At 40.7% G+C, this 72,089-nt stretch overlaps 3 protein-coding genes across 6 annotated transcripts in view; 2 read left to right on the top strand and 1 right to left on the bottom strand.

Annotated features, from left to right (window-relative positions):
• Positions 1-8,841, bottom strand: part of wdr17 (WD repeat domain 17) — a 32,349-nt gene extending 23,508 nt beyond the window's left edge. Inside the window, exons 1-2 of one of the 2 annotated variants that reach the window (XM_022253697.2) lie at positions 8,779-8,841; positions 2,872-3,649 (exon numbers count right to left, since the gene is read on the bottom strand). In XM_022253697.2, coding sequence (XP_022109389.2) covers positions 2,872-2,985 — 114 coding nt within the window. In that variant the 5' untranslated portion in view covers positions 2,986-3,649; positions 8,779-8,841. Of the gene's footprint in view, positions 1-2,871; positions 3,650-8,653 lie in introns of both variants that reach the window. The other variant, XM_022253696.2, reaches the window with a different exon arrangement.
• A 3,643-nt stretch (positions 8,842-12,484) lies between these two features.
• LOC110989360 (gem-associated protein 8-like) lies at positions 12,485-16,136 on the top strand. 2 transcript variants are annotated; one of them, XM_022253687.2, is made up of 4 exons: positions 12,485-12,609; positions 13,272-13,437; positions 13,959-14,502; positions 15,261-16,136. In XM_022253687.2, the coding sequence occupies exons 2-4, from the start codon at positions 13,277-13,279 to the stop codon at positions 15,381-15,383; spliced, it is 828 nt and encodes a 275-aa protein (XP_022109379.2). In that variant the 5' UTR covers positions 12,485-12,609; positions 13,272-13,276; the 3' UTR covers positions 15,384-16,136. The 2 variants fall into 2 exon arrangements, with proteins under 2 accessions (XP_022109379.2, XP_086989870.1); XM_087133744.1 differs by lacking the exon at positions 12,485-12,609 and adding an exon at positions 12,625-12,725.
• A 549-nt stretch (positions 16,137-16,685) lies between these two features.
• LOC110989357 (protein diaphanous homolog 2-like) lies at positions 16,686-71,444 on the top strand. Of its 2 annotated transcripts, none has more exons than XM_022253686.2 (24): positions 16,686-16,901; positions 23,795-23,971; positions 40,691-40,798; positions 43,985-44,181; positions 46,204-46,404; positions 47,760-47,868; positions 50,578-50,697; positions 52,178-52,296; positions 52,760-52,876; positions 53,538-53,656; positions 54,529-54,593; positions 57,621-57,725; positions 57,893-58,360; positions 58,876-58,987; positions 59,365-59,469; positions 60,091-60,287; positions 61,080-61,166; positions 61,417-61,569; positions 62,022-62,151; positions 62,791-62,915; positions 63,596-63,760; positions 64,414-64,549; positions 66,367-66,477; positions 67,263-71,444. In XM_022253686.2, exons 1-24 carry the CDS (start codon positions 16,866-16,868, stop codon positions 67,478-67,480), a joined length of 3,480 nt encoding a protein of 1,159 aa, XP_022109378.2. In that variant the 5' UTR covers positions 16,686-16,865; the 3' UTR covers positions 67,481-71,444. The 2 variants fall into 2 exon arrangements, with proteins under 2 accessions (XP_022109378.2, XP_086989115.1); XM_087132989.1 differs by lacking the exon at positions 16,686-16,901 and adding an exon at positions 23,283-23,449.
• The last annotated feature ends 645 nt before the right edge of the window (positions 71,445-72,089 follow it).

Genomic DNA, 72,089 nt, shown 5'->3' with positions numbered 1-72,089 from the left:
GAGTGTAAACTTGGAATACATGTAAATCCAGTGATAAATTGCTTTGATATCTGTTTTTGAACTACTTAAATGCATACATGTACCAGAAGAATGGTGTATAAGAAAGTGGGATAAGCATTTACAAAAATTTGGATGACACGCCGCAAGTCTCGGTACGTGTGTACCTGTACATGTATGCAAATAGTGTGGTTGCACTTGCCCAAACGATTTCTGAGCTACAGTGCACGTACACATAGGACTGACTGATGCACAAGTCCAACCAACAATAGATGCATGCTGGACGAACAAACACATGCTACAGAATATGATTTGCTCGGCTATGAAAAGCAAATACATGTTGGCAACGGCGATCAGACTGTGCTCCGAGGACATACTGGGGATCCATTTTGTCAGTTTCCCCCCCCCTTCATTTTTTTTTATTTACAGCGAAAAAAAAATAAAATGCCAGATCCAGGTACACTGGATACGTACATGTATAGGATGTACAGTACATGATATTAGACACTACAAGTTACATGTACATGTACATACATGTATAATTCCCCCCCCCCCTCACAGTTTTGTACATGTACCGTTCCGGTTGTTGGATTCAGATGTTAATTTTTCAAAGCCAAATTCAAGGCCGTGCAATTAAGATGACACATTTTCCATGCAGGGATAATTTAAAACAGAAAGACATTCAGCTCAAGACAGTTGGTGGTTGCTATGCTACACAGTTTTATACACACCAAACTGCAGTGTGTGGGTACCGGTCGGTACATCCAAAGACTTTAGTGTGTACAGCTGCATACTGTGGGGTCCCTGGTGCACACACAGAAGGCTCTACTGCTGAATCCAATTTAACTGATCATTCACGTAAAAGGCTTTGCCAAAATAATGCAAAGGATCGCCCTGGGCATTTTTCTCTCGCCTGCCAGGGTGAGAGGCCCTGTGCTAAAGAACTCCGACTTAAAATTCAGCTGAACATTCAAGTGTGGAGCCAATAATTGACCAAAAGCTCTCCTAAGGTTGTTAAAGGTTCCCAATTCTTGCAGATAACTACTGGTACACTGCATTTGGGAAAAGTATTATCAGGATGCTGAAAATAGTTTTCCAAATTTTGTCAATACCGGTACGTGGACAGGGCTTTTACAGCTTGCCTTTAAGATTATAAACTTACTACAAGTTTGCCGTTTACACATAACATGTCACATTTACAATCAGATTCACACAAAACAAATGTATCCTACAACAGCTCAAATTCAACCTCTTTGCTACAACATGAGTCTTTATATCCTAATTGGTGTTTACAGGTGTACAAGTACAAAGAGTTAGCATTCAATAGAAAAATAGGTCTCCAGTGATAACATTTGAGATGCAGAAGTTTGTGTATTACATGTGAAACTAAATAAATTCAGCCCTGGTGTATGTATGTCTACTGTACACAGTCGACAAACTTTCAGACATGTACATGTACTGAAGCACGTTACATGAAAGACGGCAAATATTTACAAAATTACAAACTCTGGCCATAATCCTGAGAACAGCGTGAGGAAAAAAAATCCAATTCAGCACTGCATCAAAACAGTGAGTGGAAAAGCAAAAATGATTGTACATGTAGCTTCGACTTCGGTTTTTGATAATATGCTGATTCATATCCTACATGTACATAATTTATTACAGAAGCACAGATAATACTGTGTACAGTCCACAATTATGTCTGAGAACACTCGAAAGCAACTTATTCTGAGTGCAAGAGCAATTTTTCCAGGCAATGGGTCACCTTGATCAATTACACTCTATCATATATGTAATGTACATGTGTCTTCATTGGTTGCTACCTAGAAAGGTCGACTCTTCACTATACTCATCAACCTTCATCATATCATACGTAAGTCCGACAATCAATAAATATAATACAAAACCGGTCAGTACATGTACAGTAGCGCATGCAAGCATCAAATTGCTGGGCACGCATCTCCACCAATGTTTGTTGTCTCCTAGCAACCCCACATTATACAGACCAAGAGTTGCCATTGTCCCTGCATGACCTTAACTTTTTTTCCATATGGCCAACAACTGATACCACCACTCCTGGGATTCAAAGGTACATGTACAAGTACCAAGTCTGTACCGACAGGGGAGCTTACTTTTAACACAACGCCACAGTTATTGTGGCAATCTTACACTTGCAGCAATACATGCACGTACCAGAATACTGATAGTTCCATAGGGCATGCAAAGTGCAGGCACCTGTGTGCTTGAAAGGTGGAGTGATAATGGATTTGGTAGTTGCACATTAATAATCTGTATCATCACGCTCAACTTTAGAGGCAGTCCAACCTTCATGAATATACATGTACGGAAAGAGAGTACATGTACATGTATGTTCATCTCAGAGTGTATATCATACATGTACATTTACATGTACACTCTTCTTACTTCATTTTGTAAATCTTTTTCGTGTTCCCTTTTGGGAAGGACTTCAAATGAATTGGACTTCGCTCCTGTTATTTAAAGTACATGCCCTATACTACTAAGCTGGCATGTATTTGTACACAAACAGTACACATACATTGGAGCTAATTATTGCTAATTCATTAGAACTATCAACATCATTGTGCCACAGCCACACTGACAACCCAGAAAAGCTGTAAATTGGCGCTCTCACAGAAATGCACAGGTGCATTAACATTTTTTTATGTACACATACCTCAACTACACGTGTAATGATGTGAAATGTGCTTTGTCATGATTATCATATTTATTGTAACTTTCTAAAACTTTTTTATCAGGTAGCAAAGATGTGCTAAATTCTAATTTTATTTTATTATTGTAACAGTTCTATTTACAATGTACTGTACATGTATATATATATGAATGAGGACCCACCTGGTACACATAAATGGCCAGCGTTGCACAGTAAGCAAATCTATCTCCACTGGTGGCGACCACATCGCTGTTCCATGGCTGACAGCCAGCTGACAGCAAACCCACTTGCTTCATTGCTGCTGTACAGACAGGGCACTGTGGAGGCTCACAACTCACAAATGTTTGTGTTGACGTTTAAATTGCCAAGCGTTTGTACTTTTTTAGAAAAAAAAAAAAAAAATCCAATTAGCATGTTCACCTGAACAAGCCTTCTCCGTGGAATGACAAAGGTCAGCAGCTGCCCTCATCCATGCCTATCGGCCTACACCCCCCCTCTCTCTCTTCTTAATTTGTTGTGACTTCACTCAGATTGACTTGGATAAGCAGGGGATGAAGGGGGAACCGAGACGGATCACCAAGGTTCATCAGGGTTTGAACGACCGTGACGCGCTCTTGAGTACGATGGTCATTCTGATTTCCATCATCTACATTGTAGGACTCGCGGCCAGACTTGCAGTGATCATACATACATGAACATCATCCCGTACTGCGGCGGTGTTGAGATGGGAAAATACCCGAGAAACGATGGCTTTCCAACAAGAATCCATTTGCAGAAAGGACTCAGTAATTTCAGGGTTGGATCTCAATCGCCCACCTGGCAAGATCGGAAATGAGGACGGCTCTGTTCCGTATAATGCAGCTCAACCTTCAAACCATTCCATCGATGCAGTGGTGTTTGCAGGAAGGAGAAAAATCCAGTACCGGTCTTCATGTACCATACATGTACGTGCATCTACAACTGTAGGAGAGAAGCCGAGAGAGTAAAATGGAAATTAAATTAAACTTTAATCCACACGTATGTGTGTGTGGGTGTGGAATGTTAACCAGTAATGCTCATGCAAAGTTAAACAAAGCTCTTAAAATTTTAATATACCCATACATGCATGAGGGAAACTGAGTCAGATTTTAACCTGAAAACAGCATCCTTTGTATCACAAGCAATTACAAATTTGAAAAAAAAGAACAAAAAAGAAATTAAATATTGAAATATGCTATGCTCTGCGACATTGTCATTAAAAATATTTACCAGCAGTGTGTGAACTGAAATGTTATGTTATTTTTCATTTTAACACACTGAATTTTTCCCTATACTGACAAATCGTAACAAGAAAATTAAAATATGACGACTGAATGGGACATGACAATGCCTCTGACTAGCAGCAGCAATGATTGAAAGAACTGATAAATATGATGTGAGTTAAATAGGTTAAAAAAAAGGACATATTCGGTAGGGCTGTGCTGAATATTCGAATAATCGATTGATTATCGAATATTCGAATATTATTTTCTGATATTGGATGTTCAAATGCAAAATTCATGAAAAGAAAGGGAAAATTTTCTTTGGTTTTAAATGAGAAAAGTTGCACAATGGAGGCTTGTTTTAAGCAGATTCAAATGAAAAGCAACAGAAATCTTACGATTCATAAAGTAAATTACTCATTAAAAAATTTAAAAAGGAACAGAAATTTTCAAAGGGGCAAAAAATATTGTTCGTCTCTTAACTTCTGCTATATCGTGGCTGGAGATACTCCTGAAGATAAGAAGCTATTATAGTGATTATAATGTACAATTGTGTATGTTATTGCAACTGATTTTGTACATGTATATGGTTTGTTTATCAACAATCTACCAGTCGGTACGAAATAATCGGATATCCAATCGAATTAAATGTCGAATGCTCGAACAGTGAATTATTCGAATTGAGTCAGCCCATAAATTCAGTGACAAGTTAGTATGATAATATCATTCACGAACTTTGACTTACAGAGACAGACAATATGCAACTGAGAGTTTTTAAAAAAATGAAGTTAACAGAGTACTTTAATGAATTAACTACTAGAACTTCAGCTTGCAGGCCACAAGAGTTTTTTTCTTTTAAAACATCTGACACTAATAACAGGTGCTACTTTCATCTGCAAAATAACCCACCTCAAAAGGTCACAGGTAATTTATGGCTTTGGAGTCAGCCAGCAACAGCAAATGGTAATATTTTACTTTCTTGTGACAAAATACAACAACAAAAAAGCAAAACACAAAACCAACTTACACTTATAAAATAAAGATGACATTCAACCTTCACGAAGAAGATTTTAATTCCACAGACGCCAAATAAATTGTTCAGTCTCAATGACGTGAACGTCAGGATGCTGTGTAGACAGATGATGCGGAATATTTCCTCAGTTTTATCTGATTAGAGCAGCCAACCTAATCCAACCACACACTGTACACAAAGCTCTTAATTCTGCACGATGCATGCCGCCCATTCCACACCATTTCACATGACAACCTCTTTTCTCCTTTCTCAGCTTTGAGTCTCTTGTTGTCAGTGACTAAATGTGAATGAACCTCTGTGTAGTTTCAACCTTCCAAACTGAGCTGGGAGGAATTAGTTTCCATTGTGCTCTTAATATTTTTTGCTCTTCAAGACTATGGGCATAGAAAAAACATGAGACTAAACTAATTAAACTATTTTGAAAGCGGCACTTCAAGAAGTAAATCTAGTCATTATGGCTATGATTTACATGGCCAGTTACTGACAGAGAAAGATGGACAAGCCTACTGTGCCACTCCTGTCCAGGAAATCTGTTGATCAAAAATCACAACCGCAGGTGCAATAATGGTGAAGTTCTCAAATTCATAAAGGTGTGCAGTATCTCTTTCATGTTTTTGTTCCCAAGCCTTGGATCTTTTATGATGCTTGGCTGTAAAGCCTGTGCTCTTGCCACTTTATAATTGTACATGCAGGCACAACACAACCCACCAAAAAGACCAAGAAAGCGTAATGCCAATCCGTCAGAAAAAAATTCAATTGTTGTCAAAAGAAGTCTTTTTTTGTCAATGGCTGAAGGGAAAGCCTTTCGCCACACCAAAGGTAACCCCAGAAAGGAACTGGAAAGCTTTAAAGGAAAAAAAAGCCAAGTTGGACAGCCTTGCTGTGCATCTGAACAACACACCAATGCTTTGATTACACACACCAGACTTGCCTCACACTCAAGAACAGGTGATTATTTGCCAACATATGAGGTTTTAACAAAAACGATTGAAATTTCTTTGGGGGGAGCAACTAATGACCTTTAAAAAAAATGAAGAAAAAAAACCAGGATTCACAAAGAAAAAAAGAAAACAAGGGACACAACCTAACTTTTTCTCTGTCTTTTCTTGTACTGGTTGGGAGATAGCATTTTCATGTACATATGATTAATTCATCAAATGCATGTACAAATGTAGAATCACTCTACATGAGCTACATGTACATGATGCAAGCAATAAACAAATCTATCATTTATAGGCAAGTGGTGTCTACTAAGACTAATGAGACAGAGGAGGGAAGACAACAGAAATATTGTGCAGGAAACAAACATGTGACAAAAGAGATCATAAAGAATTTATCATTTTTTTCAAAGCACAACTTTGCTGCTGGTGTGTAAAGTCTAGGAGGAAGGTAAATAAACTTTTGAGGTACATGTATATTTTAACAGAATTTGTGTTGTTTTTCAGTTAAAGATAAGTGGCATTGTGATGGATAAGTTGATCAGCATTTTCTCCAGAATTTGAATGTTATAAATCCAACTTCAGTTGCAAAATTTATGTGGACCACTATCTCGATCTGTTTTGGTGTTTTAATTTTTGGTAGCATACTAAAGTCCAATTCTCATCCTTTTTTTTCTAAGTGTGAGTTGAGTAAAATGAAAAACTATGTGAAGTAAATTGAGGAACCTCATTCTATTATGATTTTTCTAAACAACTATTTGTAAAATGAGTTCTTATCTTTTTTTTCTAATTGTTACATTTTTCATTTTTTTGTATTGTATTTTTGGTATTTTAAAGTTTTAAATTATGTAAGCTGGGATCCATGGGAAACCAGTGAGCAGGTTTACTGAATGGATCACCCACGGTAAAGAATAAATTAACAAATAAAAAAAACTCAACAACATGGATGATAAATAAACCAAATCATTTCTAAATTGTATCAAATGATAAAAAAAAAATTATAACTAACTTTTAATAAGTAACTAACTAAAACAAAAAAGACTTTATGTAAACCTTGGCACAATGTCACTGTAAAGACATTCATCAAAGCTTCAATCTGGCCTTTTTCTCCCCAAGTCTGCAAGAATCATAATGGCATGTCAAAGTTTGTCAAACTCAAAGGCTCAGGGTTCAAATAAAGACACCAAAAATATATTTGAAAAGAAACAACAAGCATACAAAGAAATCAAAAACAAATCTACCTGCATGGCAGTGACAAACATGGGGGGGGGGGTTGCAACCCCTGCCTACTTGGAGCAAACTATCACCTTTTTAAAGCACTTGGATGGTTACCCCTACCCTATTGTAAACAAAGTTGGATCCATTTTAAATACTCGGACTAGATGACGGCAGCAGGACCGTTAGTGGATACAAACTGGTACAAGTTTATTGGACATGGTATACCATACTTTCATAAATTCCTTATAAAAACCCCAGTCTGTTAATTCCTGAGCACATTATTTTTGCTCGTGTAGTTCGTTATTTCTAGTCTATAATACAATTAATTTAAGCTTTTCAGAACTATGGTTAGTGCTGCATCCTGTGTCCATGCATTTTCTTCGTATGTCATATTGTAGAAATCACGAAAAGCAAGAACATTTTTTTTAAAAAATCAATTTTGTTTGGACCTACATGTATAGGCCTATATTTTAATTGACAGTGATGTTTTCCTTTTGCCCTTGTGTTAATGACTGTTACACTTACACTGCAAGATTTATTTCCTTAGATAAAATTGTCAGGGGACCAGCTGATCTGTCATTATTTTGCAGTAGGTTACACCTATCGGGAAATCTGTGGAATTTTGGAGATTCATCATGGTGTTCGTTGCAGGTAATGTATGATTTAAGAGATACAATAAACAAGTGTTTGACCAATCCTTTCCTTCAAAAATGCAATGGCATCATTCTTTGCAAACTTCGACCCATGCAATAATAAGTTCAAGTTCTCATTTTTGTTCACATAATGGTTGTGGAAAGTCCCTTAAAAGTTTGTTGAGTAGAGTTGCCCAGGTTGATGAATGCCTGAGCCGGGAATGCAGGGACGGGAAAGCGCCCTCAGCTAGCGAAACTAAAGGTCGGTCTAGGTCTCAACATGTGACGATACGACAATGTGAAGATGCGGCGATGTGACAATGCGATGGCACAATGCGACAATGAGACGGCCTATACTTTGTGTACAAAACTATGTGACGGCACGATGCAACAATGCGCCGTCAACAGCGGAAGTGTGGGGAAATCCCAGCCAAAATGCCCCACACGAGTCGCGTAAAATGGCAGCAATGGGATTCTACAGTCAGGTGTCACTTGATAAAGCACCTGAACTCCAAGTTTGAGCCTAGGGTCTCTAGGCCTACGCTAAGATCAGAGAGAGGACTTTACTGCAGCGATCAGGGCACGCTGGAGTGTTTGGCTCCAACTTCCAAGCCTAATTCAAATTGGGAATTTCCCAATTTCATGATGAGCATTACACAGCTTGAGTGTTTATTTCATACGCTGAAGATACTCAAGCTGGCATTGCTAAGGTCAACTCGGCTAATCACAAATTACAAAACAAAGTGTAGGCCTACAATAACATTGTTTACCCATGAACTGTGCTGGCACATATTTTCGATAGCCTAATCAGATGAGGCCTAGGCCTATGTACAACGTATCAGCCAATTCGATTTGGCCTAATATAAATACGTTGAATAAGTATTTACAATGGATAAGCTTACCGTAACTCCGATCAGCGACTTCGTCTATTTCTCTCAATCCTTACAAATTCATTTGCAAAGAAATCGTAAAATATGCAAAAGTGGAAAATATGTAAAATGTCTCAGTATACGTAACGCTAACGTACCACTTCGATTGCGGCGATCCAATCCGCAGAGAGAGATATACAGTCTGGCTCCCTGCTCAGAATAGAACATGTAGCATGTCTCAATCTAAGGGGGGATCAGACGTTGTCCAGAACGCTATTTCGAGAATTTCGATGCGCGGTTCATTTTCGCCATGTGGTGGCGGTGTTTACAAGCGTCACAAGCACAGAGCTTGCAGGGTGTACCGCACCAAATAAAAATTCGCATAGACAGCAGTGATAAGTCCCCACACTCCACAAATCTTGACAAAATACTCACAACTCTCTCAAGTGCACAGGCTGCACAGAAAAAGAACGTTCGACATGTCCTCTTTCATTTTCCTTGCAATAGTTAGTGGACTAACCAATGAATTTTTGAGAACTTCTGCCTCAAAGTAGACCACCCCTAAAATGACGGAAATTTCACTGCCTGGAAAAGCAGCCATTTTGAAAATGCCCCCCCTGCAAAACGGAAAATGCAAAATTTCGTTGCAAGGAAATTAAAATAAAGAAAAAAAGCCTCTGAGACACCACAGAGACGCCGCTAACGCACAATCTCTATTTCCATAATCAAACTCTGTACCAAGTTCTCGAAGCATTTTGAATTTTTTTTTTCTGTTTCTGAGTCTTTTTAAAACATTTTTTTGAAACTTCCAAAAGAGCATTAATTTTGTAAAGGTTTTCTTCAGCATAAATGATTAGTTAAATTAGTGTTGTTTTACTTTTTACACTTTGGAGGAAAAGTTTTAGAGAGGAACTCCATCAGGATACTTTGGCAAGGAAAAAATTTCTTCAAGGAGTGCTATACTGAGATGGGCGATTTCATTATTTGTTCAAAGTTCCATTGAAACACAAGTAAATTTAAAAATTGTTACGGATCAATGTTGAATCGTGTTTTCGGGCAAAATCATATATACCCCCGAAAAAACTCGACTGACCATTTCTGAAGCATAATTTAGCATAGCATGATCCCAAGACGCTAACAAAGAACAAATCATCTCAGCCCGCAAAACCCGGTACAAAACTACAGTGGTACGGTGAAGAACGAGCGCCATTGTGGCTACATCGATTCTCAAGAAAAGTCAACTTCAGTCAGCCGAAAGCAAAAAATCCAGTGCTGTTTTTGGCGTCTTTTTAGGTCAGGTATAATACAACTTTACCAGTGGCGTATCCAGGTCTTGGACGGAGTGGAGGAGGAGTAGTGGGTTTGTTTTTCTGAAAAAGAGTCCATTTTTTTCCATCCAGGAGAAGCGTCGATCAAAAAGGTGCGTTGATGTTCTAATTCCTTAAAAATGTGTTCGGGGGTTGCCCTCCCTCCCCCGGTGGATATACGTGAACATGTGACATGCTTTTGAAATCAGTATCAATGAGTAACCAAACCAAATGTATGAAATGTAAAGAAATGAAAGAAAACAAACTAAAGCCACAGACCAGGCCAACAACAAAATGTGCAGTACAAGTATTCTCATATAAAATCTAATGTTCATTTAAATCTCGTACTATCCACATAGGCCCCTACTTGTTTAATCTCATTGTTCTTGACATAGATGTAGCCAAGAACGTCCAGCTTTGCTTCTTAAATATCGACCGGTTGACTTTCCGGTCGCCAGCTTAAGGCGGGGGGGGGGGGGCACACGTACCAGCTAGGGCGGCACGTCACAAGAACAGTAGATAATGCTCTTCACGCTTTTGGTTTTTACCGATGGGGGAGGCAGCTGCTCGCCAGCCGGCTCGGCCCCTCTAGCCCTCTGCCTTAGCGACAGGCCTGCCGGTTGAAATGATTTTTTGTTAGAATCTCGGAAGGAGTAGCAGTTGCAGGGCCTGCTGATCTTGTGCTGGACGCACGTGGCGATGTGCCTAAGTCGATAACAGATCGATTTGGGTGCGACGGGAACAAGGTGATCTTGTGCCGAACTGATGCAGAGATAAAATTATTAGCTAGCACTCGGAACGCCAGACACACGGAACGCACGCAGCGCATTCACTTCATTAATCTTCAAAAGAACGAGAAATTCTCCGATAAAATGCGAAGTTCTCCAGATTGATATCAGTGTGTGTTTCTGAACATGCAGATATTTCTCGGGAGAACCTAAGAATGATGACGCGCCCGCCATTTACACCTTGCGTACGAGTTTTCCCCACAGACTTCAGTGAATGTACGTGCACTGAAACAAAAGAAATGTTCACACAGCGGGTATGCATGCACTGGGCACGGGGTGCAGCGGCGTACCCAACTTTTGGCGTCCGGGTGGGGGCACATTCAAAACGAATGTGGCTTCGGGCTCATTCAACATGTTGTTGGGGGATTTAAAAAAATCAAACGCCTTACTCACGGTCCCCCGACATGCTTGCTTTAAATAAATTTACAATGTATTTGCTGGTGTTGTTGTCTCAGGGTGTGGATACTAATATTTGATAAGTAAATATGCCGATTACTTTCTTTGCTACTCACCTATGAGGTATTCTTTGTAGGGGGGAGGCAAGTTGCCCCCCTGCCCCTCGCTGGATACACCACTGTTGGGGTGAGCTGTCTCCAGTGGAAAAAAGGACAGGGAAAGGGAGAGGATGAAAAGGGAAAGAAGAAATTTAGGGGATGGAAATTCCCAGTTTGCTTGAATATACTTCGGGATCGGCCCCCTTTTATAATTGAGTGTCCCTCCCCCCAAGAAAGACCCCTACATCGATACTCCACATTTTATCCCAAATTATATTACACTTTACGAGAGCGGCAAACTGACCATACGTATAGGCTTACTGACAAAAATTGCACCTATACTTCAAAATTTTATGCAGTGTGTGGATCTATTTTGGGCACAGTACACCAGCGGGCAAATCTCATACACGAAGCTATGATCAGTCACTATTCTTCCGTTTTGATGCGGTCATATAAAACAAAACCTGAACAAAAAAGTCGGAGAGGGAAATGTAATACTTTTGAAGCATTTTTTTAATGTTGTGCTTTGAGATATGTTCGCTGAGAAAATGTGACGTGGAAGAATACCATTTATGGATGCCAAAAAATTGCAATTTAACGCCTTTCTTTAGAGAAAACAATTCTCAAACTCTTACCTTCGACATTTCAACATTTCATTTCATGACTATCGACACGCTCGTCCGCGGAGCCTCATTTCATTTCAACAAACTGATTTCAGTATAACGTAAAACCTTGCAATAACATACCCGTGATGTCGTTGCAAGCGGTGTCGTGCCCAGTCAGACTAGGGATAGGCTGCCATTTTTTCCCTGAATAACTGGGTTTTGCCGCTTGCAAAAGTCATAAGGGGGAGGTGATCTTACTAGTGAGATGCCTACACTAAGATCCCTTGAAAGTTAAAAAGAAAATAACACATTTAAACCAAAATTGGCAAGAGGTTGTTATTAACAGCCATATCATACTGTCTTTTCCTTGGAGAGTAATCGGTGACCCGTCGTGACGCGTGAGGAGACAAAAAACTTGTCACATTCTAGCGCGAATTGGTCAATGAACGTCATCTTTCCTGACATTTACGTGAAGTACTCTGCAATAATAGCTTAAAAACTGTTAACACAAAATTAATCAATGTTATTAATCATGAATAAATTGCTGGTGTAATGTGGTTATTCACAGTCACTCTGAGTTAAAAACTAAACAAGCCTCCCCTAACTTCAGCAAATGGTGATCTCTTTGTTAGGCTATTGGTGGCGCTATTTATATAGAGGAAAACTAAGCGCTCAGATGCAGAGTTCTCAACTCTACTTGTGTACCGGTGCTGTATCTACGTTCTACATGCGTAAATGTTGCTTGCAATGTGACTATCGACACTCTCGTCCGAGCCTCAATCGGCAAAGTATAACGTAAGTTTCAGTTTCGCTTTATGTATGCTCTCTTTAACCCCTACCTAGGCTAGTGGAATTGGGGATTGTATACTTTGGGACCCCACATTTTTTTGTCATTTTAATCCTGCAAACTGGTAAGTCCCCCAAAGAAGGCTCTTTTTACTTTATTGCATTGACCCTATGTTTTGGAAATTTCAAATTGGAAACTGTGAGAAAATGTGACTTTCTTCCTGATGAAATAGCCATGCAAATTTGAATCCACCATGTGTAATGTGTTAAAACACTCACAGTTTCCCCTCATAATTTCCCTCAAACTCAAAACCCTGCCCTTTTTTGGCAAAATCAGTTATTGAGCATGATGTCACTAGTCATCTTCTTAGGTGAATTTAAACGTTGAAATGTAGCTCTCTTTTCTATTATAGGAACAGGGTCCCCAGTTTTACAATCCCCATGAAATGTTCCCTGAATAAATGACTGATAAGGCTTAGAGGTATGGATAAATTGTCATGACATGTATGTAAGTTGTGTCAGCTGAGGCTGAGCTGACGGCTTGTTTTCCATCTATAGCCGGGCCTACCATGGGCCTATCTCACCAGACCAGCAACCAGCACACTCCTTGGTTGTACTTGTAGCGCATGTTTGCAGTTCACGTGAGAGCTTATTTTTGTTTTTTTTCCAAGTCTGGATGGATGGCAACGTGAGTGATCCAAGTGGTGCTTCGAGCATGAACAAGGAATCACCTCATCAGAAGGCTGCTTATGATGCAGCCATTGGGGATGGTCGTTATGGTCGTCAGGATGGGACAAACCAGCAGTATCCTTGGTACCAACAACCTCAGTATTGCAGGTATTTGTCAGATTTGTACAGGAGGGAGATCATAGGTACCAGCTTTATGAAGTTCATTTTTCGCGGGGGGGGGGGGGGGTTGGGTTGGCTGGGGAGCTCATATCCCCACAAGTAGAAGAAAAAAGACAAGATGTTCACCAGGCTAGGGATCTACTCACAAATTTGACTTGAAGGTATAAAAACTATCAAGACTGGTTCAACAAAGTGCCTTATGAAGTGTATCCGCACTGTTTACTCTTAGGACTGGGGAAGTGGAAATAGGGGGGGGGGGCTCGTTCTTTGCCTTGCTGGTCTCAGTAAGGTAAAGTGATGAGCCTCAGAGTTCAAGGGGTACAGGGTAGAAGTCACATAAACTTGGTTTACAGCTCCAATTCTCATGTTACCCGGTGTTTGAACTTGAACATTTTATGTCATTTTTTTCCATTCTTGAAATTGTCTCATTAAAGAAAGTAAGTAATTTTTGATATGTTCTCCCAAAGTAGAACTTTATAAATGATTTTTTGTTCAATGTTTGTCATTAGGTTTTGGCAACACTATGCTGCTATGCAGTCATGGATGCAAATGTATGTTGTGATGCACAAAAATCCATGCACTTGGTCCCCATCTGCTGAGTACCAGTACATCACAAACAGGTACGGCTGGTGGTCTCAGTTCCCAACGAGTTCTAGTCATGGTTATCAAGTTCCTCAAAGGGCTTACTCACTCAACTCCAGCTGGAGCAGCCGAATGGAAGCTTATGAGTATGCAGGCCACTCTCCTCATTACCAGAACACTGCATCCCAACAGGGAACTCAGGACGACAAGCAGCCCATGAACACTGCATATTCAGATGAAGAAACAGAGGACAGCGATGATGAGAGTCTGGAGGTTGAAATCAGCCAGGAGATGCTGGAGTTTTTCAGGACCTCGCAAAAATTCAGAGAGGAGAGAGATAAGGCCAAACTGGAGAGAGAGAAGAGAAATGACGGAAGCAAAACCAAGAGGAATCCTCTGAGGTTGAAAGAGAAAAACAAGTGTCAGGCACCGTCAGAAAGACCAGATGAAGGCAGAAGAAAAGGCATGAAGGTATAACTGACGTGACTGATATTCAACGTTCTATTTGACCAAGAACTTGCAATGCATGAGTAACCAACTCTGATTTCCATTTTGCTGTCTATAAGTCAGGTGGGCAAAAGACTGATTAAACCTTTTGGGTATTGCTGAATTGTGGCAGCTTCGACCAGTGTCATGAGTGCGATTTCTCAGGACTTTTCCAGATATCTGGACTTTGAGAGTATGACTCAAAACACTCCCCATGAATTTTTAAATTATCACTCAGAATGAGTAATCAGGATTCACACAGAACTCATGCCTTGTTAGCTAAAAAAGGCTGTGTTTGAAATGGGCTTCCAGAGCTACGGCTAGGTCTATTGTCTACGCATCTCCGCACATTTCCAATGGAGGGAAGACCTAGAACTAGCTCTAGACAACAGATTCGGATGCAGCCAAAATTCTGCAAAGTCTCAAAATTTATTGCACTGTCATTGCCACACCGCCCTCAACTGTGATGCATACAGCGGATAGGGAATACACTCATTGAATTATTGACCCTACTATAATTTCTTCCTAATTTGTGCTAGACTTTCATTGGTCCAGGATCATAGAGTACAGAAAGAGTTTTTTTACTTGCAAAGAATATGACAACACTGAAGAGCTTTGATATCAGTAAATTCTGGAAACATCCTTGTATACCAGGTAAGAGGATTTATGGGGGAGTTTCATTTTCTAACAATCTGACATTAATAGTTCTTGCTATTTCTCCCCTTCCGCATGTATTTCTATAGGTTCTGTACGGGAAACACTCAGCCAGAATACACAGCATGGAGACAGCCATGCAGATGCAGTTTGATCGCAACTGTGATCGCCACCAGCCCGCCTTCTGGCCCATTGTTGCTCTCAGAATGTGAAAACACCCTGCAGATGTCGAGTGGTCGATACTGCCGGAAGAAGATGATTGCTAGCTTCCTCGGTTGGGTCATGTCTGAGTTTCCTGACCACAACACATGAGCTTATGGGAAGTAACTGCCTCCGTAGGCTTCCATAGGAGTATGTCTTACTTTCAGCTACCTGTTGTCGATTCCTGAGATGGCCTTGATGTCTTGCCAAAAAATTAGCTGTCATTCAGGCAGTTGCTTATATCTATTTATAATTAACTCTTTTTGTGGGTGACGCAAGTCACTTTGGAATGGACCAGAACAATGTAAATTCACAGCAGAACCTTGATGGATGCTAAACTCAACACTTCTTTTCGGTAATGAGAATGGGGGTAGGGGAAGGAACACATCTCTAATGGCATACACAGAGGCATAATTTGTGCAGTTGTGTGAACTCAGAAATGTACAGATTTTGTGGTATAGTGGAGCAGAAATTTTGAGTTCAGGGAAAAAAAGACTCTCAATGCAGCATTTAGTCCATTGAGGTCTATTTTGTACGTGACAGTTCATGTGGTATTAGCCAGACTTGTTTGAACTTGTATTTTGTAGGAATGGACAATTCACAGGCATCCTTGACAAGTTTCCAGTAGAGCACGAGTATATTAAACTGCCCATGTGCATAATACGTCCCAAGTGTACATCACTTGGCAACCAATGTTGACAACCGTGTACCTGCATTTCTAATTTGGCAAGAATAAAGCTGAGCACCAGTTGTTAAGAAAGAGACTGAGCCTACATGTAAGTCACTTATTTATTGTGTTTCTGAAATTGTTTCTTGCTCCTGGCTTATTGTTGTGGAAGTTTCTGATTTTGTTTTGTTGATGATTAGAGGGTTTGAAGGTAAGGGGAAAAATAGGTTGTTAGTCTTTCTATTGTCAACATTGTGACTAACTCGGGCCCTGTTTTCGTAAATCTGACAACAAGAAATTGCAATATCCTTTCTAAAAGAAAACAAAAGCCTGAAAAACAGCTTTGATAATTACGCCTACGGACCAATCCATCATCATCCCGTCTCCACCCTACTGAAGCTTTTGTCATCAGCAGAGGTCGCCCTTTGGTGCCCGTACAGCGCTTGTAGGCAGCTCGAGAGTTACGGCTGCGGCTCGACGTAATACTTGTATGGAGAGCACAGGCAGGGTTAACGGCTGCCACTACTTCTCATGGGTACGTGTGTTACTGGAAGTCGCAGCCGGTTGATTGCAACCGCCGGTATTCGTTCTTTGCGATAAACTCCGTGCGTGATTGGTGGATTGAGCTGAAGGTCATGACCTAGCATCCGACACTAAATACAAAGTGGTGTGAACTGGAAGTGAGGAAGATGGGTGCCTCCCATGTCACAAATTGGTGTTTTCTTATGTTTGTACACTGCTAATTTGCAACGAACGAGCGAGAATTTGATAGAGATGCTATCGAAGATTCCAGGTCTTGAAGGTTACGTCTTCATCAACCATTAAAATGGACAGAAAGGACATGTCAAAACGGTCCAGTTTTGTAAGTATTCTCCATTCCCAATCCCGGACGTTGACGACCAACATGACCGAAGATGAGGAGTGGATGTGTGCGTGCATATCCGCATGTGTATGCACGCGATAAAAGACGATAAATTTGTTAGGCCTTGTAAAGTTGTAATGACTTAAGTCTGCTCCTACGGAGGCAGGCCTAGTCCAGTCTGCCAGTAGGCTGGACCCCAGTCTGGGGCTAGGCCTTACATGCCTTATGCTACACGAACGCATGTATTTACAATAACATGATTAATTAACCTGTAGGTTAATTCCCATGCAGCATGACACTATAGTATACAGAGGTGTGAAAATTCAGCTTTTTAGCTGATTTCAGCTTGTTTTGTTTTGATGTTGTCCGTCAATTTCAGCTTTTTTGGTGCACCTGCTTTGTACAAACGTATGGTGAGGACTTCTTACATTTCAAGTTTTTGCCACCAGTTTTCAGCTTTAATTTTAAGTGGCCACTCACCTGACTATACTACGGTGAACATGGTGAACATTTTTGACATGGTCATGACAGTTGCTTTTTTCATGTTTTTACTGCTGTGTCTTCCAAATTGTACACCATGACCTACATGTACATGTCATGTAGCATGCCTAATGTCCATGACCGTATAGTCGCCAGGACCCCAATTTTGCCACTTATTGTTGAGTCTAATTAGGCTTAGTTTTCACAGTAAGTGGCAAAATAAGGGACCTGGCGACTGTGCGGTCACTTAAAATACTAATTAGCCCTAAGTTACCCCATAGACCTACATGTACTAGAAAATCATTGAAATTGAAATTGGAAGATTCAGGACTGTAAAGGTTAGTGCTTGATGTGAACTGAACATGATCAACATGATGAAAGTTTTAAGTGGTCAATAGCTACACTATGAAACATATATTCAATCTAAACTTTACCAATGAAAAATACTATGTTTACAAAATTTGCAATTGTAAATGTAATGGTATTCTCACTTTTAGATATCTAATACATGTACAGGACATGTACATGTACATGTAATACACAGCCAGCTTAAAGGTGTTGGGCACCATTCGTTTTTTGTTGTAATTTCACAAGATTAGCTGATTACGGCGTATTACATTCACTGCAACATACATTCCACTGATTGTTTCGTGTTTGAGTCAACTGCTTTGTGAAAAAAAAACAAAACAACCAGCGTGGTATTTCAATGCTTGAATTAAAGATCTTGAAATTTCTCTTGCAATTGGATAACAGGGTGTTAACAACATCGGGTATAGTTTTAGCTGCTTTTAGGTTTACCCATGCATGAACCCTAACCTTCCATTGGCATTGGGTACTGGTAGCTTACTATCTGGTGTTTAATTTTATGCGAATGGGTACTGTAGCCCCATGACTTTTTCCCAAGTTATTGGGGTTTACCCATAGACTCTATAGTACCCACTCTTTATGAGAGTACATGTATGTTTCTCATGCAGTACAATGAAGGACACAATGGAGTGTAGCCTTACCTTGCACCAATCCTTGCCTGAGCAACACATAAGCAGCTCACCATGAGCCTAGCAGTTGGGTCACTTATCTCATTATATTTGGGTGGCAGAGATACAGTCTATGCACAATGATATTGCGTAAATTTGTTTGATTAGGTACAGTCGATCCATACTTTTTGTGACGTGTAGTGGGCCTACTGTACCCAATCTAACAAAATTACACAGGTAAAGACCTGTTGAAGTTTGTGTGATTGGGCACTGTTGCAGCAAGAGTACTGTTGAAGTTTGTGTGATTGGGGAAGATTAGGGCCAACAACCCTTGGGTGGTTAGGGTTTTAGTGGAGACTCCCACAACATCTGCAACCACTACACCCACAAAATTGACGCCTGTTAAAGGATGTGATGTGCGAAGTAAAATGCTCTCTTATACGATGCTATTTTCTCGAAGACTAGTCTACAGCATTCTGGCCGGAATTATTTTACAGTCTGATTGAGATTGTTGTGTACACCTTCTTTCAGGTAAGATATTTCCAAGTTTGGGGATTTTACCAGTGGTGTACACTACCTTTAAGACTACATGTACATGTACAGTACTTCATTACAGAATCTTGGACATGTTACAGGTGGCTCTGTCATGTCTGTAAGCCTAGACTACATGTGTATGCTCCTGATTTTGCACATGTTGCAAAGCTAGTGAACCTGCGAGAATCCAAGTCTGTATGAGCACATTGTAGAAATCAATTCTGGCATTAACCTAGAAAAGTGCCAGAATTTAATCAACTCTGGCATTTTTACCCTCGGTTCTATAGCCTTGCAAATAAGGCATTGGTACCAGTTCAGTATTCTCTGCTTGTAATCTTTTTCTTCACAGGACTCAAGAAGATCTCTTCCTCCACTTCCTGGCAAATCATTGAAGAATACCTCTATGTTCCAAAATGTTTCGGTCTTCAGAAGTAGCTTTCTTTACATTTTAACTCTGCCATTAATGTACGTTTCCCCAATCACTGAATAGAAAGTGGCTGCACATGTACTGGCATACATGTATTGCATGTTTTGCATACATGTATCTATGCAAAGCCAGACCTGTTCTTTTGGGTGTTTCATCTTCCAAACTGATCAGTGGAATTTGCATTTTCCAGCTGAGAAATGTGACCTCCAAATAAATATGTATGACGACTTAAGAAAGCTTTCCTTCATCCCTATATGTGCATGGTATGTAAGTACAGGTATTGGGAGTCGTCTTTACAAGGTTTTTAAGACGTTATGAAAATGTTGTTGAAACATCTGACCATTGAAACCAAAAAGGTATTAGTGAATATAAACTTGTAGGATTCAAAAATTGACTGTGAAGTTGCTTGATTTGTTCCATTCTAAGCCTAACATACAATGTACAGTGTGCATCATGTTTATTTGGTTGACACCTGTCAGAACTGTCAATATTTGATTTCATCCCAGTGCAGTGTGCACTGTGCACTGTGTGTTTCACAGTACACACAGAGTGTAACAGCTGGTCCTAAACTGGCTGGCTACGAACTTGAGGTTACACGTATGTACATGTAGGCCTACATTACCAGTTTTGTTGGTCAGGTTAATTAATGCTGAAAATGGTGGGGGGGGGATAACAAATTATCGACATCAGCAGAGGATCCAAATGGGGATATTATACTCCCTCCCACTTTCAGCAGAGGATCCAAATGGGGATATTATACTCCCTCCCACTTTCAGCAGAGGATCCAAATGGGGATATTATACTCCCTCCCACTTTCAGCAGAGGATCCAAATGGGGATATTATACTCCCTCCCACTTTCAGCAGAGGATCCAAATGGGGATATTATACTCCGTCCCCCTTGTTCTTTTGTACTGGATCTGCCACTGACCATAATTGGATTGGTTTGTACAAAAAAAGTGATAATGGTTGTATTTATAATGATACAGACAGGTGAATTCATCAAGTTCCATAATCAGGCATATTGTTATTTACAATTGTGGGTGATGAATGCACCTGTAATAGCATGACGCTAGGATCTTTTAATACACAACCTGTTAAATTACGTACATGTTTGCAAGGCGTGTAAGCCACATCATAACATGGCTACATTTGGTCAATGATTGACACCAAAATTGATGTGATTCATATTATGTACATGTACATTACCTGATCTCAAAGTACTTGTGGTCTGCACTTAAAACATCCTTCGTTGACAATACTAATTGGATGTGGGATGTGTATGTGTAGGTATCATACGTTACATGTATTACACCTACCGGAAGAAAGCTGCTCTGCCATGTCTGCTACTAGTGCATGTACATGTACACATGTACGTATACACGCACAGTGGTGGTACATGTAGGTTAGTCATGTACAGACAAAACTACGTCATGATCACTATGTACATGTTGGTAACAGTTTCCATTCCCAGACCATGTGCCAAATTATTTTTGTATACTACTATTGAATGTGTGTAGTATTACACTAAAAGACCTTATGGAATTTTGGCGGTAAGAACATTTGAAATCAATACCTGTGTTCATGGCTGGCCATACATGTATTGTAACTACCATGACTACTGTCTGCAGTGTATACATGTACATGTACACTGTATGTTCATGCACCTGTACAGTGCAGAGACAATATTACTTGTACATGTACGTGTATTTTCTTTATGTTTATTTTTACATGTACTTGTACCTGTAATACATGTATTCAAAGCATTTATTCCTGAAATTTGCTCATTAGAAAGCTACGTGCTTCTCAAAACTAAGAAATACAAATGAGGAAACAAACACTGTACATGTAGGAGAAATCAGGCAACTATATTTGAATCAATCCAGTGTTCTCCCTGAGGGGTTTTAGCAGGGCTGGCTGCCCTGCTAAAAGTTTAGGCTGCCCCGCTAAAGTTTTCTCACCCCCTGCTATTTTTTCTATTGGATTTTCCCTGTTCTCCGTTGTCTTCACAGCTTATTTAAGTGCAAAGAAGTTTACCGTACTTTGTGGAATGAAAGTGATGAGTTTTCCAGCATCATTATTCAGCACAACAGTATTGCACTTGGCAGTGTTTGTGATCAAACCCAGACACATTATGTAAGCACAAAGTTCTGGGCTGGTTCCAATCTCCCAGGTTGTTGCATTTTCATTTTGTTGTGTCGAGAACCAATCAACCGCTAAGATGTTTTTCTTGGAAAATACAGCCAATTTTCTAGTTCCGGATTTTTCCTTGTTCTGAATTGCTTGAAGTAAATACCTACTGGTACCTCTTTTTAATGTTCATTCTACATTCTTAGACAAGTTCAGTTTGAAAGGTGAAATGTAAACTTCTTGTTGAACAAACTTTTGTTTTCAGAAAACTTCTAGAAAGGAAATCTTTTGCTAGATTTCCGATTCGCATTTTGTCATTTTTGAACGGTTTGTCAAAAATCACGAGAGCAAAAAAATCGACAAAAGTTTACAGGGTGATAGGTTACTCACTGTGTGTGATTCCAAATACCAGTAGTTTATTCCTACTCAACAGTTCTATTCCTAACAGCCCTGAATACTACAAAGTACTACTTAATAGTACTACAAAGTACTGTTTAGTAGTACTACTAAATACTGCTTAGTAGTACATGTAATGTAAAATGTAGTATTCAGTGCTGTCGCTTGTAAGAGGACATGACCTTATTGTTCTCTGAAGCCATAAAATACAATAGATAAGACAGTGTACCATACAGTACTATGGCACTTTGAATGCTCGACTTTATTATTCTCTGTACAAGTAACAACGGAGGGTGCCCTAGCCAGAAGAAGTGATTTGTAGCGCTATACATGTATGGGTCCTTCGGGCTCAGACTACTATGTACCTAGTATTTTGTAGTACTTAGTACTGTAAGCCAAATGATATGCGTGACTGTTAGGGCTATAAACTTATGCATCTAATGTCTGTTTGATCAAACGGACTTTAAGAGTTTCAATTTTTATAGATTGGCTGAAAACTGAATGCATATTTTTTAGTGCAGGTAGTTTCAGATCACGCATTAAGTTCAAGTACATACATTGCAAACTCAGCTACGGTACCCTGCATACGTACATGGGTGTAACAGAAGCGTACACGTACATGTACAGTGACATAACAGGTTCGTCAACAGTAAAAAAAAAAGAAAATGCCCCAGAAAAAGTAAACTTTTGATGACCTCCTGATAACAATCTTGCCTTCATTTAAAATTGTTACCATGAGCCAATTTGATTGAAGGAGTCAAAAGAAAGTGCCCAGGAAATGCCTTAGATTGCCCCACAGAATATCTAGAATCCAAACTTTCCCAGGGCTGCTAAGCGGGCCCTGGACCCCATGCCGTAAGCGTATTGGCTTCGAGCTTCACACTCTCATTGCCTGCCGCCCTGCTATAATTTAAGGCTGTGGAGAACACTGCAGTCCTCTGATATCTAAATGTGTGTCATCAACAAAACTTTCGTGACTGGTTTAGTGGGCAAAAGAATATTTCTCAAGACAGGGTTTATTTTTAAGCAGCTCTTACATGTACATGAAGGACACTGGTCTCTGTGTTGAGGCTCCTTTGAAACAAACATGTATGTACTTTACGAAAAACGATGTACATGTACGTATAGCCCTACATTAGCAAGGATCAAGAAACCTTGAATTTTCTGAAGATATGAGTGCTCTTACCAAAGCAAAAATGGCTTTGCAGTTTATGTGAAAAGAAGTCTGAGATTAATGAACTTGGACCTGTGGTTTTAAATGATATTCTTCCTCCACTGACACAGTGTTTGTTTTCTTTTGAAGGTTGATTGTTGAAACACATGGCCTGTCTGACATTCCATTCCGCTGCTGTGCCAATCAAGGATCTTGACCTAATTTAGTTTAATTTTTAACGGAAGCCTTCGACAAACAATTGGCAGGTGCCTATCAGGGATTACATGTAGGATCAAGGACATGATGACTACACGTACAGGTAGAAGGCTAGAGACACCGCGTGGGCATTACTCATAGGGCTGGCAATTTGTGAATTTGCAGTGCATTAAGCCTGCAGCCACCTGACAAGCATGGTGCATGTGTACATGTAAGATGATGGAATTCATGGATTTCATGGTAAGATGGCATTGTTTCATAACACAAGATCTGTTAGTCCATTTATGTGCACTCTAGTACACAAGTATACTTACATGTAGCTGTTGTAAGTGTTCAGTGCAAGTTACACAGTGCAAGTACATTGTACTTCTGATGATTCCTGTACACAGCCTGAACTTTATGGGCACTGGTGCATGTACATGTACATCTATGCCATGCTCGTCTCATTGACAAAGAAGCAGGAAGCCAGCCCATGAGGAGGGAACCAGGTCTTACAAACATTGGACCAGTCTCTGGGGTTCGCCTGTGGTACTCACTGACATTGCCTCATGCAAGTAAACCTCTCCCCTCACTTTTGGCCCACAGTTTGGAGGCATCCGCATCTCGGCCAAGCCTTCCAAGAAGGCGGAAGCGGCCAACAAGAAGGAGCAGCGCCTCCAGGCCCGCCCGTCGGTGGAAGAGGAGGAGGTCAATCAGGAGTATGAACGTATCCAGCAGAGCCTGACGGACACGGAGGTGGATGCAGCCCTGGAGAAGATGCTGGTGAGAAACTGGCCTTATTTCGTTTGTCTTTGTGATTTAATTAAGCCATGGTCTGGATGCATGTGGCAGTGTTGTGAGTGTGTCTGTGAGAAGTCGTTTCACAAGTCCAATCACACGTCCGCCCAACAGAAGACAGATCATAGTTGGGTCATTCCATGATTTTGAGGGACAGTTGTGACGGTGTACATAGGTGTGTGTTATTCTTACAGAGTAAATGACCTACGTGTACAGTGTACATGTACTCTACAGGTCATGACAGGTGGTAAAAAGTTTCCGATGTAACAAGGACCCAGTCACAAATTGTGCCCTAAAGTCATGGAATGACCCAGTTAACAGTATGAACAATGATAAAGGAATACTCTTGTCAAAGTTCATTTGAATGGTTTGTGACTTGGCTTGTGACTGCGCAGCTTGTGTGGGACCTGTGGTGGACTTGCAAGGACTTACGACAAGACTGACACCAGCACTGACGTGAGTTTTACTGGAAGCGAGTACCCATGTTTGCAACAAGTTACCACCAAATGGCAAGCATTTTTGTGCTGTCCGTTTCTCGGCAAACTTCTCTGCCCTGTGCCGTTAAAAGATAATTACTATCACCTCACCTGCCATAATTACTATCACCTCACCTGTCATCAGATCAAGGGAAATTCTCAGCAACAAGACGCAAACACAAAGTGTGTTTTCAAATACAGAACAAGTTTTGGAGGGTAATATTCAGTCGTACATGTAATTGTACTTTCCCTTCAGGGGGGTGGCGTTGGCATCTGCACAAATCTTTGCCAATAAAAGCAAATAAATTGGATCTGTGTATTAATTGAGGGAGGATGGAAACAAGAGAGTTTAGGAATTGAGGAAAAATGCCTTCATGATCAGTTTAGCAGGAAAGTTGGGATTAAACCACAGACACAATGAACTCAAATCCACCCACACTTGGTAGATTGTTTGGATGATTTTTATGTTCCATATTCGTAACTGCCAGCAAAAATTACTGTTCAACAGCTTCAGTGTTTCAATCGGTTGGAAGTGCAGACAATCACTGAATGTTGTATTACACACTGTACATTGCGCATGTTTACAACAGTTCCTGCCTCATGTGCCTTGGAGGAATGTTGAATAGGGTGTGGTTTGCAAAATGGATAAATTGCCCTGAGTCACAACATCTGTTGCTTACAGTGCACATTCACATCGACAGAACTGACATTTGTATGGTGCAAAGACACAGGCTAGCTGTCAAGGTTGGTTCCTACATGTACATGTACCTGTGCACACTAGTACATGCACCTGTGTGCAAGCTCAAGCCTGTTAATGGGTGTCATTTGACATCTCTGATCAGGTTGAATACCAATAGGTACATGTATTGGCCTGATTTGAGGGTCGCTGATATAAGTGGTATCAAGTGAGTCCTAAATTACCCAAGTCATGGATTTATTGCATGGTTATCAATTACAACTACATGTACTTTATTGGTGCATTTGCTTAGATGCTCAAAGGCCGTTTGCAGAGAAAATACAGCTTGACACACAAAGGATTAGGGATACCAGAATTGCCTGTACATGTACTGGTACATTGTACATTTATGTGCCAAACTGCACAAATACATCATAGTACAGTGTACAAATGTACATACATGCATGGGGTTGGACACACAATATGGAATGCAGGAAGGCAGTGTCTCATATTGACCCTCTGGGAAAAAAGCAGTCAATAAAGTTCATTTCCTGAGTCAGCCATCAATAGAGCTGACTGCTGGAGGAATCAAGTTTGTGCTAGTGCATCGGTACATTTTTTATCTGTATGTTCACTGTACATGTACCGTATGTAAACTTGTACCTTTTGACAAATCTGGCACTTAAAATGTATGTTCACTCCCGTGCCTTTGTGCACCACTTAGTTGAGAGTTAGTGCATATGTACTCAAATGACGTGATCACTTTACTGTGGATCACTTTACTGTGGATTTTGAGGCAGGCGACATGGGACACCACTCCGACACTTCTTGCCGCAGATGGAGACCATAAGTTATTTTTATCAAAATACAAAGTTCATGGGGATAACCTGATAATAAGAAATTGATTAGACAACATTATACCAGCCGTATGAACCTAGTTGCACAAACTTTGAAACAAATTCTGAAAAAGTGATTTTAGAAAAAAATAAGACTATAATAAATCAGATTTTAACGAAAATATGTCCATGGTCTTGCCCATATTAAAACCACTTCTCCAGGACACAAACAAACAAAATAAAGTGCTGCGTGTATTTGGAGACCCAATAAAAATATTGGTAGTTTTTTCAAGTTATTGCGAATTGATTATTTTGCATGAAAATCATTTGTCCATACATGGGTACACATGTAGTAGTGCATGTACATGTATACGTGCGTTGATAGAGTACCTGTACACGTACATGTACATCTACATGTATGTATGTGTACATATAAATCACGGCTGACCACCAGTTGACAGAGAGCCAACGTTGAAATGGATAAAACTAACAAAGGACAATTCGCAATAGCTTAAACATAACATGGTATCCTTTTTCAAACACTGTTTCAATTACTAAGATATGCAGAATGTGTGGAAAAACTGGAGAATAATTAAAAATTTTTAAATACCCTTTTTTACGTTCGGAAACTATAACATACACAGACATCTTTCACCCCATTTTCTCCGAAATGTCACTTACTGTATTATTAACAAGAAACCCATCACAAAGTGAAATCTGAAGACTGATTATATTTCTGTGGTATAAATTCAGCAAACTCTTACACAAGGCAGAAGATCTCCTCAAATGGATTTTTGTATAGTTGTTTGCTGGCTGGTGTTGCCATTTTAACAAGCAACAGAAAGTAACCTCAACTTTCCTGAATGTTAGCGCCTGCACACACACTAAGTGGAAGTGGTGAAACATACATGTACGTGCTGGTTACATGTACAGTAGATATGCACACACGATGTATGTACATGTGTACAATGGACCCGGTACATGTACAGGTGGAACTAGCCATGTGTCATTTACACGTACATACATATGTATGACCCAACCTGACAAAAGAGTTATAAGTTGTCAGAGCAACTTTTGAGTAGAAACTGTACATGTACCTGCAAACTCTAACAGCTTTCAAAATTAAAAGATATCAGCACAGCATGGAGTAACCCTCCATATTTTTACATGTACAGGTGAAATTGGCATGCTAACCTGCATGTACATGTAAGCAATATGTCTTGAAACAAAGAACTCCCTTCACTCTTTCTACTGCAAATTGTTAAAACAAAATAGAATAAAAATTTGGCCTAAGGGCTTATTTTGTGGGATCTACATTTGTACACATCCACAAAAGTTCTTTTTAAATGATGAATGGATAATTAAACAAACAGGTGCATTTAAAGTGTCTCTTAATTCAATGCCTAGGATGAGAAGGAGCATGAGGGCGCCCTTCACTGCGGCAGCACCGTTTCGTTTTCTGCTCTTCACTCTGTAGTTTTTATCAGTCTGATTTTTCATTTTTAGTCTGTTGTCATCCGATGATGTGCCACATCTGCTGTAGTTTTTTTAATGTGTATGTCTTCGTCTTGTGATCGTTGATGTAATGTTACTGACTTTTGATGGGTTTTTATCAGTTTGTTGACTGACAGTTGTCACACATTGTGAGATCTGCACAGCTATAGCAGTCGATCCTCTTTTTCTGACACAATGGAATGCGGGAAGATTTCTTTCAATTGTTTAAAGATATTTTTACTGCTCAGCATTTCTTCGGTGGACGTATGCTGGCAATCCAACATTTGGCTCACCTTGCTGTGAACTCTGCCGTCATGTGTTGCCCTCCTTGACTTATTCAGCAATTACATGTATTCATGGTGAGTCAAGTCCCAGGCTGCCCATTTCACACTGCACATGGCGGTCGAAGTTGAATCATGTGAAGTGGTTTAAGCATGGCTCAACATGTTTGTATGTGCCTTACCACCATCCAGCCATTGACATCACAATCAATATGAATATCTCCCTGAACCCTGGTCCATCCTCTGACAAATAACGTTTTGTCTGCGGGGAGTGAAGCACCTGACCGTTCCCACTTTCATGCCCAACTTCAGAGCCCACATTTGTGCTACTCTGCCTCACAGCTACTTGGTCTGAGGATTAAGTTGGCACTGCCATGTGAAACTTTAAGACGAATTGCAAGATGGCCGAGGGGGAAAAGGGGTGGCACTCAGCTACGCCGTGGTTGCCAGCTGCACCTGAGCTGACTAACATCACTTCCCTCCCTGTCCAAATAACCTCAAGAAGTACAGCTTCTGCCATCACTCCTCATACAGTATGTACAACTATGCCTAGGATGAGAACAGTAGTAAACGTTGCTTGCCAGCAATATCTACAGGCAATACCTGTCATTGTAAGCCACCGACATCGGCAACATTAAAAAATCATCAAATATTCTGAGACCCACTCTCTTGCTATTGTGGATGTTCCTGTGCTAAGACATGTCAGACCTGTCAGTGCACAAACCTGTCGTCAACACTTGAGAATGTGTTCTTTAAATGTCAGGTCTCTCAAAAACAAAACTTCTGACTGGTTGGATTTTGTCTGTGCGAGTCGGGCTGATTTCTTTGCATTAACTGAGACATGGTTGAGAGTCATGGATGATGCTCATCGTATTCAAGAAACACCTATCGGCTTTAAGGTCTTCGATGTTCCTCACACTGGACGAACAGGTGGTGGCACAGCACTTCTGGCCCATGAAACTCTTCAAGTCACTAAACAGTCAGGCAGAGAATATCAGTCGTTTGAATCCTCTGAGTGGCTGATTAAGTCTGCATCACAGACTTTGGGGTTGGCTGTTGTATATCGCCCACCTTATTCAGTTTCTCATCAGGTTGGGGTTGCAACTTTTCTATATGAATTTTCTGATTATTTGGAATCTCTTATATTGTGTAGTGAATCACTAATTATTACAGGAGATTTCAATTTTCATGTTGACAATAGTGAATGCAATGATGCCATACATTTTCTTGAGTTGCTGGAATCAATGAATTTGAAACAGCATACAGATTTTCCCACTCATGTGCATGGTCATACGTTAGACCTGGATGTCACTTCTGAATCCATTGTGAATGGTCTTGTATCTGATTAGTTGTTTTCCGATCACGTTGCAATTATGTGTTCTCTTAATTTTTCCTATCCACCAATGTCAGTGCAGACATTTTACTCTTGGAAAATTAAGGCTATTAATGTTGACAAATTCAGGGATGACATTTTAAGCAAGATGTTTTTATCCTTAGGCGATGATGCAAGTGTAAAGTAAATGATCTTAGAATGTCTTGTGATACATGTACCTCTCTTCGTTCCTTATTTAATAATCATGCTCGTGTTGTAATAAAAACTACCGTTGTGTGACCTCGAGTTCCTTGGCTCAATGATGACATTAAATCAGTGAAGCAGTGTCGGAGAAAGTATGAGAGAAAATGGCGAGCGACCAAACAAGAATGTGATCTTATCCTTTCTTCTAAGCGTTCAAGGAACAGGGTAATTTTACTTATGAACCAATCTCGTTGTGAGTATTATAATAACTTTATTGCTAAGAATAGCAGTGATCCTAAGCGGGTTTTTCGAGGCTAGTACATCTCTTTTTAACAGTGTTACCCCCACGTGTTAGTGATGTTCAAGTTGCCAATGACATGGGTTTTTTTTTTTTGTGAGCAAAGTTGATTCCATCCGTCGTAGGTTGTCCAGTACTGATCAGTTTAGATGTTTGACTCAAAATGCACCTGACATGTTGGTTTTTCCATGTCTTTCTGACTTTGGTATGTCTCTGAAGTTTGTGTGAGGAAAATTATTAATGGTTCATTCAAAAAATCATGCCTGTTAGACCCAATTTCTACTCATTTGTTGATGGATTACTTGGATGTGTTATTACCCTTTGCCACTCAGATCATAAATGTTTCCTTAAAATCAGGATGTTTTTCAGAAATCTGGAAGTCATCCATTGTGCTTCCTCGAGGCCTCTCCTAAAAAACAAGGGGTTTGAATGCCAATGTTGAAAACTATCGTCCGGTTAGCAACTTACAGTTTATCTCGAAGATACTCGAGAAAATTGTTTGTGATCAGTTGCAATTGCATCTTACTTCGCAAAATCTGTTCCCCACAGTTCAGTCAGCATATCGTAAGTTTCATAGTACTGAAACTGCGTTACTGAGGGTAAAAAATGACTTACTACTGGCTATGAACAATAAACAGGTTACCTTACTTGTTTTGCTTGATTTAAGCTCTGCTTTTGACACACTTGATCACAGTATTCTCATGAGCATTCTCAGAAAGAAGTTCAGAGTTGACGGCATTGTTCTTGAGTGGTTCAAGTCATACTTGTCTGGGAGATCTCAGTGTGTATTAATTAACAACATACTGTTGGATAAGCATGACCTTGTATGGGGTATTCCACAAGGTTCTTGTTTGGACCCCTTGCTATTTATTTTTTATACAAGTGAACATTTTGACATTGTAAAATCCCATAATCTTCAGGTCCATTGTTACACTGATGACACACAGCTTTATATTTCATTTTCACCTGATGGACATGTACATGTAGCTAGAAATCAAGTGTCAGCTTTGTGTGTCATGGAATCATGTGTAAAGGATTTACATTCTTGGATGTCAGCAAGTGGCCTATTCCTTAATGACAGCAAATCAGAATTCTTGGTCATTGGTACTCGTCAGCAACTAGCTTAAGTTATTAGATCGATGGGGTTCAGGTTGGAGAATCTCTAGTTGGACCTGCTTCTTTTGCATGGAATTTGGGGGCATTGTTTGATGTTAACTTGTCCATGAGTGATCATGTGGTTAAAACGTGCGAGTCTGCATTCTACATGTACAGATGTACTTCCTGCACAACATTAGATCTATTAAGAAGTACTTAACACGTGGCAACACTGAAACACTCATTCATGCTTTTATTATGTCTAAACTCGATTATTGTGACAGCTTGTTGTATGGGGTATCATCAGTACACTTCAATCATCTTCAACATGTTCAAATGCATGTACTAGGCTTGTGTGAAGTATTGTTGTATCACACCTGTTCTTCTTGATCTTCACTGGTTCCCAGTTAAATCTAGAATTGTTTTCAACATCTTACTTCTGGTCTTCAAAACACTCCATGGGGAATACTTGTCACAGTTCATCACTGTTCGTACTGAGTCTTGCTACTGTCTTCGTAGTTCTGACCATAGTTCTGATCCATTCGTAGTAGGACCTGCCTAGGTGATCATTCTTTTTTACATGCTGCCCCGTATCTGTGGAATCAACTACCAGTTCAGGTGTGAAATGCCACAAGTTTAGACCGTTTTAAGGCACTGCTAAAAACTCATCTGTTCAGGATCGCTTTTGAGCTAGGATATGTTTTTATCAGTATTTTAACGAATTTTATTGGTTTGCACTCTTCTGTGACGGCTTTAATGTGCTGCTGTATCTGTGTACTTGATTTATTTTGTTTTAATATCTGTGTGTAATTGTATAAGTGATTCTGTGTCTTTTGAATTCTGATGAAATTTTTATATTACGCGATTTTGTTTTTCTGTTATTGGTTGTACAGTGCATTCGAATATTTTTGCATAGAATTTGCACTTAATAAATTCATTTAATAATAATAATAATAATGTACAGTGTGGATGTACAGGGCATAATGTAGAGGGTGTGATACAGGTTCTTTGCCACAGGGATTTGTGGCTTTCTCTTTATAGAATCCCTACTTTCATTTGTGACAAGTTTGGAAAGCCGGTTTGATGAGTCATCGTTTAAAACTGAAGTTGAGCTACTCTGAGGTGTCTTTTAAAAATTGACATACCGGTATGATTGACAAGTAAACACACACAATGCAAATGATGCATCCCCATGTGCAGATGCAGTATATGCAGTATGTGTACCTGTACAATGTCCATGTACGTGTACAACTTTATGAAGTCTTTATTTTGTAAACATGGTTTTACACTGTGTGTACCACACTGTATGTGGATGCCAACCTTGTTCATTACACACCAAGTACATGTACTGTACTTGGTCTCACAACAGTGTGGTCCATACACATGACATATGCAGCCTGGGGCCAATTTCATAGAGCTGCTTAAGCACAAAATTTGCTTAGGCCTAAGCACAAAAAACCTTGCTTAAAAAACAAAGGTTGCCAGCTCAAAATCCATGTGATTGTCATGCTAACCAAAAGACAGGTGAGTGCTATTCCAAACCAATATACGTCACATGGATTTTAGCCGGCAACCTGATTTGTCAAGCGAGGTTTTTTCACGCTAATGCAAATTTTGTGCTTAAGCAGCTCTGTGAAATTGGCCCCTTGTAGGAACTCTGAATGGACTAAGCCATATTTGCACAAGGGTTATCCCCTTTCTTGAAAACAATTTTAGAGGCATTGGGATAAATGATTCCTGGTACATGTATTTATAGCAAAAGAAAGAGGAACAGTCGAGGAAATCATCAACGAAAAAATGATCTGAAAAGAATATTAACCGTGCAAAAGAAAGAGTATTTTCTCTGAATTTTCCAACACTACACACATGTACATGTACTTGTCGGAAGGTTTCGAAAGTTCCGGTAATGTGTACATATTGTATGGGGGGGGGATTAAATGTGGGACTTTGACATTACATTTACGGTAGCTTACAAGTTACAGTCACTGTCAGTTTGACTTGTTGATATAGAGTGTCGTGAAAGTGGCACTGTAAGATGGACTTGTAGCCTTTAGCCTTTCTTTGTAGTACAGTAAAGATTTTATGGCATTATAATCGTACCTTATGGGGGGAGGTTAACAGGTTAATGTTCGAATCATGGGCTGAAATGTACAAGTGAATAAAGGTACCACATTCTGCTGACGTCCTCAGACATGACAGATTAAAGGTATTGCGGCAAACCTGTCAGTGTACTTGTACAAATACATTTCCAGAGCAAACATTGATTTTTCTATACGTGGGACATACCGATATTTGTTTTGGGAATCAAGCTTGGCATCAGCGTGTACATGTACAGTTGGTACATGTACTTCCTGGCCTACTCTTTGTCCAGCCCACAAGCCAACCCCGGCCTACCCTGTGTCTGACCTAAAAACAGTATTGGACCGTTTCCGGGGGGGGCCCCCATATGGTGTGGGCAGTGTGAAGTGAAAGGAAATAAATACTCCAAATTGTACAGTGCACCACTGCATGCAAGTGTTGCACATGTGTAAGGGCTATTGCATCCACAGTGGTTGTCATATGGCAGCAGGTTCATGTTATGCCTATCCCCCCCACATGCGTAGTGTATAGTATCTGCCATCTTTGTTGAGATGTCGTCAAATGCGCTTGTGGCATACATGTACATGTATGTTTATTCAATTATTGATGAATCACTCCATCTGCCATCTGATAAATTACATGTGTAGTGTACTGTGTACATGTACATGTATGTACCAGTATTTGGATGCAAACTTTGACAGTTTCTGTTGATTTTTATATGCCAAGGTTTATTGCCTTCAACCTTGAAAGCCAATGTGTACATGTACCTTTTTGTGCAAATGTACATGTACATACATGTATATGTATACAGTACAGTACATACATGTACATGTACGTTGCAGCAGTGTTAACTCTTGACTCCTTTGACTCCTCAGGCTTGCTGCCTCCCACAGATTTGGTTTTTAGTTTGTTTAAAATTATAGAAATCTACCAAATGTGTCTAAGCAAAACTTGGCGGACTAGTCCATGATACCGCTACTGTGTGCAAAAATGTACACGTGTTGATGCATAATAACATACAAAATTTGTGTTCTGCCTGAGTATTGGTTCTACGTACATGGACATGTGCATGTACTGTCCAGATGTCTTGAAAGTTTACTTCAACTGCAGAGTTTATATTACATACACTTGTACATGTACAAATATAGATGTCCTTGTACATGTAGGTGTGCTTGTAACTCCGGGAAGAGTTATATCACCTTGAACAGAAATGGAACTGAAGGTAAATTGAATGTGCATCATGTGTGGTGAATATGAGTCATTACAAGTGTGGTATTTTTCAAGGCTTTCCATAAAAATGGGGAAAAAAAAGAAAACCTAACAAGTTTGTAAATTGAACTGAGTTCCCAGCAACTAGACTGACCACCAAACTTTTTGCAGTGCATGTTTTGTACATGTAGTTTCATTGTTTGAAGATTTTCTGTTTTCTTTTTATGAAATAAAGACACTAAACACAAGAAAAATATCAAAGATTTTTGTTTCCTTACTTTATTATGACATAAAAATATGAAATATATCTTCAAGTACTGTACATATCTATGTATTTGTAATTACAGGCAAACTCAAGTTAAGTTCTGTTTATTGCATTTTTCACTAATAGTAAAAAAAATTATCTGACCAACCTACCGGTAGCATTCTTTTTGGCATTGATAATGGAACCACAGCATTTTTTTGTATTTTGAGGTCCCATGGTGTTTGACACCTGATGACTCCATGCTGATGTCATTGTCAGTCCAGGATATGGGAATCAGGCCGTGCAATGTTTGTTGTTAATTTCTGGGTCCTGGGTTGTGGCAGAAGAGGTTATGGAAAGAGAGAACAAGGATACCATGACAAACAGTAAATAAAAGTGCAGATTTACATTGTAATTTCAGAACCTGACCATTCAACAGATGTACTATGTACTTGTACATGCAGTTGGAGGATCAACAGGGAAGATGTTAATTAATAAGAGTCATATTACAGGCTTGAACAAATTGGCAGTTATACACAATGTAGGCTCTATTATGAGTACCTGCATACATGCATGCACTACTACAAAAACACATGTATTTGTCTTGTCAAATACATGTATTTTTAGGATTTAACATAATACATGTACATGCACTTGGATGTACTGGTTCTTGTAATGTGTAATGGTTGTTTCTTTTGGAATTAAATAGATGACCAGCATGCACATGTACATGTAAATGGTAAAGCTCAAAACAATGTACATGTACAGTATATTGTACACATATACATGTACAGTACATTTTACATGCACATCTGGATGAAAAAGTCCTATGACCATGCTGGCAGCTGTCAACCCAGCCCAAGCCCAGGGGTACATGTACCTATATTTCAGCATTCCAGACTAAATACTTGACATGTTGAAGGCCATAAATCATTGTATTTGTGACTAGATGTCAAGTTAAGTATCAAGGTCAAAACAGGTGGAGAATATACATGTACATGTAGGCTAGTGTAAACATTGTGCACGACTACATGTACATGTACATGTTCAATGCCATGTCAGTACACATGTGCAGTGTAACTACAATGTTCTTAGAAGCTACATGTACATGTAGTCTACCTGATGCTGAGGATAAATCACATACTTGTACATGTATGTGCATGTGCTTATATGTACAATGTACATGCACATGTACTGTACATGTACATGTAAACCTGTAGGCTGTAACATTTGTAAATCCATGCACATACATGTACATGTGTGAACATGTGTACTAATACCGGTACATGTACATGTGTGATAAAAACACATTACACATTGTTCATATGTATGTGCTTGTACACTGGACATGTACATGTATTATTAATTTGGCATGGATCATTGGATGGGCCTGTGGCAGGCTATAAACCACTTTGCCAACCTGTGTACATGCGTAACAATGAAACTAATTTTCCATGTACATGTATTAGGTGTTGTCAATCATGTGTCAATAGTTACACAGTTTCGTTGGGGGTACATTTGTCATGACTACACGTACAGGGTAGTTACGACAGGTGTAACTGTTGACGATCGACTGGATGGTACATGTAATTTGTGTAAATTATGTAATTTATATGCATCATTGCATGGTTAGTTTACAAATTTATACAGATATGTTAAGCTCATGTACAGCCATGCCAACTGTGGGCCTATGGTGTGAGAGTCACTGGTATACGATACATATCATGCACATATCAGTACATACATATGTGTACCGGTATACTATGTATGAAAATGTGTCATCCAATTTTAGTTGGTTTTTTTCACACACCCTGGGCAGTTAGGGTAAACCCTAATTGCCTTTCATGTGAGGAAATAACCCTAATTGTGTAAAAAAAAAGGAAAAATGTTACAGGCTTAACCCTAACTGCCAAGGATGTGTTTTTTTATTTCTTCCTGAGTCACATTCATACCACTTGTGCTCAGTCTTTTCTACATGTTTATTTAATTTTGAAAAGGAAAAAAAGCAGAATTTTGGCCCTAACCTCAGTTCCGATTCACAGGGTTCTGTACTGGTACCTGTGGCTTTCGGTCTCCATTGTAGCCCAAAAATGATTGTTCACAAAGTCTAATTATAATCCTCAACACCTGACTAGAGACAGAAACTGAATTACATGTAGGTGCTACTCAGAAATGATAGCTCACTGCAAAGATCTGAATTTAGCTGATACTTTGCCAAGTGGAACCCTACATACAGTATTCTGTTTCCTGAGGACCCTGCTGAACCTAACAAAATGTTACACAGCTATATTTGCAAATATCTCTTTACACTGGTCAGATCAACAGAATACAGCTCAAAAAGTTAACTGTGAGATCTTATTTAGTTTTGTGTAATTAACGTAAAAGGTCTGGGTTACAGACAGAGAAGAACAAGTGTACATGTGTGTTTGAACGAATTGTTTTGCAATCCCAAGTTTTTAAAGGCCCTTACTGATATAGATTTCTCCAATTTTAAGTCTCAATTTCTTCCTTTTTTTGGTTGGCAAATGCATGTGACTGGAATGAATGTGGTGGGTAAATCCAAGAGACCATTTTCCAAATTTCCTGAAGAGAAGTTCCCATGTGATCCTTGTGTGTCCTGAACCATAGTTTGTTTAGGCCAGCTTTTCTCAATGCTGTGCACGGCATTGCTGTAACTCTTTCCCTAAAAAATCAAGCCAAATGTTGATTGGCTCTCTGTTTGGAGGAGGGATGTCATATTGTAGCAGTGGCGCACTTAATCCCATCACAGGTCATTGGGTCTCAAGTCACAAGCTGTTCAAGCATTCCTTTGCCCTTGTTTGCCCTTGTTTGCCCTGTTATCTGTACATACAAGGACATGATGTATGAGAGGACTTGTGGCTAGATTCAACAACATCACCATTTCTTAGTGCAAAAATAAAAAAAAACTGCAAATGTCACAAATGTTAAAGGCTGAAATCATTCAGTGGTACATGAAAAATGAAACTCACATGTGTACTGGTAACAAAACTAAAGTATTAAAAGATTTCTAAGCTTGAGCAATTGGATGAAAGTAGTACATGTACGCTACGTTACGTATTGTATGTTTCGATTGTATGTTCTGATACATCCTTATACTGTACCATACCTGTTAAGTGGGCTTGTTATACACATGTTGTGAGTGATACAGTACATGTAGCTTTCTTCGCCATGTACATGTACATGTACACAAGTGTACGAGTCTGGGTCAGCTGAAGCATACATGTACGTAGAGTACCGTAATATGTTCATATTTGCTTGTGTACATGTAATGTAGGTCTGCACTTCATGATGTTCATCATATGTACATGTATGTGTTAAGTGCATTTAAAACTAAGTCCATTGTGTATTGTCAGTTGCATATTATGCGACATGACTGCTCATCGTTATTCTTGATCTGCTTTGAAAGTCAACAGCACAAGGAAGTCCATACCGATAGGAAGCCAACCCTCACTCAGTTCTTTTCATTAAAAACATCGATGTGAAGGACAGATGTGTATTGTTTAGGAATTTCCAACTTTATTTGCAATGCTAATTTGTCGGGCAAAAATAACATGGTGATGTGGATGTGGGCACAGAGAAGTTCAATTATCCCATTAGCCGTTGTTGAACAAGCACCGATACATGTGCCTTTTGCAGGATGAAAAAATGAATTCTACGTGTATTCTTGTTTTCACTAGTCACAAATGTCCTCAGGGGTGGTATTTTTAGATGTGAGAGATTCTGCAATGGATTCACTTACAGTTACACAGTGAAGGGAGATTGTGACATGAGGGCAAGCATTACGTGGAAGCAGAGAGAAATTCAAGAAGTGGGAAGCATGACAGTATAAATGTCAGGGCTTTTAACAGGCTCCACTCCAGAGACCCTGCACATGTACAGTACCGGTACATGTAGGCCTACTTTGTACATGTGTACATGTACGTACATTATGTATGTATTGTGAGGAGGTTTGATTGCAAAAACAGTTGTTGACTGTTGTCTTGGTACTGTGCACCTACAGGTACATGTGCACTGTACAGGTGTACGATAACTTGCAATACCAGGGACATGCCAAGTACCCGCTTACCCACAACCCAACCGCTGATCACGGGTGCCCGGTTCCATTTCGTTGATTTTATAACCCAAAACTGCCCGTGTAAATGTCAACACAACATTTCAGAAATCAGGCACCCTTTTCCCTTTGCACACTTGATGATATATTGTGAGAAAAAATTTGAGTAAAATATGTTTTGACTTTTGAGTCCATTTAACAATTTAGATCACAGATGAATCAGTGAAAAGAACCAGTCACGACAGTGATTACATGCTGCACATGGAACTTACCTTAGGCTGACCAGCTTTGCCGGGCGCATTCCGGATTTTTCACACCGGAATCACTTGTACCGGTATGCACACTGCATAAACCAAACCAACCTGCAACGGCAACAAATCTTGGCTTTCAACTGTAGAAGGACTTTGACTGTAGAAGGACAGGTCATGTGACTGTCGTGATGTACTAGGAAAGCCCAAGTAAAAACATGTCTTGACTCTGTGCTGCGCGTTGCGCGGTTACGGCGATATGAAAGTTTTGCCCCATGAAGGTGCAACGTTTAGAAGGTTTATTGCTTGTTCATCATTACAAAAGAAACATTTAGGTAACAACAACATAAAATCTTACCAAAACAATAATTTGTGAACAAGACTATAAACCATTACAATTTACAAAGAGATGGGAAAATGTGTAACTACACAAACCTACCAGTACTACACTTTAACCCCAACTCCCAAGGGTTGCTGGCCCTAACCTTCCCCATTCACACAAAGTTGAACACCCATATGGGACTTTCTGAGGTATGCCAAGCCCAATGCAAAAGCCAGCTGTTTCGGGCTACCAGACCTATCCCCACAGAATTAAACACTTTACTACTGTTTAATTCTGTGTGGTTGGGGAAGGTTAGGGTTAATTAAGTTGCAAAGCAGTCCCGTGCAATTTTAGTTCTTGAATTCTCATGTGTGCCAGTGCAGGGCTCGATCCAGCTGCTTGGCAGTAGAGTGGATGGGGGATGCGATGGAAACCACTTGACTAACATGGTTTTGTTATTATTTTAACAAGAAGTACAGGTACCAGGGGTCCCATACTACCCGTACATGTAAATGCACACCACCATACAATACCATATTAGACATGTTAGAAGCCGCTTTGTAGCACAAGTACATGTACATGTTCTTGTATCTGTACGTACACATACATGTACACGTACATGTACCGTACATGTACACATACATGTACACGTACATGTACATATACTGTACATGTACATGTACATGTGCTGTACATGTACTGCCTCAGTATTTTTGTTAATAGTGCTTTTACCTCTGTTGTGCTGTTGTAATGCTGTGGTTAAACTTACGTGAGACCTTCTGTTTTTAATATGCAAAGTTGTCAGCGTACACGTGAAAGTGAACTGTGTTTATAAGTACTGATGACCAGGCAGTGACATACAGGTATGATTTGTAAGTTCAGAACACATTTTCGACAGTAGTTTCCAAGAGTGATGAATTAATGCAAATTACCTGCCAAACAAATAGTAATAGTTTGAAATCAATTCTGGAGATATTTCCACGTCAAATAACAAAGGTCTGATGTAACGGACACAAAAATGTCACACTTTTGGACCCCTAATTTCTGTTTCCTCGGATGGATTGGCGCTGGGGAGATGTTAATTTCTGGAATTTCCCAAATTTCTGGAATTACCCATATGTACATGTACAGTATATGTACATGACCATTATTCTCCTTTTCAAAAACACACAAATGTGCAGTACTACATGTACCCAATTAATCACAGTACATATACACATGTATGTGCGTGAATATATCTTACAGGCGGATGAGATTTCTCAGCTTTTTAGCTGATTTCATTTTTTGTTTTGTTTTGGATTTCAGCTTCTTTTCCTCACTGGCTGTGTACAAAAGTATAGGAGATTTTTACAGTCAGCACCTTTTTTATGCCTTTTTAAAGCTGTTTTCGGCCATTTTTATCATTGGTAAATCTCACCCCTATGTGGCATTCTTGATTTTAAATAAGTACATTGTACCTGCCCTGTTTTATAGTACAGATGAACAGCCTTAATGACAGCAAAGTACAATTTATCAGGCTGGATTTCATTTTGTAAACACTCTGCCTATGAATGACAGGACCAGAAACTCTGAACGACCACGTTGTATTGACTCTGCATTGCGGTTATGCAAAGCAAATATGGCATTTGATCGTGTACATGTACGGTACCACGAGGATATTGGGTATCATTTAGATTACAGATTTTTTGCTGGTACATGTGTACTTGTACGCATGTCTCCATTTTGAGTAAAACAAATAATGTACCGGTACCTCCCAAACGAAAAAAAAATCTCTGAGCTTTTTTCGTTGTTGTTTAAGCAAATTTTAGGTGATTGTCAATTATACTGAATTTTCTTTTTGTTTTGTTTTGAATTACAGGAGGACATGGGTCTCACAGGGAGCAAAGCTGACCCTCTGAGGGCGCGTGACATGGCTAGCAAGAGGGAGATGGTGCTGCAGTACATGAAACGCTCTGGCTCCTCCGCGGTAAGGACATTACTAGGAAAATTCCTAGAGTGTCCTGGATGAACAGTTATTGGTCCAGGGGTTCTGGAAAAGTTCTGGGAAAGTCGTGGAAAATGAATTTGTCCTAAATGCCTTGCTATCCCAAAGACCGCATCACTTTTTCCAGTAGAGATGTACTTAAAATGTACAGTTTCCTTTTCGTCTCAGAGACTCTGGGAAAGCTCTGCAAAAGTACTGGAGAATAAAGTTGCCTTAAACACCTCAATATCCTAATGTGCCACTGAAGTTCCATTTCTCTGCGTGTCACACCTCACATCATACTGTCAGCCACAGTGCAAGGTCGAGTGATTGTGATCATTCGTATTTTGCATGAATGAATTCCTAGTGGGGTTCTTCAAAAATCCGGAAAAGTCCTGGGTGTTTGATTGTGTTCAGTGAGTTTTAATTCATGGTTCTTGGACAGAGTTACAAACTTACATTGAATGGAACATTGTTAAATGAGCTGCTTACAAAGGAGAAGAATTCCTCCCCCAAGCACCACCTGTCCCTAATGAAGCAAACAAAATTTCACTGCCGAATCAACTATCAGTTTCAAGCAATTAACAGTGGTTTATAACCGTACAATCTGTTTTTGCTGATTAAAACGTTCTATGCTCGGCTATTGTCAGTGCTCATGCAGATTGCTGGACAGAATGTCCACCAAAGCTACATGTACCTGTCTGGATTGACTTCAAGGAAGAAATGGTTCAGGCATTTTGACAATTGATGTTTACATCTCTACTACTTTAAAAACAGGCCAGTCCATTCTGCTTTTTGAATTGCAGTATATTGGAAAAAACCCTGTATTCAGAGCTGTTTTTCGAATTGTAGTTCCTCTGCCAGAAAGTCATGCGTTCTTGCACCCATCTGGCTTTAATTGTGATTTGTCCCTCGATAGGAGATAACCGCCATCAACGGTCACCCGTCACAGACAGTCGCTGCAGGAAAGAAGGAAATGAAATATTTGATCAATTTCTTCCTGGATGTTGAAACAATCAGACGTGGCCACATGGGTTAATGCCCAGGATTGGTCGGTGTCAAGGTTGAGGGAGAGGGAGGGAAAAAGAGGAACATGCAGTAGCGGAAGTCCATTCTAGCTAAATGTAGCAATGGAGTAGAGCCTTACCCCCTTTTCGTATTACGGTCATACACTGTAGTTATGGCTTACTGGTGGTTACAGAAAACCATGTCTGGTCAGTGCAAAAGCAAAAGGAAGTGTCACAGAATTTGAAAATATAACTGAGTCACCTATGAGTACCATCAAACACCAAATGAACAATACTGCTTCTGAATGCTTGAACAACCCATTTTCATATGTAATAAGGTTCTATAAATTGCATTTCTGAAGCAACACTTGTCGCTAACCAACAGGAAAATGGCTTTAACTGATTTGCTGCTCATACAAATAGTATGCAAAATGAGAAGAGTCTGTAGTTGTCATTGGGAAAGGCTTCCGAGTTTTGGAGAGAGTTTAACATTTTGGATTTCCGGTCATGTGTCACATATACATGTATGCTTGTAAAATATTTTAACACTGAATGTTCCATCTATTTGCTAAAAAGCCTCAGGGAATTTGGCTGTTGATTGCCATCAGTTTCAGCGCTAAGAGCCTCATGCACAAAGGGAGCACCGTCCAGGATATTTCATTTTTTGTCCTACTTAGTGTCACATTGCTGCAAGGGTTTTTCACTCAAATGGTTTTGATATCAATTTCGAAAGCCACTTCCTTAAATTTGAAAAGGGATCTGCTCCCATTACATTAATAAATGCATTTGTAAACACACCGTCGTAACGCTGGCACTTCAGCATGGTGATATATTTACATGTACTCGTGTATATTGCATCATGTCTGAATGCATGTATGTGTGTCTGCAACAAGTGTAGACATTGATGGCCAGACTGTAGTCAAATGAATGTATACATGTCTAGTACATGTAGAAACACAGTAATACTCTCTGAAATCTCGACATTTGAGCCAAACTGCATATGTACAGGTCACAAAATGAGATGCAAATCGCCAGAGCCCAGATATTGAATTTTGATTTAAAGGCCCTTTAAAAATTTTGTCAAGAACTCAATTTGCTCCTCCTGCTGCAAATGAAGGCAAACATGCTCTGTACTTAAAGAATGGCCCCAAGAGTTATTTCATTGGATTTGGCCACCTTCATATCCAGCACAGTACAGGACATGGAATTGCACTGAGGGATTGTCACAGTCACATGGTCTGTTGAAAACACAAATGCTGTAAAAACAAAAATGTATACCTTTTTTGGTTGATACAATATACAGTCGTTGTCAGTCATTGAAAACCACAGTATGTCAGCCAAATTTGCTGGGATGTGATCAGCCATTCACGGGCTTGTAATATTTAGTTGATATAAACTTGTTTTTTTTTTCAAATAAAATCGGAAGGCAGACTGTGTCCTGCGTGTAAGTTTTGGAAAAGCAGTAAACAATTTTTTTGAAAAAACATGATTATTGTACAATGCCCTGTGTAAATAATTTCCATGTAGAGTTTTGTTGGGTTAGTTGCATGGTCAGGGTTAAAAATCTGTATGCAATGACCTAACTACCCGCAAGCATAATGTGTTTTATGTGATGTTTCACTCTCACTACAGCGTACATGTACATACATATACATTATGTACATGATATGTCTAATACACATGTAGCATATATTATCTAAACTGGCATGCTAAGCCTTTACCACTACATGTACAGTGTACATTAGCCGAGGTTGGACTTTGTCTTCATTTACACTACAACTAACGTCCAGGGTATAAGAGTAGATCGTGACGGACAGTGTGGAGTTTCGCAAAATTTCCTACAAAATATGTTGTCTGCGGGCGTATTTAGTAATTTCAACACAGCATTTATGGAATTCGGGATACAAGGCACTTGTGAAGGACATTTGAGCCGTCTTTGCAAGGTAAAAATGTGAGAAAAAACGTTCAAAAAATTTCGCATTGTAGGAGGACTTTTATGCCTGGACATTAGTCGCAATGCAATGTAGGCGACGTCCAACCTGGACTAAGTGCACATATACATGGACATGGCCCATTATAGGAGGCCATGTGCATGTACATTGTAGAAAGGTGCCCTCAACAGGTGTACAAAAAGACAATGCAATCTGATTTTTTTCCCCTTTCATTTCTTGATCTCCCTCAGAATAGAAAAATGGTGCAGAAACCGGGCGACTACATCTTGGAGTTGAAGCACTGCGGGTCGGGGGACTCGGAGCGCCTCCTCTCCACCCTCAGCTCCCTGAAGGTGTCCCTGGGCAGTAACACCATCAGCTGGGTCCAGCAGTTTGGGGACAGTGGCCTGGGAGAGATACTGAAGATCATCAATGATTTCACCAACAGGTCAGCTGCCTGAAACTATAATGGATTTTGGTGGAACAGTGGAGATCAATGACATATCAAATTATGTGTGCAAGCAAGGCCTTAAATAACAAGACATGACCAGTAATAAAACAGTGTTGTCCCTTCACAAGTCCAGTCACAAGTCCTTTCACAAGGCCAGTCACAAGTCCTTTCACAAGGCCAGTCACAAGTCCTTTCACAAGGCCAGTCACAAGTCCTTTCACAAGTCCAGTCACAAGTCCAGTCACAAGTCCTTTCACAAGTCCAGTCACAAGTCCTTTCACAAGTCCAGTCACAAGTCCTTTCACAAGTCCAGTCACAAGTCCTTTCACAAGTCCAGTCACAAGTCCTTTCACAAGGCCAGTCACAAGTCCTTTCACAAGGCCAGTCACAAGTCCTTTCACAAGTCCTTTCACAAGGCCAGTCACAAGTCCTTTCACGAGGCCAGTCACAAGTCCTTTCACGAGGCCAGTCACAAGTCCTTTCACGAGTCCAGTCACAAGTCCTTTCACAAGGCCAGTCACAAGTCCTTTCACAAGGCCAGTCACAAGTCCTTTCACAAGGCCAGTCACAAGTCCTTTCACGAGTCCAGTCACAAGTCCTTTCACAAGTCCAGTCACAAGTCCAGTCACAAGTCCTTTCAGAAGTCCAGTCACAAGTCCTTTCAGAAGTCCAGTCACAAGTCCTTTCACAAGTCCAGTCACAAGTCCTTTCACAAGGCCAGTCACAAGTCCTTTCACAAGTCCAGTCACAAGTCCTTTCACAAGGCCAGTCACAAGTCCTTTCACAAGGCCAGTCACAAGTCCTTTCACAAGTCCTTTCACAAGGCCAGTCACAAGTCCTTTCACAAGGCCGGCCACAAGTCCTTTCACAAGTCCAGTCACAAGTCCTTTCACGAGGCCGGTCACAAGTCCTTTCACAAGGCCAGTCACAAGTCCTTTCACAAGGCCAGTCACAAGTCCTTTCACGAGGCCGGCCACAAGTCCTTTCACAAGTCCAGTCACAAGTCCTTTCACGAGGCCAGTCACAAGTCCTTTCACGAGGCCGGCCACAAGTCCTTTCACAAGGCCAGTCACAAGTCCTTTCACAAGGCCAGTCTTAGGCATGAGGGTGAACAATGACAAAAGAATGCTTTGTCACGGCTCATTTGAAAAGCTTGTGAGTAAGCCATTTGCGAGTTAAATTTGAATAAAATCTGGTCCACTGAGTGAACATAACAACTTGAATTCTCCATACTAAAACCACTGTTGCTATACTTCGTGATTCAGGGCAAGCTTTTGCTTAGTTACATAAGAGACCCCTTGCAAAAGCTTGCCCCGAATCATGAGGTGTAGCAAAGTGTCTTTAGCCTGGAAATTCAAATTATGTTTCTGTGCAATCAGATAACACAGTGTACCAGATTTTCTTCAAATTTAACTCACAAGTGGCTTATTGGCTTAAGACTGAATGACTTGTGATGGACTTAGAAGGACTTGCAACAGACTCGAATAAAACACTGGATAAAAATATAGCCTGTTCCGTGTTTTATTTGAATATTTTGTCATGTTTCTCAAGAGACTGAGTGATATTGCATACACTTTTGATGATTTGATAATAACTCCACTAACAGTACAGCTCTGCTGTTCGCTATTACTCCTTTGTGATTGGTCAGAGCATGGCAGGTTGTGGGGCTCATATATTATCCTGGTGTCCTTTGCAGCTTATGCACAAAGCCCATACCCTTCAACTCTTGTAATGTCATCAGGATGCAGTCAAAGGGTTGATTAGCTTTCCAGCACAGTAAAAAGGGTCTTTTCAAACATTTAAAAGAAAAATCAAATATTACTTTGTAGGTTTTGCGCATGAAAAACAAAACAAGCCAAAACCTTCCAAAGTTCTCCCCGATCAACTTTAGTTTTGTCAAATTAGCTTGCGGTTAAGTTTCGATGACGAGTTTGATGAAAAATACCGTAACAAAATCTTTATTGGTAATGGTTACATCAGTTTATTTTCTGTTAATTTTTAAAACCTCTATTTACCCAGGGAAGACCAGCGGAGCGTAGATATCAGACACGAGTGCATCAAATGTCTGAAGGCGTTTATGAACAACAAGTATGGCATCCAGATGGTGTTTTCCAAGGAGGGTGCCCTGAGCACAGTGGCAGGGACAATGGACCCCCGGCACGAGCAAATCATGGTGGACACGGTGCGACTGCTTGCCGCCGTGTGCTTGTACCCAGGCGGGTAAGTCGCGACTTCAAGTTTTCGCTGCACAACCCCCTTCCCCTAGCTGTGGGAAGTCTGGAAGGCTTGTGAATGTCCTCACTTAAGATTCTGTTTGCTGAGGAAGCAGCCCCGCCAAAACCAATCTGACTCCAAACTACTGATGTTCAATTGGTACTGTCCAAAGTTGGCCTGCTGTTTATTAGGAAAGTTGAATTTGTCGGAGTGATTCAACCTGTTTCTATAGGATTTCAGTGCAGGCTTTGCTTTCATGTGGTAGGTATGGGGGTGTCATGCAAGTTTTTTTGGGGGGATAAAGTCTCCCCGTTGACTGTTTGTTGCAGTGTGATCAGTCAGATTGAAGCAATTTTATGAATGTGTTGCCTTAAACAAAGCGGTAAATCAGAATATCTTGAAATCAAGCTGGATCAGTTTAAATAGTTTGTCGCAAGTTTTCAACTATTTCAACACTTGCGGAATTCCCCTCTTTCTGGCATTGTTTATTGTGTTTTTCATTATCCAGGAAGAAATTGATAACATTTCATTTCCTCCCACATTAACCCATTGTGTCTTGGGCGTTGACTGTTTGCTGTCAGTACCCCCTCCTCCTGCCCCTTCAACCTGAATGGTATGGTCTTTCCCTGCGTGAGGCCCATAGGCTTTGGGCAGTTTCAAAGCCCAGGGAGAGGGGGGTGATTCAGCCGTAACGATAAGCATGAGGGATTTTGTGAAAGACATAATACAAACACATACACCCTTGCCATGGGCACATCACCCCTGGGAATCTACCAAGTACCGTAATTTACCCCTTCCTCTAACCACTTTCCCCTCATGTTGTGTAAATATTAAGCACCAGTTGCCTAAAGTGCTCGCTTATGGGATTTCCTACACAATCAATCTAAGACCTTTTGAGACCTGCTACTCTGATAACACATTAGAATTTCATCCTCCTATCTGGACTTAAAGATGGTCTGTAAGGATTACTTCCGTGAATACCAGCTCAGGTAGTATTGTAATCAATGACGTGCAGTTTGTGTGTAAAGTAGCTTTTTTCAGGATCTGTGCACTGGTAGCTTTGACGGAGTTGCTGACCGAACCAGGGATGCTGGTTTTCAGGCAGAAGCCTCCTTTCTGGCTTTTTACATTTGAGATTCAAAATGTTGGACTAATATCAGGCGTCCACAAGGTGTATTAAGGCTTCTCTGGCCCTTATTTTCTGGCTTTGGACAAGAACCGGACTGATAACCCTGTTCAGCACCTAGTAGATATGCTTAGGGTTAGTGGAGCAGCAAGAGCAACTTGTCATGCTACAAGCAGCAAACTGGACTCGCCTGCTGCTCTTTAATGGCAGTATGCTTTGTCCGCTCTTTCATCAGGCACGAGAAAGTGTTGGCCGCTCTCACAGATGTGGCCGAGTTCAGGAGTCGGCCGAGATTTGCCCCCATCATTGAGGCTCTGAAGCAGGAGGAGAATCCTACACTACAGGTATGGAACCTCGTGCTGCTTCTGTCTGTCTGTGATTTTGAAGAATTGATATGCATTTGCTGTACATCTGTTTCATGGCTTCAAAAAAGTGATAGTATAAGGTCAATTTTTGATTTGTGATAATTGATTAGATGCAGCAAAGTCTGATAACTTTGAATTCTCTGGGCGTGGTGCACTATAACTGTATCACATGCATCAGGGAAAGTTCTTACATAGCTATAGTAGTCGGGAGGTACCCAGGAGCAATTTTATCACACAACCATCCCCCCTGCAGCTGGTCTTAATGGCGTAGGATCTGCCTCGCATGAAGACATAGCAGTAGTTACCAGCTAGTCTGGGGAATTCATGTTTATTTGCAAAGTGCCATGAAAAAGATCGATGCCTGGTATTCAAATTAAGTTTCAACACATGGCTAACTACTGAATGTTGATTTTCTAAGATGGAATCTTGTGAAGATGGCAGAAACATTTTTATTGATAGTTTGAGGCTGTCACAGAGGCAATTTGAGGTGTCACTCCATGCATCTATGTGCCCTGAACAGGACCAAGAGAGGGTGAAGATTGCCTAGCAAAAGAGGCCCCTTTGGTGGGAATTGGACTTTGCTGGTTTACAACTGACTACAAAATGCACATGTTGAGGTTGTGTCGCTACCAACAAAATTAATGCTCCCCACCAATGTGGCTCTTTTCAATCTATGAGGGGGTACTTCTGCTCAAGGTGGATTGCGTTTGCCAACAGATGCTTCACAATTCATGTAGTAGTTGGGTTGAAAGTCTTCTACAGTAAAATACTGAACAGCATGCTTGGTACCCTTTAATCTCAAAGTCTTTTGCTTCATTTCTTCGCTATATGTGCATTTAAATCGAGATGGACATTTCTACCTCCACCCCTCATGTGACTCACACCCACCAATCAGGGTTAGTCATCTACAGCTGTCTGGGTTGTGGGAGAGGTGCTGATAACAGATTGGAACACCTGATTGGACATTGACAGCTGCTTGGTAAACCTGTGAGATGTCTTGCACACATGAATGAATGGCTTCCGGGTTCTGGGGCTACAAACAGTGAAACATGGACATGACATCTGCCAAGGCAGATGGTTTATTTGTCCAGGATATTTTTGGTGGCATGGCTCAGCACTTTGTGGGGAAGGGGGCTTCCAATACTGTTATTTAAAGTGTCTTGAGTGGTCTGTGGTTATCATAAAAATTCTAATGTGTTTTGGTCACGTACCTCTTTTTTAATCACAATGCACCAACTTTGACTAAACCAACATAGACACCATGCAGTGCAACCTGGCACCTGCCACTGGCGCATAGTTGGACACGCACATCTACCACAGTTAAGCATGAGGCTTGGATGTTAGTAAACTATCCACGTTGAAAGGTCCCCTCTGCAGGAGAAATTGACTGTCTGTGCATGCACTGACTGACAAATGAAATGCAAAGCAATAGCCTGTCTTCAAATGGCTGTCACAGCCATGTTGGCACGTCTTTAGGACAGACAGCTAACCTGTTGATGAACCTGAAGGAAGGGACAGTAGCCTCGCCCTTCCAAAAACTGCTGATGTGTGGTGTTGTTTCGTCGGTGCGTCATAATGCAGTCACTCACTTTGGAGTGTTCAGTTACAAATGACAGTTGCCTTAACCCTAGCTGCCTATAAGGGACACTTTGGGGTCGCTTGTCAATTGAGCCGGGCCTGAAGCCTCAGAGAGATGGCTTTTTGGGATGAGAATTTACAGTGTCTTCGGGAGCTGCGGGTGGAGTGCGTCCAGGTTGTTTATTGCAATTGGGTTGAGTACCACGCCTCCATAAATGTGGTGAGGATGGAGAGTTAATTGATTTATATAAAGCTGCCACATGTTAGATATTGAAATTCAGTGGCTGCTGTCCTATCTTGGGAAACAATGGCGTTTTGAGAGTTTTTGACTGTCAGTCAGTCTACAGACAGAGCTATTCAATAGGGCCGTTTCACAATAGTGCGCCACCAAGAGTTTGCAAAGCGTTTGCCAATCACAATGTGCGAAATTTGTCGACTCGGTGCGCATTTGGAAAGGGTCGACAAATTTGGCGCGTTATGATTGGCCAACGCGTTGCAAACTCTTGGTGGCGCACTCTTGTGAGTCGCGCGTATTTAATTCTCTTAGCTGTTTGATTTCTGCCGTAACTACCCAGCTGATCCACAGCCGAGTATGTATGTAATTGGTTTGGGCGACTCAGTCGCACTGTATGTGCTTTACCATCGAGGATGGGGATGCAGAGGGAGCAAAAGACTTTTTCCTGTCCGTGGTAGACAGCCCTCTGTTCTTATCAGTCCTCTTTGCCTGTGTTTAGTCCGGTGGAGAGGGTTATGGTGCATCCATGGTATTCCGTGGCTATTCAGCAACAGCAGCGCGCATGCAATAGTCTGTCCTATTAGTGCAGCCATATGCCGACTCATGCATGGGTGCTGTGTTCTTGAAGGAACTTGCCATTTGAAAAAACCTAACCGGCTCGTTGCAGTGCCTTGTCCTGTGTGAGTTTTTCGGAAGCGTTACTCTGTGTGTGTGGTTTCAATGAGTATTAAAAATGCCAATGTTTCAATTAGTGTCATTTTTGAATGCTACATAATGTAGAGAGATGAAACACTTTGGCTTCTTGTTTGGTTTCGTTTTGTTTGGTTCAACCTCTTATCCAGATGCTAATATTTCTCCCCTCCATTTATTTGCAGGCGGTGTGCATGCAGTTAGTGAATGCAGTCATTATCACGCCACATGAACCCGAAGAGCTTGACTTCAGGTTACACCTACGCAATGAATTCCTCAGGACTGGGATGCTGGATCTCTTGCCCGTAAGTTGTTGTAATTTGTGTGGGAATCTTTTGTGTGGCTGAAGTTAGATCACAGATTGCAAATCACAGGTGCAATGTAATCATTTATCTGAGTGTTGTTGAAACTGTACCGCACAGGATTTGAGCTCAACATCATAAAACAAGCATATGTGATGCAGGTGTTTGAGAAACTAGAACGAAAGGATGGCAACTGTAAATTCCAAATGAATTAGCAAAGCACAAGAAACTTGTATTGAATCTCAGACCTGTTGTGTGTGTGGACTGCTGTGTCCAAGTTACTAAGCTATCTGGGAAGAAACAGTTGCACTGAGTTTAAAAGTCAAAACCTCTTACATGATTTTGACTGAAAAAGTAGTATTTAGGTTGAAACAATATCAAGTGAGTTGACAGTAGTTATTTTTAGGCTGGCATGTTCATTGGCAGCTGCATTGTGCTAAATATGCAGCGTGACGGCATTTCCGTCTTAACCAGTATAAACGGTTAATAGTCCTGTCGGGAACACTTGTTGGGCAACACCCAACAGTATCATCACCTCTTCAGGTAAGCCCTATGAGACAAGTGAAAACAGAAGTCGACTCTCCCCTCTGTTCAAATCCCATTTTCCCACTTGTCCCTATGTCTGGAGTTTGATAATTCTGCAAGCATAAGAACCAGCTGGAATGCATCATCCATGAGTCATTCAGAAAATTTGATGTTGTTTTGTTTAGATAGCTTGTAAATAAATTCATTTAGCATGTGCCACAACAGATTTTGTCTGATGTTTGATTACTTGTATTTCTTTGACACCTAGACTTTTCATGACTTCATGACGTGGAAGCATTTTAAGTTGACTTTGCTGCAAAGGAGAGAATAATTCCTTTTGTGATATAGATTTTGTTGGAATTTAAGAAACTCCTAAACAACTGTCACATTTAATTAATCAGCTTTCTCACAATAAAGTGTATTTCCTGGGGAAAAAATGTAAATAGTTTAACGTATTAAGGAAAGAGATTTTTCATACTGTTGCCGTTAACCCCTTCGCGCTGGGAGACGGTAAGAGCCGCCGTAGAAATTGAGATCCTCAGCCCGCTTTTCAACTATTATTCTCGGCCCACACTCGAGCGAACACGGTGAAAGAAGGCAGACCCTGGCTCTTGTATATATGGTGATTGGCCTTTGTGTGTAGCCCAGAAATGAAAAGACCGAATTTGCATCATAATCACCAGCTTCGCAATTGTCCCCACTTTGAAAAGAGGCAACGGGAATGTGGAAGCGTGAGTAGAGCTGCATGCCACCGAACAATGAGTCTTTTCACTGTGTAATTCAGAGCGTGCAGAGCACGCAGGGCCACAAACCGAGAATTTGTATTTTGGCAGGTTGCCTTCTTGGCCAAGTGAGGCTGGAATTCTTTGAGTCGGCTCTTGGAAAAAAATTCCCGTCGTCAGGGGGTTAAGTAAGCCGCACATTCTAAATAAAGTTTTTGCCTTTTTCACTCTGATAGGAGTTACGAGATAATAAGAGCAATGAGCTGGAAACCCAGGTCACAGTTTTCGATGAGCACAAAGAGGACGACTATGAAGAGTTTTGCCATCGCTTTGAAGGGCTCAAAGTTGAAATAGAATATCCTTTGAAATGTGTTGTTTTCATGAGTTGGAAATGGAAAAGTCGCATTGAATGTTGAAAAAATTGGACCTGTTTCTGGCACTGAGAGTAGTTTTTGTGTTGCTGCAAAGTTGGTTCATGTGATAAGAAGTGCAGGTTCTCTCTGTTGCACCTCAACCTAGCTAAATGATTCCTCTAGTTGGGTCTTTATGACTGTATTTCATTACTTTGGCTGCTTTCCGAGAACTATTCAACATTTTTAATTGTGACAGCTCCCTGTTTGCTATTTGGATGTAGAGATCAGCGGTTACTGCAATCCCCACTCTTGTTGTTTAATGTTACAAAAAAGTGAATAGTACATTGCCCTGTGTTTGGCCTCAAAGGTAATTTCTTTGTTTCTGAGTGGTGTACATACCATGGTCTGTGTGTTCAGTAAGGTACAGAGAATGTTCAAGTCTGTTTTTCTTTAACTGCGACTTACCGATGAGGAGTCAGCATACCAGCTGCTCCATCAGGTCATCGCCGACACGCCGGCCGAGCCGTTCTTCCTGTCAATTCTCCAGCACTTGCTCATGATCAGAGAAGATGGTGCTATGAGGTAAAGTCGCTGTTAGTTTTCATCCAGAAACTTTCATCACTTGAACTTTTTGATCAATAGCTAAGGCTGCATCCGATTCTCTGGTCTAGAGCTAGGTCTAGGTCTTCGCTCCCTTAGAAATGCGTGGAGACGCGTAGACCTAGCCGTAGCTCCGGAAGCCCATTTCGGACACGGCCTAAGACTCGTGTTATCCTTGTAGTCTCCCTACTCTCCTATGACTTTGTTCAATTTACGATTTCTCACCAATTTTTTTTAATAAATGTGATAGTACTTTCTTCACCTTTTCGCGTATATATCACTCTTCTCGCATTTTCTCTTTTGACTTACCACTTAAACCGTTTTGTGGTATTTACTTAAGCTGCATGTGTACTCTCAGTGAAACTTTTGCACAAGAAAAGATTAAAGTGCAGTGCAATGTGCCCATTCCATTACCAAGAACAAGCTATATCCCAAATTGAACATACACACGCTGCTATTAGTGTAGGAATAAATGTTACATGTACCCAGAGGAACAGATTGAAATGGTTCCGTTTATTGTGTAATAACAAAGTACCAGCATATATGTATCATTCATTATACCTGTCCGTTTGGAACTTGAATGAGGAGACTGTACCAGTGTGAAATCAGTATTTGCTGAAAGATCTTGTATTTTCTGATATAGGCCACAGTACTACAAATTAATAGAAGAATGCGTCTCTCAGATTGTGCTGCACAGATCGGGTATGGATCCAGACTTCAGGTATACACGGAAATTTGAAATTGACGTGGACCTTCTCACAGGTGAGCATGTGCGGTAAATTGGGTACTGGTTATTATTTATGGCAAGAGCACCTTCCATTTATGTGAGTTGATCAAGGACATGTGAAGTCTTGAATCTTCAGTTTCCTTGTTCGTTGATTTGTTTGTAGATAGTTCCTGCTGTCAGAATTAGAATCCATTACCGTGGTGATGCCGCACCTGTGTTCAGGTGTTAGGTATGCACAAAATGCTTGTTCCATCAATAGGGTGTTGTAGCTTGCAAAAAAGTTGCATTTAAAGCAGTGTTGTAGTCAGGTGCTTTCTACATACCAAGTATTTCTGTCAAATATTGAACTAGTTAGGTGTGAACAAAGCTGGAGAACATGGACGTTGGATGGAAAATGGATACAGGTTAAATTACAAATTAAATGTAAGACTTTTGTTATCACAGTTTTGTAAAATTAAATTTTGAAGCCGAGTACTTTCCAGGTACTTTTGCCTTCAAAAATTCAAGTTGACAAAACTGTATAAGTCTGAAGCAGTCCATTTATTTTGTGATTTTACCGAGCAGTAGCTACCTGTAGCAGCTCTTGGAGTCTTCTGCGATTGTAAAGTGGTTTTTATGATTGGATGGGCATAAAATATAACATCCCTCCACTGGATGCCGACACATTAGCCAGATGATTCCCAGACAACTTTTGATCAAATAGGTGTGATCATATTAGTGTGAGATTTTGGTTTGTGGGTCTCACCATTTTTAAGCATAATTTACAAAGGTAAGTAAATCAAAATTGCTTGGACATGCTCAAAGTTAAGTAGTCATGGAACATTTACTGACAAGTTAGAATAGATGAAAGGTTCAAAATCAGTGTGTTTTGACGCTAATTGTTGAAGACACTTTTTTTGTTTCACAGAGGGATTCAAAGAGAAAGCGTACTGTGAAACCCTGGAGATGAAGGCAGGCAAGTTAGAGAAAGAGGTGAGTGTGCTTTTCTTACCTGTTTGTGTGGGGCTTGTGCTAATTTATCTGGACATGTGATAAGTAGTCTGACCAATCTAGTGAGAACAGTGGAACAGGTCAACTCGGCCAGAGGTTGAGCCCAGGAGGCATGGCCGGTGTAGCAACCAAATGCCGACCAGCTGGGGAATTCTGTCACACCCACAGATTCAATTGTGTTCATTTCCTTAGACAACGACCAACGGAATTCTTCAGGCATTTTGTTCCCCTTGCATTTACTGCCCCTGGTGGCCCCATGTAGAACGTGCGCCTATTTCACCACTTCCTGTGCTGAAGGATCTCAAAAACAAAAGTCTCTCAAGAGGATAAGTTCCATTTTTTGTTAGTAATGGACCGGTATAGTCCGTGGAGACTTATGAATCTGTGCAGTGCCAATGTCATCTTGTTTTGCAGAGCTTCCGAGTTTTCTGTCCTCTCTCCCAAATTTGCTGTGAGTCACTAGTCTTATAGTTGTGATTATACTATTGTGACCATCAATTCAATGTAAGTCTCAGCCACAAGGGTACCTGCTGGCAAAATGTGTCCCTCACCGTTAGGAGGTCTGACATGGATTGGTTTTAATGTGCCAGTGAGTATGTGTAGGCCCTGTATTCCACATCTATGTCCTCATGAGAACTTGGCCAATGAGAGCACGAGGGGAGGGGGAAGGGAATTGTCATGGTTGATTTGACCAAGGAGGTATTATAACTGAAAGGTAGTTGTTATTTGTCCTCGTTCTGTGAGGTCATTTCTCCAGTCTGACGTCTTTTGAAAATAGAGTTGCTTGGTTGGCTGTTGTAGTCGTGGGTCTTCCTTCATCCCAACGGGACCTCTTGTCTTGACCACAGTCGTTTCCTGTGGAGACAACTCATCAAGTCTGGAGAAGTTGTTGTGGCTGAGGAAGTTTTTACTCAGTGCCAACTTGTTTGTCTGGAGACTTCAGGTTCACATCAGACCAAGACGTTATTTGCAGTCAGGAAGTAGGCCAAACAAAATTAGGCCAAGTTGACTCACCCTTCAGCCAGAGGAATTTACTTCCCTAGAATTTCACCTGCACAGTTTGAGGCTCTGACTAAACTTGGAAAAAGAGTTTTTTTATTAATTTTCCTGCAAGTATGCATTTCAAATTTGAAGACTACATTTAGATTAGCACTCTTGTGAACACCAGATTTCAAAATTCAAATTCCTGTTGGGAAAAGATTATTTAATTTGTATGAAGTGAATGCATAAAGTGTTGAGGCCAAACAAAGATATAGCCAGTTACCCGACCCAACGTAGAAAATCATGCGGAACCTATATCTGTTTATTGGACAAATCAATAAAATATAAAAACTTCTGGTGCCTTGCCCTAAACCTCATTTTGTGTACATTATCCTGTACATTGTATTGTTTTAATTATTTTTTTTTTGGCATGAGATGGACGGCTCTTGTGTTTGTATTTCAATAATCAGCTGCTTTACTACTCAATTACAGTGCTGATATGTAATATTGACGCGCACATGTACAGTATTCATCTTACACTGACTTACATGTACATGTAATACCTGTTACAAATATGCGTGACGCCCGCCCAAAAATTACAGATCATCATCCGACCCTAATTTTTGGGGCTATAAAAATTTAGATTAAAAAAAAATTTTTACCCAACCAACCATCCTGATTTATTTTTTAGTGTAACAGGAAACACAACTAAGTTTTTGTTTGACCTAAAGCAGATCGGAAGACATTTTTGAAAAATGCCTCAAGTACAATTTGCTGTAGTCAAATTGCAAAATCCTGTGGAATTAAAATGAAATAATTGCTGACCTGTTGCTACTACCCTGTATGAGAGATTTTCCTTTCCTCAAATGAAAATGTACCCTATACGTATTGCATTATGAAAGTTTTTGTCCTCAATTTTAAAACTGACATCATCGGTCCTTTTGCATTGGTAAATTGTCTCCACTAGTCCATTAATTGTGTCAAGTCCCCTGGAAATGGTCTAGTGCCTAAGGCTGTCAGTAAGTGCTCAACATGATCACTTAATTCTATAGTTCCTGTCTGTGAGAACAAACAGCACATCCTTCGGAGATAAGCTGAATTCAGTCCCTATGGAGAAGGTCTAAACTCTAATGCTTTTAATCTGCTCTTTCCTTTCCCATTGTCGATTTAGTTCACAGATATGTTGAACATTTGATGTGGTTTCAGACCAAATGGCGTCTTCGGTGTAAATTTCCAGCTACAATCCTGGCCAAATCTTGTTGGCCCCCACCCCCCCCGGCCCCTCTCAATGTTGGGTCTCACTGCGCGGTCTGCGCTCCAGCTCCAGATGACAACATTGACCGGGGGAGGGGGGACATGCAAAGGGTATGGGTGTTAACACGTGTCCCAACAGGTTTGTCCAGGACTGTAAGTTGGGGTTTGTAGACTAGTACAGAAATTTTCCTTTTTTTCTACTTCTGAGTACCAACTAGATCACTGATAGGTGATAAAAACATGCACTTTTTAAATTTCTTCTCAGTAAAATGTTTCCATTCTGTGTAATTTTGTTTAATCAAGCCCTGGAGGTACCCACTCCACAATGGCAAAATGTACAGTATTTCCCCAGCTCACTTAATAAGGTTACCTGGGTCTGTTGAACCTGTTGTGTTGAGTTATCACATTTACAGAAATGTAAGAGCACAAGAAGGACTGTTTCCCACTCTGAGCCCACAATTTCTGACCGTAGATCTTATACAGTGTTTGTTCACAGTCACTGTAAGACTGGATAGATGTCCTGTGTACTGTTTGCGTAACTTTTCTATGCATAAAGCAGTTCACTTATACTGTTCCTGACTGAGAAGAATATGTACTTTATGTGTAGATCACATTGGTATAAAAAAGTTAGGAATGCACATGTAGACATTTTCAGAGCTCAAATGTCATTTATTTTTTGCCAGCTACATGAATCTTTGAAGTTACTGGTATGTAAGGTTTTATTCATTGAAAGTTCTGTCGAGTTTTGACCCTCACATTTCATTCTTTTTCCAGCTGGAACAAGAGTTGACAGCACGGCAGGAATCAGACGCAAAGTTGTCTCAGGCCCATAAAAAAAATGAAGAATATGAGAAGAAGATAGCAGAACTTGAAGCACAGGTATGCAATGACATCTGGTTGTTAGATTTAAAGCAGACGTAGCAGTTCTCCGGAATATCGGAAGAAAAATTACTTTGCTTGGTTAAATTAGTGAAATTGTTGCATATCCTGTAAAGTTTTAAGCACGTCTACTTTAAACTACTTTTAAATCACTCCTTTTTCTCCAGATTGCATCAGGTGTCCTTGTCCCTTCATCAGTACCAGCTCCACCTGGAGGTGCAGTACCAGCACCTCCCCCACTCCCAGGGGGTGCAGGAGTGCCAGCACCACCGCCACCCCCAGGTATTGGGGGTGGACCGCCCCCTCCCCCACCACCCCCTGGTATAGGTGGTGGCCCACCCCCGCCACCACCACCCCCTGGTATAGGTGGCGGCCCGCCCCCGCCACCACCACCCCCTGGCATGGGTGGTGCCCCACCCCCTCCGCCACTCCCTGGTATGGGTGGAGGTGCACCCCCTCCCCCACCACCCCCCGGTATGGGAGTTCCCGGTGCACCCCCTCCTCCCGGTGGGGTGCCCATGATAGGAGGGAGGGGCCCCTTCACACCCTCGCCGGTAGCAGAGCTTCCCCACGGAATGAGAGCCAAGAAGAAGTACGATCTGCAGACGCCGCTGAAGAGAGCCAACTGGAATAAGGTGGATAAACAATGCAGTGCCGTGCCAATCGGTATCCATTAGCAGTCAAAGAAGAATTCATGAACAGGAGAAAATCATGATCCTTGATTTGGCTGCGACACAGTTGTAACTTTGTTGGTTTCGGACCTATAATTTCTGTTCCCTTCATGTTCGTGTATGTGATCCACCAAAACAAGTTCAAAATTGCCAGAGGTGTACTTGAGTTACAGGGCCTTAAATACTGTACAATGCCGATGGATAGAATCAATCAACTTTTGTCAACTTTTACCCACAATTTTGCCTAATTTTTTTCTTTACCAAAATAAAAAGTCGAGTTAGCTCTGTCTGAGAATGATAAAAATGAGCCAAAAACATCTTTCAATCTCAACTTGTTGGATCTGGTAACAAATGCATGTATACACACTCCTTGTCTGTCCCAGGTAAAATTGAGTAAATGCATAGATTCCACTGATTACCATCCGGTACAGACTCAATGGGTATTTGACACTTGTGAGTATTGGGGATAAATTTTACAGATTCAACCACGGGTACTTAACAAGGACTCATTCTGGGTCAAGGTAGATGAGGAGAAGATTGAAGATGACTCCATCTTGACGGAACTGGCAAACGTCTTTGCTTCCAAACCAGGTACGGAATAAAGAGACATTCTTGCTTTCACTGGTATGAGCAAGTCTGGTATTTCATGAAGGCCAAGCCATTTGAAAACAAAGCTCCTGACAGCTTGACCATGTTCAGTGCATGTGAGTCGGTGTACGGCCGCGTTGATAGGGCCGACCTTGCACATGTGCATATTGATGTCCTCAAATATCCTGCAGGGCTCTGGACTTCGTACATATGGTCCTAGAATACCAAACCAGCTCTGAGTTGAGTTGAAATTCTGGTCAGTTTTGGTTTTACCCTCTTCATCTTCAAATGTGTCTCCTTACATCTTTAACCTTTCTTCTAACTGCCAGGTGCAATATTTCACCTTGCTCATAAATGTTGATTTTTCGTGCGGCCTGCAGCTGCCAAAAAGCTTGGTGAAGACACTGGTGATGGCCAAAAGGCGGCATCAAAGAAGAAGGTCAAAGCCTTCAAGGTGCTGGACGCCAAGACAGGACAAAACCTGGGTAAATAAAACAGATGTTGTTCAGGAGATAGAGATATTAGGAAGAAGAAAAACCATCGTGTCTTGAAGTCTGCTGCAGCCAGATTTGCTCGAGTTGATGTTGATTAAACTTGCCTATTCGCAGCAGGACTATTTGATCTGTGTTTGCTTTTGCAGTAAATACGAAATTGCTGTCTGAGGATGAAAGTGTGCCCATGTAGCAGTACTGACGTCTGAACCACACAACTCTATTTTTCTTTACCGTTGTTTGGTTACCCATAAAAATGTAAACTTCGTGGTCCAGGAGCCAAAATAAGTCTCAGTGTGATATACAAAAAAATCCAGCAAAGGGGATAAAAATAACTAGAATCTGTTACGAATGATTCAATCCTTTTGTCTTCCATCTTAAGGATTAAATCTGAATTCATTGAGAGGTACAGCATTCATGTTGCATTGTGGTACAATTGAACAGGGCAGAGTTTATGTGACCTAAGATTTCAGTAACTTAATTCAGTTGAGGGAAGCACGTTCTGGTGCCCGTCTAAACGTGGTGCTTCTTGTGGTTTTTGGTAGGACTCAGTTGAATTATTTCAGCAGCTGTCCCTCATCCGTGCTCCTGATGATATTTGATTTTCATTTGCAGCTATCCTGCTGGGTTCCCTGAGGGTTCCCCACCAGGACATGAAACGTTGGATCCTGGAAATTGACGAGGATCATCTCAATGAGGGCATGATTCAGTCTCTGCTCAAAAACCTGCCAGAACCAGAGGAGATCAACAGCGTCTATCAACTTAAAGACCAATTTGAAGACATGGCCGAAGCTGAACAATTCTGTGTCACTGTGAGTAGTGGTTGTGTGAAGGGTTTGGATTGCAAAGGCTTTGAAAGATGTAGGAACCCTGACCTAATGGAATGGGAACTGACAAAATGCTCAGAGCTTCGGCAATTTCTTCATTGCCTCTCTGCTCATCGCAGGAACAAGAGGTGGTGTGCTTTGACACAGCAGTGACATCCCTTTATTCGGTGACTCACTGTGTGCAGACGTGGCATATATAGTGTGGACTTCTGCTCAAAAAGTCCACATTATGTAGGGTATGGTGGCATTGTGTGGATTTGCACACATCCACACGGTGTTTTCCCCTCTCTGAAAAACAGTTTCAGAGGCATTTTGGGGTCAAGGTTATCCGTGGCAAAATGAAGAGGAACAGTCCAGGAAATCATCATCAAAAATCCAGCTCGAAGGAGTTATCCTAATTGAAGAAAAAGGAGCATTTTCCTCAAGTTTCCTTAACCACAGGAGAACAAAGGAATGTCCACACTTTGTATGTAAAACAGGTGTATGTGTGTACACTGAGGTTTTTGTACGCTTTGCACAGGTAGCACTAGGCAAGCATGACCAATGTCTGTTGGAATATACGGTCATCATATGTACGCCTTGTGCCAAAATGAAAACATTCCCCACAAACCTTTTCCTTCTTTGCTGATGGGGGGCACTTCTATCCGCTACCCAAAGCAGACAGTACTGCATGCAATACATATCAAGTGTGTGTAAATGTTGTCAATAACACATAGTAATGTGTGTTATGTACTAGGCAGGGTTACAAACGAGACGGTTTCTCATTGTCTTCTGTAGATTGGAGGAATCAAGCGTCTGATACCCCGACTACAGTCCATCAGTTTCAAGATGAGGTTCCAGGAGTCCATCCAGGATATCAAACCTGTAAGTCAGGGTCCATTGAAATTTCTCAGCTAAAACTGGCTGCCATACATGTACCCGTTGAGTGGATTCGTCTTGTTGCATGTTATTCATTGCCTCCCATTGTCAAAGTAGCTCAGTTTCCAACCTCATAAAAACAGCTTTACTCTAAAGAGGCCTGGTTCTATTACCCATGTGAAACATTCTCCAACGGACACCCTGTTAGCCAGTAAACTGTTAACATATGGTCCTGTCGTGCTGTGTTGCTTCTCAGGTGGTCGTCATGGGGACCAAGGCTTGCGAGGAGGTCCGAGACAGTAAGAAGTTCAAGAAGTTGCTGGAGATCCTCTTGCTGTTTGGCAACTACATGAACACGGGATCCAGGAATGCCCAGTCCCTCGGATTTGACCTCAACTACTTAACTAAAGTGAGCCACTCTGGTCTTAATAGAGAAACAGTGTTCCCTGCTGCGGAACTTGATAAAGTGAAAAAAAAAAAAGACTCTCCCAAAACTATCCAGAAAACAAACAAAAAGTCTGTTCTGAGCCAATGTGGCTCCTCAGCTGGTGTTTATCTCTAATTCTCTTGGCATGAAGTGACCGAGACTATTTCTGTTTCCCCCCAGATGGGATGTCAGACCTTTGCTGGTTGTTTTCCATCTAATGTCGGTATCCATTTCTACTCCCATGTGGAGAGAGGCAAGGAAGGGTGCAGGGGAACAATCGTCTTGTGAAATGAAACAAAATCTCCCCCAAATCCAGCCACGATTATCTTTGCCTTCCCCTTGGCCCAAAATTAAAAATAGAATAGCATCGGTTCAAATCATTTCAATCCATCTACACTATGTAACATGCTCTGCTCCTCTGTCATGTATTTCAGCTCCGGAACACCAAGTCGGTTGACAACAAAATCACCTTCCTGAATTTCTTGGTGGAGGTCGTGGAGTCCAAACACCCTGATGTGGCTGACTTCATGGAGGAGATCAGCCATGCGGAGAAGGCTGCCAGAGGTAGGGAGTTCTTTTCAGTTGGTCTTGTAGGACAAAAAGAGCAGCAAAGGGGAATACTTGGGATGTTACTGATGCGCTGTAATGCTCTGACCATTTAACGCGGTATGAGCAAAGGAATCGTTTGTGATGTCTAATGGAGTTGTGAAGGTATTGTACAAGACGGTGTTGCCATCTCACATAAGTCAGTTTAGGAATCACAGTGGTTTTCTTACATTGATGGCTCTTGGAAACTGTTGATGCATAACATCCTTGGCTTTGCCTCAGGGGTCGCACGTCTGTTATGTAGAAATGGCCATTTAGTGACATCACTGCAGTTCACCATTGTTAAATGAAACATGTTGCCTATGACAAGTCAGACATGCAACTTTTCCTTGGATCAGCTGATTTCCTTGTTTTTCACTTCACACTCATGCCATTGAAAATTGACAACACTGTACATAGTCTTGTAAGATTGGAATTTCTTCGTATTTTGTCACAGTCCAAGTTGCATGCCTGGACAAGTGGCTGTCGTAAAAGTCTTCTCAGAGGGAACAATGCATGCTCGTGAAAGGTAGAACCAGCGTTTCCCAGTAGGTCATTCTGAGCAGTTTGAGTTTTCACAGGTAATGGCTGGAGTTGTCAAAATCATTTTACTCGCAGTATCTGTGGACACAATCAGCGGCAACCTACGCAATATGGAGAAGCAGATTAAGCAGCTGGAGTCGGACATCAAGTCCTTTGTGCCAAGCAAAGAGGGCAACGACAGGTTCAAGGAAGTCATGGGAATATCCTTTCCTGAGACCAGCGGACACTTCTTGTGTGCTCCATGTGGGGAAATTAAGATAAGGTCGTGTCCAATTTACTTCCTGGGGCTTGAAATGACACACTTTCCTATGGAAGATGTTGGCCAGCGGATTCACGCATTTTCCATAGACATGTGTAATTTTCAGCCTTAGCTGAGTCATTTGGACCTGACTATACTTTGTCATCTGTTCAGGAAACGAGAAATGCAAAGTAAGATTGATTTGGGGTTTGTTATAAGTTAAAATCTGTAAACTTCAAGTTGTTGAACTAAAATAGCAGCTAGTTAGTGAATTATTTTTCACCATCTGAAAGCTGAACCGTTTTTTGCATGAGCATCAAGTTTTTGCATTCCTGAGTACTTTCCAAAATTTCCCTTGTACTGCTCTGAATGAAAAGTCAAAGAACATGTTGCAGTCCGGGCGGACATTGCAAACTTTTTTTTTAATCTTGCAAAGTATGCTCCACAGAGTGAAAGGATGAAGGGGCCAATTTCTTGAGAACTCAGCTGGGAACATGCTGCTCCTTGTTACAGAGCAAGAGAAATTTAGTTGGCTGCATCAAATCAAAAGTACACATTGTCATTGTTTTGTAATAATTTCTTGGTGTATGTTACTGTTTTGTGTTTGTATTTGTGGTCCTTAACTCCTTGTCGTGTGTGTACGAGTTTTTGAGTTCAGCGATAGAACAGTACGAAACCCTCCAGAGCATGTTCACCAACATGATGGATCTCTACAAGCACCTGGGCGAGTTCTACTGCTTTGACCTCTCCAAGAAGCCCTTTGAGGAGTTCTTTGGTGATCTCAAGGTCTTCACGGATGAGTACAAGGTGTGTTTGATGCTATGAGGTTTTAATGATTTTCTGAAACTGACATATGTAACTCAGTCTTGCAACTGGAAGTCAGAGAAAAACACAAGAAACTTCATATTTCTCAAAATATTGTAAAGTGTTTTCCAATTTGTAGTGGCCAGTAGCATAGAAAAAGGGGAATGAAGAGTATAGCAGATTGGAAGAGGATCGAGATTTAGCAAAATTGGTATAAACTCATAGAAACGACCAAAAATTGTTGGGAGCTGATTTCACATTGTAGCTCAGAACAGCAATGTACTAAGCCCAGAAAAAGATTGCTTTGCAAGTACCGGATACCAGTCAAGATGCTATGTGATACTCATTGCTTTCTGATTGTTTGTTTGCATAGTTTTGCTTCACACCTGATTCTGCTGAGCAAGCGTTTTGCTCAGAGCACCACAAGATTGGTACCAGTGGTGATGGGTTGTATACAGAAATATATGGATTCAGTTGAAGAGCAAAGGTTCCCATCCATCCCAGTTAGAATATTATAAATGAATGGTATTTAGAAGGATAGATGGATGTGTGCATACAGTGTCAATGTCAAGTCTGTCTCAGCAATGAGTTTGACCTACTTTTTTGGGGCCGTGCCAACCATCCAACCGTCATCTTTTTTGTTGTCATGGTAACAGCTCTCATCCAAAGAGAACAAGAAGAGGCGAGAGGCGGAGGAGAAGGCGAGGAAAGCGCAGGAGGCCAAGCAGAAGAAGGAGGAAGAGAAACTGGCCAAGAAGAAGAGGAAGGACCAGCTGGCAGGAATGAAGCTGGGTTAGTCAGTAATGAATAGCCAGCAAAGTCTGGGGTCTTGCTTCTAGTCAGGAGTAGGGCTGTGCTGATTAGAGCGTCGTTATTATTCGATCGATTATTTCATTTTCAAAATTAAGTATTTCAGAGGTGAAAAGAAATGAAATGAAATGAAAAAGGAAAAAATTCAATTACAAAAATGCATTTTGAAAACTTATTTCAAGGTGTTACAACTACGCACAAAATGAGTTGAATGCACATGCCCAACTAATAATTTTCTGGATTTTTTTTCCAGCCTGACGTGTACTCTATACAGTATACCCAGTGTTTGTCCCTTAAGGCTTGTGGAAAAAAACACAAGTATAGTCGGGTGGAACTTGAACGCATGACTTCCTGCTGACTAGTGCAGACGTCTTAACCACTCGACTACATAGCTTGCCAGTGTCAGGTGGCTAGTTGAGTCAGATGTAGCAGCGGGTACTGCGAGCGACTATTTCTAAGGATGGAAATAGCTCTGGTTGAGTGGTTAAGACGTCTGCACTAGTAAGCAGGAAGTCATGGGTTCGAGTGCCACCCGAGTACACTTTTGGTTTTTTTCACACCAGCCTTTAGGGGCAAACTCTGAGTGTATAGTTTTATGATACACGTCGGGCAGGGCCCCCCCAAAAAATCCAAAATTAATGAACATCTCCCTGGTGCAAATCCATCCTTGGGGATAATAATTTTCTCTTCTATTTTGTTTACTTGGTAAAGACATGCATTTTTGTTTTTTGTGGGAGTTAGATACAACCAAATATTTGAATATTCCATGATGGAAAGCTGATTATTGTTTTGTTTGCACACCTCAGAACAAGAAATTTTTTGATAACATGATTTTGTCTGTACAGTCGTCTCTCGGTAATACAAGCTCACCTGTTCTGACCAAAGTGTGTACATTCTTATGAGGAAAAAAAATTTTAATACGAGCTTGGGTAACATGAGATTTAGGACAAGACAAGTGCTTTTCCTGTCCGGTCGATAGTAGATATATTGTTGTCTCTCTATCTAGCATGAGCATTGTGAAAACAACTCGTCAATCAACAAACCTATTCAATACAGTTGCTGTTGTACACGGTGCGGCAATAATACTTGCTAATCCACGACTGTGATTTTGGACATTGTAGATTCCCGAATAATCAAAGGGTTTTCTTTGTGGGCACTTTCATGCTGCCTATTAACACAACGGACAGTGGGTGTTTGTAATTCCCAGGCCACCAGCGCGAGCGAATGAGCGATACAATACTGCTGCATGCTAATCTGGCCCCTATTGAAAAGACGCCAGCAGAGGTGATGTGCCAGTTTTCGATACAGAAGAAAATTACGTAACACCACACAATCTGGGCTCTTTTTAAAAGGTAGCAGGTCTGACTGAAACACTTGGGCATCAATAAATGTTGTCTGTCAGATTAGAGTAGCCACCAGATAGTCATTCGTGTGGGTGTAAACATCCAGTAAAGGAAGTTATTAATTTTTGAAGAATTTTGAGAACGGAAAATCTTGCAAATCCCGCTCGGTATTCGTCATGCAACTTCAAATCTAACCCGGTAGCATATCGTTAAAAATGGTACTTGAGAGAGGGTCTTCCTTTTGCCTGTAGGGTCTCAGAGGCCGTGTCTGAAACAGGTTTCCAGAGCTACGGTTACTACATGTATGTCTCTTGTCACTGTGTGTACATTTGCAACGGGCATGACCTAGACCTAGTTCCAAACTCAAGATTTAGACTCGGGCTTATACAATTTTTAGCCAGTGCTGCTAGTAAATGTTACTCATCTGTGTTATCGTTTGCTTTGTTGTGTACACAGATGACGACCAGGCCGGTGTTATGGATAATCTGCTAGAGGCACTGCAGAGCGGTACAGCCTTCACCAGGGGAGACAAAGGAGGCAGGAAGAGAACGCCAAGAGCTGCTGGAGGTGAGTCTACTCATTCTAAATGCTTAGTTGTTGACTGTGGCTTGGGGAATATTGCAGGAAAGAGGTGAATAGTTGGAGTTTGGGGAAATTATGTTTGAATTTCCTCTATCTGCTGCAAGCAGAACAAAAGAGGGTGTGGTTTTTCAGTACTCACCGCATAGGCGCACATTTATAATGACATCAATTGCGCATTTGACGCAGAGCATGCTGAGTACGCATGACAGATTTATTCCTTAAAGGATGGTCTTTGCGTACATGCAGAACACATGCAAGAACCCGCATCGAAAACTTACGACCACCTGTCTTTCTTTTGCTGCTTGGGGGGTGTACTTCAGTTGGGAGCGGATATATCCTGTTCGTAGATGACAGACTGTCATATCCTACATGCATGTGCTTTATACTTTACTAATGCCGTTAGGCTAGTATGCCAACCCTGTACTTCTTCCAATTCCAGTGATTTGAAATGCCATTCTATGTAATTGTGCATGATTCAAGTTACTATGACTTGGCATGTAAGAACCAGAATGTTTGGGGAATTTGTGTTAAATGGATAAATGGTCTTTGTTTCTTGTACTAGTGTATGCATCCCTCAAGAAGAGAGGCATATTGGGATTTCTGGGACCACTCCGCTATGTCTTAACCCTTGACCCAAACAGGTCTCAATCCTTTACTCGTTGGAGGATTTGGGGCCTTTAGAATTCAGTGCGTCTTATGCAGTGTGTGGGCAATTACATGTAAGTGTACTTTTCTTTCAAACTTTGTCACTGTTTTGTTTGCGTTTCCAGCCGAGAGGAGGAAACAACTGGAGAGGACGCGGTCGCGGGTGGGCCTGCTGCAGACCCCGGTGATTACCTCAGACATGGCGGTGGACGACGATGCGGACGCGCCCAAGATGCAGCAGCATGCTGTGAGCAACAACAGGACTCGACAGAGGAGACAGGTCAACGCCTGGGGCGAGGGCAGGGAAGGGGAGGACTTGATGGAGCAACTGAAGAACTTATAGTGACTGGCAGCTTCTGAGCAAGAAAAGATTATCAGAATGACCTCTTCCTGTAATGGTCTCATTGCCTCTCAATGAATGATTCACGTGGGTGCTTCACGGATGCCAAAGCATTTTGCTGTCATCGCATCGTCTCCATATCTGGACAGAGTTTGTGCTTCTTACTGTCTCCAGGGGAGTAGATTTGTGAAAAGTGAACCTTGGCTATTACTTGGTTTTCAACTCAGCCAACAGGCCAAATCTCATGCGTCTGTATGGACTAAATCAGAGCGTCAGTCATCAGTGTCAGTTTTATTCTAATGCTAGCGTGGGATGTAGATACACAGAGTAAGTACGGATGTTTTGTATTGTGCCTTGGATTCCAACAAGTGTGGAAATAAAAACAGCTTTCCTGTGATGCTGACAGGACACCAGTGACAAAATCGGTTACAGACAGACACGTGATTAGTTTGCTGAGGCGAACCAAGGGCACAGTGTTGTAAACAAACTAAGTGGTGAAAGGTGAATCCCATTTGACAAAGTTTTTACAGAATTTCATCACCTTTCACGGATTTCCTTTTTTTTACTATGGACTTTGACAAATTACCGAGGGCACAATTTCGCGGAGATTCTTCAGCGGCTCATGTGACAAAATAGGATTGGACTGCTTGGACCCTTAGCTGTATATACTGTATATATCGCTCTTTACTAAAAACACAGCTGTCTGTTGTCAGCATGAAGCAATCTAACATTCTTGGGACTGTTATTACACTTGTTCTCCTTGCTTTGCGATAGTTAGAGATTGCACTGCGTCCCTGGCGATGACAAAGTGTGTGTCGTAATTTGTATTTCCTTACACCATTTTTGACTAAGCAAAAAAATTTCCACCATGAAATGGTTTCTCCTGGGCAACAGAGGTGGGGTCTTTCATTCTTGAGGACAAAATGTACTACCGTAAGCAGATGTAGTTTGTTATATTCAAGACTATTTCCAGTTATATTTTGATTACTCTAATATCATGTATATTTTTTCCTTAATATTTTAATGTGGATCCAAAGCTTTAGTTATATTGAATTGCTATTTTTTTTCTTGCAGAATTTCTTTTCACAATAAATGCTGAATTCATTCCAAAACAGACAGCCTAGATCTAGATGACATGACCCAAAAATGTCATGAAAGTGTGTTTAAATAGTAATGTTATAATTCGTGACTCTGCAGCCAGTGTGGTTACAGTGGTAACTGCAACTTATTTTTTGGTACATAACAGTTCGGTAAAAACATGCCCCTGTTCTCAATTATTAACTTTGCAACTAATAGATTATGTAACAGGAAACATTCATCTCTATCTCCCACCCCAAGAGTAAGAAGGAATAAACATCTGAAGAAAAGTCACAAAAATACCCAAATTTCATGTCAAAAATATGGTGTTATCCAATATCTATGGCCTCTTTCCCACACCTGTTTAGCTCATCTAGGGGGCTATGTAGGGCTGTTGTTCATAAATATATCCATGTCTCAGTTTTGATAGCTTGTCTATGTATACAAGCTAAATGCTGCATGTGGCACCAGGGTCTTTGCCTAGGACAATGGCAGATTATGTACCTTACATCACATGGGTCAGTGCAGGAGCCCTGTTGGCAAAGGGTACCTGCAAGAACTTATGAAATGTATTGAAACTGGCAAGTGTTTCATGAATCAAATCAGTTTTCAAGCCTTGCTGGTTTCTGTCTTTGAAGGCGAAAGACCTTCAGCTGTGCTGCATTTTCTGTACAACCATGCAACTAGATTCGACCAATGACCCTCCTGAGGATAGCGTCCCCCCTCCTCACAAGGTTTCTTTATATTTATTAGACATTATTATGCTGAAACAGCACATTTCTGACTTGGAGCAAATACACAAACTAGATGAATGTTTTGAGATACATCAAATCAGAGTGGATTTTTTTACGCAAGCCACTTCTTTACAAGACGTGGTTATGTTTCTTTGGATTATTATTCACCGGTCCTAGAGTTTTGGGGGGTCCTGTTTTGTTTTTCATGAGCCATGAAGTAAGATTAGGGGAAAGTTACCCTCTATTCATAAAGAACTCTGAACTGTTGTGTACCAAAATAAGGATATTTAAACACTTTCTTCAGATTTATTTGGTGTCAACAGTGGTTGACTTGGGACATGTGTATTTGGTGTCAACAGTGGTTGACTTGGGACATGTGTAAACATGCTGAAATCAAAAAAGACCACAAAAACAAATAAAAAATGTTTATTTTGTAGATTATAATAACAGATAGTAACATATTTTTGTCTTGTAAAGAAAGTTGTAGATGGTTCTTAATCATACATGCTGATAAATGTACACTGTACCTATTGTAGATATTTTCTATAATCACTCTATTATTTCAAGAACTATTGGAACCGCTGTTGCCTTTGCAAGACAAAAGTACATGTACAATAGTCAGAAAAACAAGACACTGTGCACGCATGTATGCCAACTGATTTATGACATACTCTTGTCTTTGCAAATAAAAATAATTAAGTCACTTTAATACAAAAAAGCTGAGTGCGAGCATAGGAAAAACCCTAAACAAGTGACGTTAATCGGCACATGCTTTTGCATACACTGCCTGTCTTAGACAGATTGTTTCTTGATTGATGTGTGTGCTAAAATTCAATTGCAAAATTCTTCTGAGTGTATTGGGCTTTTATTTTCACTGTGGAGTGGCTGTGTTACAAAAACATATGACCACTGTACCATCTAGTGAAAAAGTCCAATTCCATTTTAATCTTTATCCCCAAAACATTTTTGTTGAATTGAAATAGAGCTTAGTTTCCAGACGAACTATTTTTACCAGGGAGGAATTTGTCAGATTGTGAAAAAATGTGTGCAACTCAATCCAGTGAGCTGAGTTGGAAATTGCCAAACCTGGTTTGAGTTTCAAGCCATTAAGCACGTAGTGTTTTGCAGGAAATCAAGGGGACTTTCAAATATTTGCCTATAATGATTACTTTTGGGGTATCAAAAAACCTTTTTTGTTGACCTGGGGGAAGAATGCAAAGTGAAATGTACTCTGATCAAAATCAAAAGTTGATGGATCAGTCTCATGGAATTCGGCTAAATATTACCCTGACATCTTCAATTTGGGAAGACATCTGTTTGAGACATGGCGCCGGCCCTGCCGGCGTGGCTTGATCAAATTGGTTACGGATAAGGCGCACAAGCCCAGAGGAATATGGGCAACGGATGTGTCTGTCTCAGGCCCTGTATCTGCTAATGTGCCCCATGTTGGGAATTGGCCAGTCCAGGGGAGTGATGCCGTCCGATCAGGAAACACAATCCCTGAGCATTTACTGGAAAAACTGTATTTAGATTCTTTGCTGAGCCCTAGTGCATCAACTAATGGTGAGATTTCAGTCTCCACTTGGTGTAATGGACTGTGTAATGGTGTCAGCACAGTAGTACTGAGTTTCTAATTAATACATTTATCTAATGCTAATGAGATAATTTGTTTCAAAAGACCAGTAGTAGCAATTCATTTTGGGCATGGCTCGTCACTGTACAGAGACACACCAGTAACCGAGAGTAGGGATCAGTTTTCTGTGCAGAAAAGGTACTTGCTTCAAAATAGTGGACAAGTTTACTCACTGCTTTAAAATAGGATTTTGTTTGATTTTGTTTTGACTTACAACTTTTGTATGGGATATGTTGGTTTGAATAACTCGATTGTCATTCTTGGACATGACGTAAAAAAGCAGGGTAGTTGTTTGATAGAACACTAGAGCTTATCCATTTTGTACATGCAAATGTAATGTATAAGATACGAAAGAACTCTTGTACTCAAATTTTTTTTTCGTTTTTATGATATCACTTCCTCTTTCTTCATTTGTATTATGTGCATGTACATCATTTGGGCATTCCGCTTTTGTACAAAAACTCTGACAACAGAGTGTTGACTCCTTTCACCAGCAAGTTGAATTAAAATGACATTGATCTGACACCAGTCTCTACATTTGCAAAGTGGTCTGTCAAATTTGAATTACTCTTAAATGTTAGTCTGTATTGATCAATTCATCTCTTTTTCCATTCCTTAATACGTTCCCTCTTTGTAACATTGGGGATTGGGGGCAAACAAAAATATTCCACTTTTTTTCAGGTCAGTATGTCCGGATTATGCCAAGCAATGGTACAAACACTGCAGCAAATGTGTTGAAATTGGATGCACTGTATTTCTGAGACAAACCCATGTCTCCAACAAATTGCCCAGTGAATTCTGGATGTGTTTGATGTATGGTTTGATTGTGCAACATTCATCAGTAACTTTGTTTTTGCATTTTCTCTACCTGTGAAAACTCAAATCTAATGACAAAATTACGTCAGAGATATGGTAATTGAGATTGCCACATTAAACGAGGAATGTTGGCTTAGATATCATGTGCATGTGTCCTCGTGTCTTGCACTTTAAATCTGCTAATTCTGCTAATCATGGACTAGACTGGCATAAATTGAAGGAGAAAATGTTGAACACCTTGCCCTCTATTTTCATTCTGTCATACCACAAGACTACACAGAAAGTGAAAGAAACGACAGTAAGTACCTGTGCTTTGAAAAATAAAAGTAAGTACCTTGTATAATCGCTTGAG

Source organism: Acanthaster planci, linkage group LG02 (assembly GCF_054643075.1).
Source record: "Acanthaster planci isolate LZ-2023a linkage group LG02, COTS_SCS, whole genome shotgun sequence".
In the NCBI taxonomy this organism is placed as follows: domain Eukaryota; kingdom Metazoa; phylum Echinodermata; class Asteroidea; order Valvatida; family Acanthasteridae; genus Acanthaster; species Acanthaster planci.
The sequence above is the reverse complement of the archived record's forward strand: the minus strand, read 5'-3'. Positions and strand labels throughout refer to the sequence as shown.

Bases quoted from the DNA above. Each gene is read 5' to 3' on its own strand.
- LOC110989360 (XM_022253687.2), top strand. From the start codon at position 13,277: ATGGATGGCAACGTGAGTGATCCAAGTGGTGCTTCGAGCATGAACAAG. The intron at 13,438-13,958 runs GTATTTGTCAGA...GTTTGTCATTAG, and splicing joins CAACAACCTCAGTATTGCAG to GTTTTGGCAACACTATGCTG. The intron at 14,503-15,260 runs GTATAACTGACG...GTATTTCTATAG, and splicing joins GCAGAAGAAAAGGCATGAAG to GTTCTGTACGGGAAACACTC.
- LOC110989357 (XM_087132989.1), top strand. From the start codon at position 23,411: ATGTGTACATGTAAGATGATGGAATTCATGGATTTCATG. The intron at 44,182-46,203 runs GTCAGCTGCCTG...CTATTTACCCAG, and splicing joins ATCAATGATTTCACCAACAG to GGAAGACCAGCGGAGCGTAG. The intron at 58,988-59,364 runs GTACGGAATAAA...TGCGGCCTGCAG, and splicing joins CGTCTTTGCTTCCAAACCAG to CTGCCAAAAAGCTTGGTGAA.